A 72,089-nucleotide genomic window follows, 5' to 3' on the forward strand; every position below is an offset into this window, starting at 1 on the left:
TGGATATTCATTGTTATACTGACTATATAATTTGTTGGCGGCATATTGGTTGATACTGAAACTTGATGAAGTTCAGGATGTTTTATTCGTATGTCTTAATTTTACTGATATTCCATAATCTAAAAGTATAGTGAAAATGAACGTTCTTACTAGGTCATTTTCCACATTAGATGTTATGTTTGAATGAATGTGCAAGAAAAATGTCCATAATGAACACATAGAAATTGTGTTATTTTGATGGTGTATCATTTAATATCTGAAATGTTTCTCAATTGTTCTTGAAGGACCCTTCTGACAAAAGGAGAATAATTTGTGACGAGAGGCTAAAAGAACTCTTCGATGTCGATTCCTTTCACGGCTTCACTGTTTCGAAACTCCTGGCCACTCATTTTATAAAGACAAAATAGTGAGTTTCTCCTACACATTGTCTTTGTTGATGCAAGAGAATCTAGAATTTTGCTTGAGATAGTTTTAGTGGCCTCTTCTTTGTGTGGTATTCTCTGGAATTCACCAACAAGGCAATGGAAAATCTGTTTTGTTGACCTTGTGTTATCTCTCTTTGGTGTGGGTGGTCTGTTGCAAAATCCTTCAGAATTAATTGGACTAACCATATCAATTCTTCTATACTTCCCTTAGCTTTCAATTAGCTGCTAAAGCCTCTCTTCTTCTTCTTCTTCTTCTTTTAAATTTTATTTTTAATTAAAAACAAAAGTTCGTTCCCCCATTCTTCTCTCCCCAACACTTCTAGATTCGTTACATGATCTTATTTTATCAGAAGTTGAATTGAAAATATTATCATCTTAATTCCTAAGCATAATCACTTGTTTTGATTTGGCCAATTTCAAAATTAATGTCACCGACCCTACCATTGTTGACCTTTGCAAATTTTGAAAGGTTGAGAATTTAGGCTGCAGAGTTCCTCCGTTGAATTCCTTCAATGGTCGATATTAGGTATGCTACATTTTTCTATATATTACTAAATTTTATTTAGATTTTCATATCAATTCTCTTCAACCCTGCCAATATCAACATTTTCAAATTATCTTTAGCATAGAACTTCACCAAGTGCATTAAGAAGCTTCACATTTGTCTGTTTGTTTGTTTGTTTTTGTTTTTTTTGTGGACGTTAGCAATAACAACATTGTCTCTCAGTTGATTAGTATTCAAGAATGAGATAATAAATTCTTAGTAATTAAAATTACCAAAGATAAGGATGTACTCTGGTGTCTATTATATTAGGTGGTATTTTAAATGTTGACTGTTATGAGATAAGATGATTTATTAATTCAAATATTGGATCTGGATTTTATATCCCTCAGCAATGCAAGTGGACTTTTTACTACAGGGCTGTTTTGATTTCTTTTTGGGCAAAATATATTTTTGGTCTCTAAGATTTGAATTTGATGTCTATTTGGTCCTTGTAGTTTTAAAATGAAGACTTTAGTCTCTGAGGTTTAGAAAATAGTTCTAAACGGTCCATGAGTGAAGTTGACTGTTAGTTAACGGAAAAATGATGTGGGATATCAATTTTTAAATGACATGGCACATTTTATTAGTTTGTAATTAATTTTAGCTGTGTCTCATTCCCTTTGCTCTTTCTTCTCCTCTTCTGCCGGGCGCATGTCGCTGCTAACTTCATAACTAAATTCACTATTAGACAACCTCACCTTGCTCACATTTTCACTGTCATCTCAATCCAATCCCTTTTGTTGCCTTAAATCTTTCACGAGATCATTTTTCAGTTTTTGATTATTGTCATTTTTGTGTTCAATGATCCTAACCATGTGTTTTCCTTCCTGGGATTCACTCAGAATTTTAGGTTTCTTCATTGGTTTTGTTCATGCTGCTTGCATTCTTTCCTTTTCCTTTTCCTTTGTTGTGTTCCAGGTGAAATTAATTATGCTTATTGTCTTGACTTCAAGTCTGTTGACTGTGGACTAACCAAAAAAAAGAGAGAAAAAATTAAGGGAGGATATATGAGAGTTGTAACAAAAAAATTAGCCAAAAAAGAGGTGTTTAGGGGTATTTTTTAGCCTCAATGTAATTTTAGAAACGAGAAATTTGAACAATTCTTAATTAGGGAAAGAGAAATTGCAACCCATATCAGTGTAATTGCAAAAGAGGGACTAAAGTGTAGTCGAAAAAATGGACGATTGGACAGTAATGTGATGAAAAATATGAGATGTTGCTTGTAGACTGTCGGTACGAAATTTAAAATTTAAACAAAGGAATGCATTTTAGCTATGAAGGTTAATTCGACAGTTTCTCTGGAAGTTAACTGAAGGAAATCTAAAATGTTGGTGGTGGCTTGATACATGGGGTGTTCAAAAAATTTGATGACCCAAAAAAATTTATCAACCTAATCCAATCCGTTTGTTTTGGGTTGAGTTCTGAACTCTTTTGGATTGGATTGAGTTCAAATAAATAAAAATTTTATGAGTTGGATTTTGATTCATAAGTCACCTTAAAATAATCCAAATCAACCTGAACCAACTCGAACTTATTATTAGTATTTTTTTTTTTTGCTTATGTACAATTAGATATATTATATTTATTTTAGTTTTCTTTAATTTTATAAGTTTTTTGGATAATGTATTCTTCAATAACTTTTGAAAAAAGATTATACATTATATAAATTGAAATTGAGTTGTTAATCTTAATTCATACATGAAAATAGCTAAATCAAATTTTTACGTATTAACATTTTATTTCCTTTTATAAAAAGAATTTAGATAAATGATCTAAGTAACTCGAACCAATCAAACCTAAATGTTTCATAGTTGAGTTGGGTTCATTTTTTATGAGGGTTATTTGGGTTGAAGAAATTTACAATCCGAACAATTAGATTGGGTCTAAAATGTTTATTAACCCAATTCAATCCAAACTCACGAACAACCATATTGATGCAAATGCCCAACCGATTAAAAAAAGAATCCAACTAAAATTAACATACAAAACAATAAAGATGTTGACAACAGATTTCCAATTGCCGAAGTGGAAGGTACTTTCTCGACATTGATTGTAAATAAGAAAATTCAGTTAATCTGAAGTGAAGGAGAGCTGAAATTTGTTCCAAATCGACAATGACGACAGAAAAGACTAGACCCATCTTATTATAAAAAAAGATATATTATTGGATTTTTGTATTTGGCCTAATCAACAAAGTGACTCATTAATCTAACTACCATGTCATTTTACCATCAGTTAACTAACAGTCAAGGTGGGTGAAGGACCATTTAGAACTATTTTCTAAATCTTAGAGATTAAAGTGTTCATTTTGAAACTTTGTACATCAAATATATATCAAGTCCAAAACTTAGAATCAAAAGTGTATTTTGCCATTTATTTGTTATAATTCTCGAAAATACCTTGTTATTTCAGAATTTTGTTATAAGGGTATTTTACATCATTTACCTAATAAGAAAGTTAATTGACTATTTTTCAAATGACTATTTAAATGTAGTTGTTCATCGTATTGGTCCTTTTACATATGAGGAAGAAACTGCCAAATGGATTTTAAACTTGTAATGAAATATTTATAGGGTAACTGCAATGGATTAAGAATCGTAAATATAATAAAATCTATCAATGATACTATTTTGTTCTAGATTATGAGAGAAGTATCTAAATTTTACTATATTAAATTCTCTTTTTCGCATTGTACTATATCTATTAATATTTTGTGTTTGATTATTATATTTGTAATACCCCAGTATCTAACAACTATTAGGAGATAATTGTGTTGTGTGGCTACATTCAATAGTTTTTTTTATGAGTGCTCAAAGTTTCCTTAAAAAACATACTAACTGATGATTAAGACTAATATCAATTTATACCTTAAACTTTAGAGATTATATGTGCTAAAACTTCAAATTAATAATTGTAGCAACTTAAGTGCTAAAATTTTATAAACAAGTCAATTTATAATTATTGGTTTGAGGGTTTTAATGGATACAATCCCAAAATTTTGAGCTATAAATTGATTTTCCACAAAAGTATACACATTATATAAAAATTGTTATCTCAACATTGTGCCATTTTTCATTAATCAATTTAACTTGGGATTTTTTAGAATAATTTTTTACATTTGAAGTATTAATTTTTTTTAAAAAAGCTCAATAACAGAAAGAAAAGGGAAATTGTACTATATAGCAAGCTTTAAACTTTAGTTTGAAAGAATGTCAAAAAAAAAAAAAAAAAAAACAATTTTCATCAGATTTATGGGAAATACACCCCTCATTCATGTGTTCCTACTTCTAATTAACCCCAAAATGCCCTTAACAGTATTTTTTATATAGTGTAATTATATTTCTATTGGCCAAATTTAAATATGAAAAACGTATTTTTGCAAAATTTTTGCCCCTCCTCAGATCTGAATTCACTCTATCATCTCTCTCTCTCTCTATATATATATTTATATAATTTTACATTATCATACTTTTTTCAGTCTTTCTTATATTTTATGTACTTTTATCTTATTATTATCATTATTTTATTTTTATTTTGATTTATGTTTTCTTATTTAGATATTCTTTTATAGAAACAATCTAATTGGATTGTATAGTAAAATTGAAGCTTTTGTTTGGAAGAAGGGGAAAGAACATGATTCGTTAAATTTAGAGCAAATAGCAACCTGCTCGTGTTCCCATCTCCCGTTATTCCCAAAATGCCCTTAGCGGTATTCCTATAGTAGATAGAGTATAATTGTATACTCCCCTCGCTAATCTTAAATCCCAAAAATAGATTTACCCTAAATTTTTCCCGCTCCTAATATTTGAATCTTAAAATCCACATTATCCTTCTTTTTTTTTCGAGTTCTACATTGTCTTATTATTATATTTTTCTTTTCTAATTATGACTATACTTAATGCCATGTTTCGTTGAATCATCATGAAAGATTTAAATTGACCGATCTTGAGAAATATGACTCAAAATTTAGTTTATTGATTCATGTAATTTGAAAGTGAAAACATTTATAAAAGAGTTGTAATATCTAACGATAAACGAGAAACTCCACAACCGATCATCAAAAGCACGTGGTAAAAATATTGAGTTACGATCAATATTGGTTGTTTTCATTGAGAGGGATGTTTAAGTTCTATGAATAGAAAACCATGTTTTTTAGTTAAAAAAATATATATTTCAAAAGTTATTTTTTTGTGTTTTTACTTTTAGTTATCTGGTCAATTTTAAAAGATGGCAACATTAACATATTTTTCGTCGTTTTTAAAGGAGTCCATTAGTCTTTTCTAAAAAATGTCATTCTCGTTTTAGTTTTCGTGTAAATTGGTTATATATTGTTCTAAACATAAAAGCCTTAAGCCTTAGTACCATAATTCTTAAATATAAGACCCATTGTAGCACCCAAGAAGAAACAAGAAATCCCACAAAGATAATAAAAAACATGTTGTAAAATAATGAGTTGCAGTCAATATCTGTCAGTTTCACTTAGCGGTGTTCGAGGTTCATGAATAGGAACTCATGTTCTTCATTAAAAGCCACATTCAATAAAGTTTCCGCACATGCAATTTTATTTGGTCATTTTTCAAAGGGGGGTTGCATTGGAAAATTATTGTCAATTTCCCTAAGGGAGATGTTCTAGTTTCATGAATAAGAACCCAGGTTTCCAGTAAAAAAGAAAAAAATAAAATAACAAATTCAAAAGAGTTTTTTGCACTTACAATTTTTTTGTCATTTTTCACTGAGGGTGTCATTGACGAATTTTCATCGTTTTTAAAGTACCATTGACGTTTTCTAAAAAGCGCCATTATTGTTTTTAATTTTAGTGTGTATTGGTTGGAGATAAGATCTGTAACACCTAACAGAAAAACAAAATCCCCACAACAAAAGTGGTAAAAAAAAGAGTTAATGTAAACAGTTTTTAATTTCACAAAGGAGGATGTTCGAGCTTCATGAATAGGAACCCATGCTCCCAGTAAAAAAAACACATTCCAAAAAGTTTTTACATTTGCAATTATTTTGTCATTTTTGAACAGGACAGTAACAAATTTTTGTTGTTTTCAAAGGGGTACTGTTGGTCTTTCTAAAAAAAACCCTTCTCGTTTTATTCTTTGTATGAATTGGTTAGGGTGTTTTTTTCAACCTAAAGGACCAAAGATCTAATACAATAATCCTTTATAAATATAAGACCTTTAACACAGAGAAAATAAATGCCACTACAAAGATGTTGTAAAAAAATTGAGTTGCGGTCAAACATCTTTAAATTTCACCAAGGGGGACATATGAGTTTCATGCATAGGAACTCATGTTTTCAGTAAACAGAAACATATTTCAAAAGGTTTTTGCACATGCAATTTTTTTTACCATTTTTCAAACAGGAAACATTGACAAATTTTCGTCGTTTTCAAATGGGTACCATTGGCCTTTTCTAAAAAGTGTCTTTCTCATTTTAGTTTTTGTGTGTGCTGGTTAGAGGTTTTTCTCAACCTAAAAACCCAAAAATCTAATACGATAATCCCTAAATATAAGACCGGTAACAACGAATAAGAAAGAAGAAACGCCATTGGATTATCAAAAAGATGTTATACAAAATGTAGGATCGTATGACAACATTAGAGGGAGTGAATAGGGTTACTTCAAAAATTAAAACTTTTTTTTTTTTTAATGAACTTTGAAACCAAATTAAGAAATTTAAAATAAACAAATAAACAACTAATATTTAGCACAATGAATCAAAGCAAATTACTAAGCAAGCAATTTCCATAAAAATAATTAAGTACATCAAATAAAAGAGTAGAGAGTGAAAAAAAACATCGACAATTTATAGTGGTTTGAAATTTCTATTCACTCCCAAGACTTCTTCTTGAACATTTTACTACATAGATTCTCTAATAGGTAAGAACCAAACTGATTTACCACTTCTTTTACGTGTTCAAGAGTCAAATTAACCACAATCGATCATTTTGCAGATTTAGGATCCAATCTATTATGATCTTTTTCAACGGGTTGAAGATCAAACCACTACAAATCCCTTTTTTTTTTTCGAGTTTAGGATTGAACCACTATACTCAAACTCAAGGTGCACCAGCACCTTAATTACAAATTCCCAATTGAAATTGTGTAATTGAAAACCCACAAAATGGGAACACTCTCAAAAGTGTAGATAAACAATTTTAGGCACTCAAATTAATCTCTCTCAAAATAAACTCTCTCAAAAAAGTAAAGTGATAGCTCTCGAAAAGAACTATTTTTATACCTTTAATTTTCTTTGCTTGTTGTATTTAAAATGATTAAATATTTATTCTTGTATGAATTCAAGAAAATTATGCATTTTAGAGTGTTACGGGCCATTCGAGATTGATTTGGAGCTATTGAAAGTGAAATCAGACACCCGGAGCTTTAAGGACATGAAATGGTCAAAATGTCCCTGAACACAACATTGCAACCCTCCCTTTACATTGAAAGGCAGTAGCATGGGTTTCACGTAGTGTCGCAACGTTGCCCTAGAGCATTGCAATACTTCAGATGTTGACGAGCAAGCACACTACGTGCGTACTGAGCGTAAGGCTTAGCATCAGAGTGCTTAAGGACTACAACTTTGATAGAAGCATTGCTATGCTGCCCTCAGCGTTGCCTATAAATATCCTCTTTGATTTTTAGGGCTTTTTTATGAGGGATTTGATGGAGGTCGAAATCAAACCCCAAATTTCTCTTCTTCCTCTATTTTTCTTTGTTAGATTTTAATTTTCTTTTGGGTTGTAAACAACGGATTGGGTCTCTCCTCCTTGCTTTGTTTATAAATCAATGAGGTAATTTTCAATTTGGTTTTGGGAGTAAGAATTCTTTGTAAATTCTTGAGATTTTAGTTGTTTCGGTTGAGTGCATACTGATTTTATGTTTTTTTTTCATCCGTTTCAATTTTGTGTTGTTGACTGTTCACTTGTAAGCATGTATTCCCTCGCTCGTAGCTACGTCATGTTCGCACTCGAATGTCTAGCTCAGTCAACCTAGTAGCAAATAATTAATTGTGTATTTGATGGCTATTCCTAGAATGAATGTATTGTGATAACTTGTAGAAATACAAGTTATTTTATCTCTTTCATTTAAAATAATAAGACAAAGACATGAAATTTAGATAATTTTTACCAATAAATCTATACAAAAAGCGAAGCATGCAATCACATACTTTTAATGCATAACATATTTAAATTTCAAACTAATTTCACTACTTCTATGCAGAATATCCTTCAACAATCTGATGAACGTGTGATCGCATGTTGCATACCCACTAATGCGATCAAACAAGAATTGCCAGAGAAAAAAAGGAAAGGTGATCGCATAATCTACAAGCGTTGAGGCATGACATGACATAGGTAGTGAGTGTCACATCACAAGTTGCGTTAGTGGCTGACAAGAAAACTTTGTTGAAGACTCAATAAACCCCTGACGTTGCAGACAGTACGGTAGGATATGGAATTTAATGCGCCCCATCAACACAATCATGGGTTAGAGAAAAGAAGTGCTCGCGTACGCCTATAAATACTCGTGCAAATTCCATGTAGAATACACATATATCGTGGGCTACATTGTGGGAGACGAGAAGAGAGAAGAAGATATACTGTTCAATAGCGTAAGTGAAGCAACTATAAAACGAGCTGGAGGAAGCAAGACATTGCGAACCACGGCGTGACACTCTAAACCTTTCTCTTTGTTTTGTGTATTTGTATTGTATTTTTTGTATTGACAAATTCAGATTTACAATATGAATACATGTTTGTTTTATATCTTGTCTGTCTTTTTCATCAACATCATGCGTAGCTAAATCGCCTCATAGGTTGAGAAGATTGTAGCTCACACGACCAAGTAATGGAAAGAGTCAAGCAATCAAATTGTTTTATGCATGCTTATATTTGTTGCTTGAATCAATTGAGAAATTTTTCTATGTAAAGTTAATCTGAGTTTGAAAGAATTTAGATTAGGACCTCATAAAACAAGAGAAAATATTCCTTAGAAATAATTACATTCTCTGCATATTACACCTATCGCATGCATCATAGAGAAAAGATAATATGGCAAAGAACACTGAGAAGTGCTGGTCGTAACATTGAGTGTATAGCTTGATCACATAATCCATCTAGTTGTTTAGAAAGAGTTAGTAAAAAAAAATCCGTCTTGACCCTATTATCGCATAACTATTATCCAACTCACACTGCTTCATTCTAAACATGATTCCCATCGCATATTTAGGTTTATGTTAGCTTATTCAATCACCCTCTTAAACATTTTAACTCACGCTAAGATCATATTTTTAGTTTCATCGCGCGTTTACAAGAAATTCCTGTGTTCAACCCTAGACTCACCAGGAACTCTGGTCAAATTTACACTTGGGTTTGACTAGAGAAAACTAAGCGTTAAATCTCATAAGCCTTATTATTTCATCACATGTATAGAACGCAACAATTGCTAGGTTCAAAGATAAAATTCAGTTAATTGATTAGGCTATCCAATTGGTTAATCAACGCGATAAAATTCTAAATCTTCTATATGGACACTATTGAACACAGTAGATTTAGAAGCATATAGTTTAATTAGGGCATGACTTTCCAATTTTAATTAATATTTAGGACGCTTCCTGGGTTTGGTCTTAGCTAGTTGTCTACAACTATAGAGGCTAATTTGATCGTGTCTAACAAGTTGTTATGCATGCATAAATCAATTGTATGTCTAATTAATGGAACTCAATGATTGAAATTTCATAGGATCTCTCTTGCTCTCGAAACTAAATAAATCGAATCCTAGTTTACATTCACCCTTGTACTTTATCTTTCCTGCACTTCACTATCACTATCCACGGCAACCCCCTCCCAACCCCAACCCCCCCCCCCCCCTCTCTATTTACCGCTCTAATTAGGATATTGGCTTAACGAAAAACTAATATTAATGCTTCCATGTGGATTGACTTGGACTTGCCACTGTTGCTATGCCATCATAGTATTAGTTGAGGAGTTCGGTAGTTTATAAATTTTATTTTATTTTTAGCCTTTTGCGGGCAACGGCAAAAGGCAAGATTAAATTGGCGTTTTTGCCGGAGAAGCCAGTTTGTTTTTCGTTTAGTTAAGTTTCTAGTTAGAGTTTTCTTTTGTTTTTGATTTATTTTCTTTTCTTGTGTCAGGTTTGCTATGGCTAACATAGTGCACAATATGTACTTTCCATGGCGCGCAAGACAAGCTATCAACGGAGAGATGAAGAGGATAGGTAGATTTCTTAGCTCAAAAGTATGCTCGGTGATCTTGTCTCGTTTGTTCGACTGTTGACTGAAAATCAACTGCAAAGTAGCCTGATGCCAATGAGCCTTACTTTGAGGAGCCAACCTAATACTATGGTAATTCCTATGCACCTCCATAATACTACTTCCATCCTCCCATCCCCGTGTTGTTGGAGTTTTTTTAGGAGGCCAACCAAGGTATGTATTTAGAGAATTTAGTTGGAGAATTGCTTAACAATAATCTCTATATCCAATAGGAGAATTTTAGAATCTAACAAGACAAACTTCAGTTCGCGACGGAGACTAGAGTTGAGATGCAGCATTTGAGTGATCAACTTGCTTAAATTGTTGACTCAGTTAGGAGACTAGAGGAATCCTTTAAGACTACTGAGGCGCTCTATCATGAGGTAATATACTTTGACGAGGAGGAGGATGATGAGGAGCCCAACCATGGTCAGCCTCACTAGTTGAGGCAAAAGAAGAACATGAGCCTACACCAGTCGATATCCAAGTGATAAAGTTAGAGGTTGAAAAACTTCGCCTTATTCCATCATCTGGTATTTCGTATATTTTTTAGTTTTCTTCTTCTTGTTATCAATAGTTTTTAGAGTCTTTTTCTACGTTGGATTCGTTTGAGTCCCTTGAGTCTTTTGATTCTTTCTTTTTTTCTTTTTTTTTTTTTCTAGATATTCTAAAAAACCCAAATTCGACTTGTTCAACATCTTTCAGAAGATGGAGTTCCTGATGAGCATGAAGTGTTACATCAACTCAAGTAAGAAGAGGTCAAAGAAATACGAGAATTTGTTCATGCCATCAAAGGAGGATGGGTCACGTTAAGCAACTAACATTAAAAATTTGTTCTTCATAGAGGTAACCAAGTGAAATTTTTATTGCTTTCTTTTATTGCTTTCTAAATTAGCTTCTTGTTTTTCTTTTTGTAGGGACCCCTAGAAAGAAGAAGAGCATCATTTTGAAAGGCGAGCCTTGCTACCATATCTGAAAAATCGTGTAGAAAACAGCTCAGGGGAGGTTTTCTATTCCTAGGGGAGGTTTTATATTCCCTTGTCTTTTAATTTTAGTAGGCTTAGATTAAAGATGTATCGGGACAATGTATCATTTTAGGTTAGGGGTGGTGGTTGAAGAAACTCGTATGACCAAATTCCATTAATTATTGAATACAAAGTTTACAATAAATAGATAATAAGATATGCATTTAAATCTAAATTACAACATGCTTTACAAGAAAAGGATTTCAAGAAAACTTCACCTTTGAAGACCTTTTCTTCACGAATTTCCTCGAACGGATTCATGAACAATTTGAATACCTTCTTCAAGATTAATCTCGAACCAAAACTCGGACACTACCAAAATCGTAATCTTGGTATTCTTAGGGTGAGAACCCAGGAGTGGTGAACTTTGACTATTTTGGTTAAGAGGGAAAAAGCTTTGATGTGGAGGAAGAAGATTGAGAACTTTCACACACAACTCAAAGATACAGAACACTTCTGTCTTTTTCTCAATTGTTCAACTTCAGCATTTGTAGAAGAAGAAGAAAAACAAATTTTCTTTTATTCTCCTTGTCATAAAGAATAACCATCCCTACTAATGTGAGTTGTAACTCCCTTCTTTATTATTCAAAAAATAATAATATAAAATAAATAAATATGATAACTAACTTATCATATTATATATATATATATATATATATTATATCAAATATCACATATAACTTATAGTTTTAATATTGTATCACATACAATATAAAATATAATTTCTTTTCTCTTGTAAATAGCATTTAATATAAATCATGTTTATATTAAATTTAACAACTATATCCCATTCATAAAAAATATATTTGAATCTCATTCAAATATTTATTTCCTCCCATTAAGCTATAATGTATCAAATACATTGAGACAATTATATCACATATAATTGAATCCATTTAATTATATCATATATAATTAAATCTCTCAATTAATTTGAACAATTCAAATTAATCCAAAAACTGATTCTCAACTAAATCCTATTGAGCTACTAGCTTGAAGCTCCAACAGTACATGAATAATTAATTAAACTCTTTAATTACATTATTCATCATCCGTTAACTGTCAGGCACTCCACTAAAGACCAACAGCTGCACTCTTCGCACTACAGATATATTTCTGTGTCCATTGGATATAACCAATCAATAGTATGATGACCTTTCACAAATTGCTCGTAAATACAACTAGGTCAAATTACCATTTTGCCCCTATAGTTACATCTAACTCTTTAAGTATCACTGATCCCTCTAATGAACAATAGATCAAATTCCTACTATGACTAAATCCCTCTCGGGCCAAGAGAGGGTGTGGCATTACATTGTTCAAGATCCAGAATCAGCCTTTAAGGGAACAATTTATCTATTTACCTCTGCCTCGAGGAAGGAGTGAATTTCATCTTGTGTAGCTGTGATCCCAACTCTCCAATTAGACGAATCCCCATGGTACGCTTGTTGAGTCGACGATCTGACCACTCTCACCTATACAAATCAAAGGACCACCCTCATAGGCGGGAGTTCACAACTCACTTAGGATTCAGGTCATGTTACCTATGGTCATCTTGGTGAAATGTAAGTCTCTATTACGAACGATATTATATAATAAGACTAAACATTTCGTGGTTCGGTCTTATACAAACTCCTTTGTATAGAATATCCCCGCTCGCATATCTATACATGAATGATCAGGATTGGATCATTTGTAGCACTTTATAACAATTGTAACACCTACAAAGTGGGTCATACTCATAGTGTCACCAGGATAAGGTACCCAACCTTATCTATCTACTACAGACCTTTTATGTTATCACTTAAACATGATCCACTCATATGTCTCCACATATATGTTTAAGTTACAAAGATAATCTTGGATGTTAGTTTTTTAGTTTTTGGTTTATGCAACTAAAATATCAAATATTTTATAGACAAAGAATAAAATATCATATATTTTATTAAATACATAAAGAGTTTATTCAACAATGTTTACAAAGTATTGAACCCTACGAGATTTAAGGCATCAACCCCAACAGTGGTTATACATACATGTTTGAAAATTCCTTGAGAACTTGAGCTCAAACTTTGTGGCTCATCTGATGATGTGATTTTTGTGTTGCATGTAATGTGATGATGACTTTCTGTGGTAGGCTTTGGATAACTCTCTATTCACATTGTTTGGGATTTACAAAAATATATGCATGATTTTTGGGCCAAATTTAAAAAATTTTCTTGATTCCCTTGCATATTTTCAGCACATAGTCATCTCTTTAGGATCTTGAATGCTTAGGATTGGGTTATTTGGTCCATATATTTGTTGTCACTCCGAAAGGCCAATTAGTTAGAGAGCCCTCTTTGCATGATGGTTTGTAATATGAGACTTAGGGAAAAGGAAAGTATTATTTGCCTACTTAAAAAAAAATAAAAAATAAAAAAGAAAGCAAAAGAATAAAAAAAATGAAGAAAAATAAAAACTTGTAATGTGTATGTATGATTAGGGGTAAAAAGAGTTGTCCTTGTTGTGATCAGTAAGGACACTTGTGAGAAAAGAGTGAGTATAGTTTCTTACAATGAGTGTGAAAGCTAGTGCTCCTAGGTAAAAGAAATGCAAGCTTAGGGATCCTATATGGGTTGCTTAATGATTGGTGTTTGCCAAAGTAAGGGGAAAACGAGTTGAGAATCGTATAAAACCTTCCCGATCTAGTAAAGACCTTAATAGGATTGGCCAAACATGCACACACACATAAGGGATAGAGAATTTGTTTTAAATTTCTTAATTGATTGAATGCATTTGAATGACCATATCTTGGTGAATTCTGAATTATCTTTAGCTTTGAATTTCGAGTCACTTATTTGCAACATAATATTCATGTTTATATTTTGTTTTTTCCTTGCTCAGGACAACTAAAGTTTAGGTTGAGGTGTTTGATAGCTCTTAAAAAGATCTATTTTATATGTTAATTTTCTTTTCTTGTTCTATTTAAAATGATTAAATATCTATTCTTGTAGGAATTTGAGTAAATCATGCATATCGAAGTGTTACAGGCTGTTCAGGATTGATTTGGAGCTATTAGAAGTGAAATTAGGCACCCAGAGTTTCAAAGACGTGAAATGACCAAAATGCCCCTGATACAGTGTTGCAACCCTCCTTTTTACGCTGGAAGGTAGTAGCATGGGTTTCACGTAGCGTTGCAACACTGTCTTAGAGCGTTGCAATGCCCTAGATGTTGACGGGCGAGCAAACTGCACGTGCGCGCGCTGAGCATAAGACTCATCATCATAAAGCTTGAGGGCTACGCTTTGATAGGAGCATTGCTACGCTGTCGTACTGCCTATAAATATCATCTTCGATTTTTAGGGCTTTTTTATTGGGGGATTTGATGGAGGTCAAAGTTAAACCCTAAATTTCTCTTCTCTCTCCATTTTTCCTTCATCTTTATGTTAGATTTTAATTTCTTTTGAGTTGTAAACAATGGATTAGACCTCTTCACCTTGATTTGTCTATGAATCAATGAGATAATCTTCAATTTGGTTTTGGGAGTAAGAATTCTTTATAAATTTTTTGAGATTTCTATTGTTTGGGTTGAATGCATACCAATTTTATGTTTTCTTTGAATCCATTTCAATTTTGATATACATGTTTGTGTTGTTGACTGTTCAGTTGTAAGCATATATTCCCTCACTGATCAATTCATAGCGACATCATGTCTGCACTCGAATGTCTAGCTCAATCAATCTAGTAACAAATAGTTAATCGTGTATTTGATGACTATTCCTAAAATGCATGTATTGCTAGGTTCAAAGATAAATTTTGGTTAATTGATTACGCTATCTAATTTATTAATCAACATAAATAATCCTAAAGCTTATTGTGCATGATTTATTACTATATGGACGCTATTGAACCCAGTAGATTTAAGAACATGTAGTTTAATTAGGCGTGACTTTCCAACTTTAATTAAGATTTAGGACGTTTTCTTGGTTCGGTCCTAGCTAATTATCTGCCACTGCAGAGGCTAGTTTGATCATGTCAAGCAAGTTGTTGTGCACGCATAAATCAAATGCATGTTTAATTAACAAAATTCGGTGATTGGCATTGCTTAGGATCTCTCTTGTTCTCGAAACTAAATAAATCCAACCCTAGTTTATATTTACCTCTAGGAAATTGACTTAACGAAAAACTCATGCTAGCACTTCCCTATGGATCGACCCAGACTTACCAGTGGTAGAGTTCGTAGTTTATAAATTTTATTTGAATTTTCGTCTTTTGTAGACAATGACAAAAGGCAAGATCATAAAGTTATGAAAACAACGAAGTCTTTAAAGAATAAACAATTATGGAGAATTGGAGAGAAGTTTGCAACATAATTAGGAGATGAGAGGTCTTAGCAACTGAAATGAAGGAGATGATTGTTGGAATCTAAAGAGAATTTTGACCTAAAAATAATATTAAAGTAAGATTTGAAAATGACCATTGGATGAGAGCTTGAACGAATGAAGGGTGAAGATTAAGAAGAAGAAAACTATATTTTTAAGATAATAAAAATAATAATAAACTATATCTTTTTGTTTTTTTTAAAAAAAAGGAAATATAATGCCTTATTTTATTTTAATTCTTTTTAAAATTTAAAATAAATTCTTTTAATTTATTTTTAATTTGTTTAAAAAGGAACCTTTGTAATAACGTCACGTGTCACGATTTGAGTTGTTCAATTGATGTGATTTGCGACGTGTGTACTATCTCTTAAGCCTGTATTGGCACTTGGTCTATCCATGTGTGTCGTGTCATCGCCTATAGGAATTAATTTTCTTTCTAATCTTCTTTTACCCATAACTTTTTCATTTGATACCAAGTTTGTGCGATTTAAAATGTGTTGGAATCGTCTCTTTGAGCTCTATACTATGGACACTTTAGAAAAATCATTAATAAAACATTTTTTAGTATCAAAACATCTAGTAAGACTGAATTGTGGTAAACATCTGTCAACTTCAGCATGTATAGGAACCAATTTTTCCAGTAAAAAAAAAAAAACCGAAAAGGTTTGTGCACTTGCAATATTCTGGTAATTTTTTCATAAGGGATAGCATTGCCAAATTTTTGACATTTTTAAAGGACCTTTTCTAAAAATGCCCTTATCATTTACGTTTTCATGTGAACTGGTAAGAGATTTATCTCAACCTAAAACTCCAAAGATCTAAAAACCATAGTTCCTACATATACGACTCAAAGCGTCCCATAACAAAGAAAAAATGCCACAATGGGTAATCGAAATGACGTCGTAAAATGATTGAGTTGCAGTTGATATCTTTAAATATCATTAAGGGGATGGTCCTTCATGAATAGAAACACATGTTTTTAGTTAAAAATAAAAGACATTCAAGAAGGCTTTTCCACTGACATTTTTTTTATCATTTCTGAAAGGGACTAATGGTGGCAAATTTTCGTCGTTATTAAAGAGGTATCCTTGGTTTTTTTTCTAAAAAGTGCTCTTGTTTTATTTTTCATGTGTATTGATTAGATACTTTTCTCAATCTATAAGGCTTATCGAATCCCTTGATGAAATAAAATTTCGTACTAACTAAATTTTGTGGATAAAAGGGATGGATCGATCCACAAAGGACTGTACCAGGTTCGCTAAAGAATTCTAGAAGTTCCGAAGTAACGAGGGGGTTTGAGTGTGATTTTGGGCAATAATGTGAATGGTTTGACAGATGAAAAAGATCAAATGATTTTCTTTTAAATAAACCAAGCTTAGGATTTAGAGTTATCCCCAATTTCTCAATTGACCATTGAATTCACAAATGCAATTTCCTATCTTTGCTTATGCTTCGCCAACCCATTCAGTAATGTTGAAACGAGAGTCCTAAATCAACTAATTAGTTCATCCATTAAGACGTAATGCATATCAAAGGAATTAATCAAAGGCATTAAGTTTAAGGCAAATGTTGAGACAATTGACAAATAAGTAACAATTGATTGAACCAATTGATTCAATTCTCCTTTTAAGTTGAACAAAAAATGCAAGTTGCTAGGATGCTAAACAACTCAAACTCTTGACTCAATCTTTCCACATAGTGATTAAGAGCATTAACAATAACAGATTAAGCTCCTAATCTCTAAGGATAGATCACACAACGTTGAATAATTTAGAGAGAACTCAAAGGGACACAACCATAAGTATAAATCCAAAACTAGAATTTATAAGTTAGAGAGAAAATTCAAAGTCAATAAACTATCTCACAATCAATCATTTGGGGAAAAATCTATTATTGTAAGAGATTGGGTGAATTTGGACTTAATGAAATAGGCTAAAAATTAAAAAAAAGATAAGTGAAGATTGTTGAGGTTCATGTCCTAGGTCTCGTAGTTTGTAATATATAAACTGTAATGCCTCATACCCAGGATTCGGAATCCAGATTCGGCCCCTGATGGCTCCGACATTCCCCTGCGTCCCCTGCGACCGAGATACGCTATCATATTCAATTCGTAATAGTTGATACAAAATCGCATGAATCATCTTTCTTTCCTGATAAACAAAGTTGATGTGCTCCAAGGCAAAACATTAAGGCACATATGAAACACTTTGCTAAATGATTCTTGTATCAATGACTTAGGTTATTCCAACTCTACTAGAGTCCTTCAATGAGGAGCCTTAAGGATAGGGTTGAAATTTACTCAACCTTATTATTCATATAACTTGTTTCTTACTTGGAGCTAGATTACTTTCACCTTCAAATCAAATCGATGGCTTCATTAATTCTTTGTTCTAGATATTCGTGTCCACAATCAAAACCTCTAAATCTTGCTAATATCTTTCAACGTCTTTCCCCTCTTTAACGAGGCCTTACTCTTTCCATTTCCATAGTTTCTAGCAAATATTGCTACTAAACATTCTTTCATAAAACGTTATTTCCTCCGACTCCACTATAATTTGAAGAAGATTGCTAAGCACTCTTCCAACGCATCATAGTCTAGCTTAATCAAATTCTCATGCTAAAACTGTGTTCCATGACCAATAGCTTAGGCAGGATATCCATTCAACCAAATAATACTAAGATCCATAGTTCCAAATAGTAACGAGATTGTTCATACCAACTCTAAAGGTTCGTAAACACATATTTCCTATCTTGGAAACCAAACCAAACCTTTATTTTTAATCTCAAAACATCAATTCCCCCTACCTTCTCAAAACAACAAAATATTTCTCAAATCCTTTCATTTCCCTTACCCTTATCTTTTCCAAGACCAATAAATCTAAGATGCTCTTTTTCACTTTCCTAGTGAAATATATCTGTACCAAAACATGTGACTATTCGAATCCCTTTCCACAGTCTACAATCCAACAACCTAAGCAAGCTATATATATATATATATATTTTCCGAATAATGCCTACTGCAGTCCAAAGTTCCAAATGGTAATAAGAGATTCCTCTTTTACACTAAAACCAACGCCTTATATCCACCCATATCATGTTTTAAAGTCCAAACCATACTTAACTATTTAGGAGTCTTGAACACATTAATTTCTATTTACCTCTCCAAATTAAAAAAAAAAAAAAAGCCTTTCCTTAAATACTTTTATTTTTCTTCATATTTATCCTTGCTTAACCCAACAACTTGAAGGTGCACTTTTCACTTCAGGAGGGAAACATAATCCCTAAACCAAGACATATGATCCTTTATAACCTTTTCCATAAATCTAAAATTTCATTCCAAACTTGGAACTATAGTAGGGTATCCCCACAAGATAATATTGCTTTTAAACTTTAAAACGAGTATTTCATCACTTTTACTGATGATTATTTAAGGTATGGGTATGTTTATTTGATGCAACATAAGTCAGAATCCTTTGAAAAGTTCAAAGAGTTCAAGATTGAAGTTGAAAACGCATGAGATAAACAAATTAAAACACTTCGATCAGATCAGAGAAGAGAGTTTTTGGATTCTGAGTTCCAGAACTATATGATAGAACATGGAATCGTTTCCCAACTCTCAGCACCTGGTACACCTCAGCAAAATGGTGTATCAGAGAGGAGAAATAAAACCCTGTTGGACATGGTTTGGTCGATGATGAGTTACGCTTCCTTACCGAACTCGTTTTGGGGTTTTGACGTAGAGATTGCAGCTTATATCCTCAACTATGTTCCTTCCAAGATTATTGCCAAAACACCTTTGGAGTTGTGGAACGGGCGTAAAGCTAGTTTGAATAACTTCCGCATCTGGGGTTGCCCAGCACATGTACTTGAGGCTAATCCTAAGAAACTAGAACCACGCTCGAGGCTGTACCTATTTGTAGGCTCGCCCAAAGGGACACGAGGGAGTTACTTTTATGATCCTAAGGAAAACAAAGTGTTTGTGTCGATAATCGCTACCTTCCTTGAGGAGGATCATATAAGGTAGCACAGTCCACATAGTAAAATCGTGTTGATGAACTTTCCAAGGAAACTACTGAAACTTCAACAAAAGTTGTTGAAGGGTTTGCTACATCAACAAGAGTTGTTGATGGAAGTTCATCTAGTAGGTCAAATCCACCTCAAGAGTTAAGGGAACCTCGATGTAGTAGGAGGGTTGTGAACCCACCTATTCGCTATATCGGTTCCACTGAAATCCTGGCTATGGTAGACAATGGTGAGGTTGAGGATCCATTGTCTTTCAAGAAGTCAATGGAGGATGTTGACTAGGATGAATGGGTCAAAGCCATGGATCTCGAGATGGAGTCTATGTATTTCAACTCAGTATGGGATCTTGTTAACGAACCTGGTAGGGTTAAACCTATAGGTTGTAAATGGATCTACAAGAGGAAATGGGGTGCTGATGGGAAGGTGCAAACTTTTAAGGCTATACTTGTGGCAAAGGGTTATGCTTAGGTGAAAGGAGTTGACTATGAGGAGACTTTCTTGCCTTTTTCCTTGTTGAAGTCTATCCGCATCCTCTTATCTATTGCCTCATATTATGACTATGAGATATTGTAAATGGATGTCAAGACTGCCTTTCTGAATGGTAATCTTGAGGAGACCATTCATATTGTGCGACCCGACGGATTCATAGCCCAAGGTCAAAAGCAAAAAGTTTGTAAACTGAGTCGGTCCTTTTATGGGTTGAAACAGGCATCTCGATCTTGGAATATAAAGTTTGATACTGCGATCAAATCATACGGTTTTGACCAGAACGTTCATGAGCCTTGTGTCTACAAGAAAATCATCAACAGTTAAGTAGTTTTCCTAGTGTTATATGTGAAGGATCTCTTACCGAAGAGTTTCATGAGCGTGGTTGGATCTCTCCGATCTCACCGTGATCGAAATACATATTATACATTCAAACGCACAGTTATGCAAACAAATCTTAATTAACGGCATGCTATGAACAACAAAATAACAAGGAAATGAGTTGCCATACCAGTTGAAGACAGTCTTCAAACTTTGGAACTCAATGCAGCAGAAACCTCCATACGATCTTCCAACGCCCAGCAGAATCGTCAACTACAGCAGCACGAACACGAACGCAACGAGGACGAAACCATCATAAAAGAGCCCTGGGTATTCTCGTAGTGAGAACCCAAAGCGTGGTCTTTGGTGAATTTGGTAGAGGAAGGAGGAAGACCAAATCGTGTTGGCGATAAGCAAGTGGGAGGGAAAAAGGCGCTATCGCATATCAAAATGCTTATCGTTTAGGAGATGTTACACGATCGTGTAGGTTTTACTGAACGATCGTTTAGCAAAATTGGCACACTATACGATTGTTTTGAGAATCTATCCAATCGTGTAGGAACTAGTGTGCGATCGTTTAGGCGCGAGGTGGACGATCGTTTAGGCGGAGAGTGACTATCATATAGGCTCTCGAAATACTTAAGCGATCGTTTACGATTCACCAGCGCGCTCTTTTTTTTTTCTTTCGACTGATTCAAAATGAAAACTATTTTCATTTTAATTCATCGATTACAATAACCGACGCTGCCCATTAACCCACGTGCAAACGTGAAAAATTGACTTAATTATCATATAATTAACCAGTTAATTAATAATAAATATAATCATATTATATTTTTACTATATAGTTTGATATCACATATCTACTATAGTATTTTCTCCTCTACTTGATATAATTCATATTTATATCTAATTTCCTCTAAAATAATGTATCTCATACATTTAGCCAATAATATCATATATAAATAACAAGTCTAACTATATCATATATAATCGAATTTGCTCTTGTTAATTTGAACATTTTAAATTAACCCAAACACTGGTTCTCGACTTTATCCAAGCTACCCAGGGGACCTAATGAACGTATGGCTCGAACCTCCAATGGCTCGTGAATAGCTGACTAAACTCTTTAGCCACGAGATCCACCATCCGTTAACTATCAGGCATTTCACTAAAGACCAACAGTTGAACTCTTCTTACCACAGATATATTTCTATGTCCATCGGATATAACCAATCATGAGTACGATGACCCTTCACAGATGCTCGTAAGTACAGTTGGGCCAAATTACCATTTTGCCGTTGTAGTTACATGTCAATCTTTAAGTACCACTGATTCCTCTAATGAACAATACAACATAGTCTAACTATGTGTGAACACCTCTCTGGCCAAGAGAAGGTGTGTGGCGCCACATCGTTCAAGCCCCGGAATCATCCCTTAACGGAGCTATCCATCTACTTACCCCTTCCTCGAAGAAAGAGTGAATTCCATCTTGCGTAGCTGAGTTCCCAGCTCCAAAATCAGACGAATCCCGAAACTGGTAGGTTTGAATCGGTGAACTGGCCACTCGCATTCATACAAATCAAAGGACTGCCCTCAATGGCAGGAGTTCCCAACTCACTCAGGATTGAGGTCATATTACCTATGGTCATCCTAGTGAAGTGAAGTCTCTGTCATAAACGGTGTTATATAACGAGATGTTAACACTTCGTGGTCAGGTCTTATACAAACTCTTTGTATAGGTTGCACCCGCTCACATGTCCCCAACACGAATGATTAGGATCATACCATCTGTGACAAGTCATAACACTTGTGACCATTCCACAAAGCGGGTCACATCCGTAGCATTACCACAATAAGGTTTCCCTTCTCTATCCATATACTACAGATCATTTTGGTTATCACTCAAGACATGATCCACTTGTATGTCACCACATTCATGCTTGAGTCACATACAGATAACCAGGGATTTTATATTTATTGGTTTATAGTAAAGCAAATAAAACAAGCAACTGAGCAAAAATACAAGATGTGAAGTAAATATCATATATTAACAACACAAGCGTTCGTACAAACTGTTTACAAACTACAGGACACGAGGCTTTAGGGCATCAACCCCAACAATATGTAGACGATATCCTACTCATCGGGAATGATGTAGTTTTTCTGACTTCAGTTAAGAAATGACTAGCAACCCAATTCCAAATGAAAGATTTGGGAGAGGCTTAGTTTGTTCTTGGGATTTAGATCTTTCGGGACCAAAAGAATAAAGTGCTAGCTCTGTCTCAGGCATCGTACATTGACAAGATGTTGATCAGGTACTCAATGCAGAACTCCAAAAGAGACCTATTTCAAAATGAAAGACTTGCATGTTGGATGAAATTAAAAAAAAAAAAATACAAATCGGTGTGCATTGCTATGATTGGTGCATCTTGCACTAACAAGATACACTTTACGTCCATCCTACCCAAATGCATTGCGCTGAGGGGTGTGTTGCGCTCATATGTATTTTTCGCCCGACCTTTGCAAAAACGCACTATGTTGAGGTAGTGTTGCACCATTGAAATACAGTGCGCCCGTCCTCCAAAAATGCATTGAGTTGAGGGGTGTGTTGCATTGTTGCCCGTTCTCTACAAAGACGCATTTGTGTTAATGGATGCATAGCGTTAATCATTAACCGTGCACTCGTCTGAATCAAATACAAAAGATAATTTCATTTCATTATTTCTATGTATAGAAGCTCTTACTTGATTCTTTGTACATGCTAAAATGTTGTATTGCGTTATTTGTAATTCTTTGCATACTTGGTTAATTTATAATACAACTGAGTAACAATTCTTTCCATATGCGTTAGCCTCTTCTTTATCATCCTTTGTCAATTATTTCGATGTTCTTTATCTTTTCTTTTGCGTTATTCATTGTACTGCCATGATGAATTATATGCATTACCTTAGAAACATTTCTCACACTTTGTATTTTCTGATTAACACTTAGATAATTTGTAGCAATAGCACTACTTTACCTTTTATCCTTCAAAACTCTGCTCAAACCTTCTTTTCAAAATTTTGACTAAACGTTTGTCTATTCTGTACAAAACAACGCAATGAGGACCTTGCGCATCTCTAAATTTGGGGGTGGGGAATGTCTGAGCAGATGCGATCAAGTGGATGCGGTCATTAAGAAAATGCGTTCATTAAAAAAAATATCTTTTTTTTTCATACAAACTCCAATGTCAGCGCAAGGGAAAATCAAAATCCCAACCTGATAAGAGTAAAGTCCTGAAAGGAACCTGCTCGTAGTTGGATGTTTGCATGGCACCCGTAGGAGCAAGCCAAAACGAAGGTGGGTTTCCAAGATCGATGCAATATGAAAAGAAAAGGAAAGAGAAATGAGAATAAAAAAATAAGAATATAAGGGACAATTCCTCTAACCAGCAAAAGTTATACTTAGCTGAAAATCAAGAGTTGAAGTTGAAATTGACACACAACCGTAGTTGGATGTTCGCATGACACCCGTGGGAACAAGCCAAAACGAAGGGTGTAACCATGATCAACAGTCTCTAATAAAAAAACGCAACCCGACCACCGCATTCAAGTCGTACTAAGTTATTTTTGCATGAAGAGGTAAAAATTCTTTTCAAGGCAAGAAAGGAATTTTTGAGTAGATATTTGTTGTATAGAAGAATAAAGTAGGGCTTGTTTATGAATTATCAGGGATAGAACGAAATTGCGTTGTTGAGTAATGTTGCCTAGGTGGAGCATTCGAAGCAACCAATCGACGCAAAATTTAGGATAAGAATTGAACAATATTGCCTTAGTAGAAGATATGCTTGAGGACAAGCATATATTTAAATTTGGGGGTGTGATAACTCGTAGAAATACAAGTTATTTATACTATTTTATTTAGATATTGCGGCTAAAAGAAAGAAAAGTTGCGTCAATAGTATAGAAATTGGCTAAGAAATGCGAGAATTATAAATTGTCGTCAATACACCCACTAACACCATTGCGATGGTAGAATAGATTGTTTCAGTTTCAGTTTTGTAGGAAATCAGTCATCGCATGCGTTAATGGCTCAAAGATAAAAGAAACAACGCATCTACGTCGCATTGCGTCCATCATTCAAAAATGAAGAGATGATCAACGCAATGACGGCGCATGCGAAAATCGATCAAGAGCTTAGCGATCAACGCAAATTCAACCGCATGTGGTAATAAAAAATAACACCGCATGCGGCGATCGATCGAAGATTTAAAGAGCAACGCAATTGCGGAGGCTTCTGACACGTGTACAACTTTCAGTTGTGCATTTCTGATGGGTTGATTGCATAATAGAAGAAATATTCAATCCACCATTTCAGGAACTACCTTAACCATAAAGTGAGGACCACAATGTCAAAGAGTCAAGCTTTGCCTATAAATAGCTTCTGAAATTTCATTGAAAGATATATTTGAATACATAGAGACGTACATATACTGATCTGATAGAGACTGGTCTGAAGCGATTTCCAAAGTAGATCCAGGATAATTACGAGACAAGGCCGAGAGGTGAGTCTCCAGGCAAAGAATCCTTCCAATCCCCGCCGTTGAAGCTCTGTGCGAAGGTCACTTCTACCAGAAAAGCAAGCCTGAGAGGGAAGCTCTCCTCTCCATTACTTCCACACACTGACAAGCACATCCTACATTTAGGATCTGTGTCAAGACGTTGACACTCTTTCTGTATTCGTTTCTAATCTTTATTTCATCATCTGTATTCATCTTTTTAATCTTTCATTCACACCATGTATCGAACGCTTAATCTTAGTATCAACTGTTATGATCACCATTATCATCTCTCTGTCTATTTCCGTTCATCCATAATCCATTTTCTCCATGATGTTTTTCTAATTCCCTAGGTAATTAGCAAGAATTAAGCAAGTAAATTAATTTGTGTTAAGGAAATAATTAAGTTTAGCTAAAGCATGCTCGACGACATCTTCACCGGTGAGAGCAGAAGTAAAGATGTTATTCTGCCTAGTGAGAAACGGTTGGAAGAATGTGTTATCTAAAGCGAGAAGTACTTCCAGAGATGGAAGCAACCTTGCGTTCATCACATTCATCCCTGTTTCACCATAGAAATATGGGAACGCGGCCGATCACCGAAAGGTGTACGCCAAGGGAAAGCGGAACCTTAGTTGCATCTTTAACGCAATTGACAAACTTGCGTTGTTTTTACTATTTACTCTCTCTTTCTGATTCATCCATAAAGACTTGCCATCGCATACCACGATCCGTTGTATAACTTCACAGTCAGTCTCGAACTCAGTATCATGTATCATGTATCTTGTATCTTGTATCATCTTAGTTTAGGATTTTATTTTCCACGTAACTTTATTTTATTAATGCAATTTTATTTTCATCGCACTTTAGATTCTTGTATAAACCCAATTCTTTATTAATTGTAAAAATCGGTCGCATGTATCGCAAAAGTAATGCATTAATGAAAACATTCCCTGTGTTCGACCTCAGATTATTCTGAGAAACTTGCGTTGGAATTATACTTAGTTTCAGTACAAGGAAACTTGTGACACGCATTACTCTATCGCATACTACAAGCATATCATTAACAATGCATATTTAGAAGTAGTATCGTATAAAGACTATCGTTACGAAGATAGCTTCAGAGCACAACGTTTTTTATTCGTGTACGAAGGCTCTCACGGCTACAGTTTTTTAGGGTCACCTACAGTGCATGGGTCTACGAGACCGTCCGCGACTGGACTAGGGCAAATGGGAGATTTTGTACTAGGCCTTAGTGCCCTAGTTTATTGTTTTGTACTTGTTTTTATCTTGTACACGCTACTAGCTTTAGGACAAGTGGGAGATTCTTGGGGTTGATGTCCTAAATCTCGTTGGGTTTTGTAGTTTGTAAACACATGTATAAACAAACATTTGTGATGTAATAATATGAGTTATTTTCTTCATTATTATCTATGAAGTATGAGATAGTTTACTTGCATTAACTACAAATCAATAAACTAAGATCTCTGGTTATCTTTGTAACTTAAGCATGTATGTGGAGACATACAAGTGGATCATGCCTTAAGTAATAACCTAAATGGTCTATAGTATATGGATAAAGGAGCGAAACTTTATCTTGGTGAAACTACGGATACGGCCCGCTTTGTAGATGTTACAAGTGTTGTAAAGTGCTACAGATGGTCTGATCCTGATCATTCATGTGGAGACATGCGAGCGAGGGATCCTATACAAAGCAGTTTGTATAAGATCGGAACAGGAAATGTTTAGTCTTGTTATATAACGTCGTTAATGACAGAGACTTTCATTTCACTAGGATGACCATAGGTAACATGACTTTAATCCTGAGTAAGTACAGAACTCTTGCCTATGAGGGCGGTCCTTTGATTTGCATGGGTGCGAGTAGCCAGATCGCCGACTCAAACCTACCACTTTGAGGATTCGTTTGATTGGGAAGCTGGGAACTCACCTATACAAGACGGAATTCACTCCTTCCCCAAAGCATGGGTAAGTAGATAGATTGCTTCCTTAAAACCTGATTCTGGGACTTGAATAATGTGGTGCCACACACTTTCTCATGGCCCGAAAAGTGTTCACTCATAGTAGGACTATGATGTATTGTTCATTAGAGGAATGAGTAGTACTTAAGGAGTTCGATGTAACTACAGGGGCAAAACGGTAAATTGGCCCAGCTTTATTTACGAGCGATCTATGAAGGGTTATCGTACTGTTGCAATGGACACAGAAATATATCTATAGTGCGAAGAGTGCAACTGTCGATCTTTACTGGTGTCAACGGCATTTAACGGATTGTAGAAATCGTGATTAAAAAGTTTAGTTAGTTATTCATGTACCATTGGAGCTTCAAGCTACAGGTTCATAAGGTCCGTTTGGTAGCTCAATGGATTCAATTTGAGAATAAGTTTTTGGGTTCGTTTGAAGTGTTCAAATTAACAAGAGGGGATTCAATTATATATGATATAATTAAATTGATTCAATTATATGTGATGTATTTAATTTGATGTATTAGATACATTAATTGGAGGAATTAATATAAATATTATTTATATTAAATAAAAGAGAAAAGAACTATAGTGTAAATATTATATATGATGTGATATTAAAACTATAGGTTATAAATATAATATGATAAATTAGTTCTTATATTTATTTATAATAAAAAAATTATAAGATAATTATTAGCTGGTTTCTCCTTTAACTGTGCGTGAAATGAGAAATTTCTTTCAATTTTAATAACTGAAGAATAAAAGTGAAATTTTTTTTCATTTTTCATAATCGCAAGATTAAGCGCATCATTTGATCTAGTGAAAAGAGAGAGTTATACGATAGCCATTTGAGAGAGTGAACGATGAGCGGGTTTGCTAGACGATTGCCTCCTTTACTAAACAATCGAGTACCCAGTGTCTATACAATAGACATAAGCGTTTCTCCCACTTACTCGATCGTATACATCCTCCTTCCCTCTACCAAATTCACACAGAGCCCACACCTCCAAGATTGTCATACCGAGAATACCAAGGTAATCGAGTGGTAGCATCGAATGTTGTTGTTCGAGGGTCTAGGATCGAGTATTACTCGATTGGGTTCGAGGATCTGACAGTTCATGATTTCACTGGTTGTTCGTTGCATCTATGCTCGTGATCGAGTTTGCTGGATACTTGACCAGTGTAGATCGAAGGAATACGTGAAGAAGAGTTCTTCAAAGGTATGTCACCCGATTCCTTTTGGTTTTAAGAAGAAAGCATGCTGTAATTTTCTCTACAATGCATAACTGTGGTTGTATTTTTGTAAATGCTTTATTCTTTCACAATGGGTTTGGAAGGATCTTGCTTCCGCTCAATGGTTCTCTTATTTAAGAGTTTCTTCAAACTCCTTGGGTGTTATTAAATTAAATGGTGAAAGAAATTAATAACTCCCTCACTCTTATCTCCCACATGGTGCAAAATGGCAGAGGTTTGATGAAGTCAGATACGTGATATTCAATTGGCTAAAGACGTTCTCTCCAATTTTTCTTCATTTTCTTCCTTTGCATTTTACTCTCAAGAATAGTTATATCCCTTTTTCACCAAAATAACCAAGGAATCCCACCAAACTCTCCTTGATTCTCACCTTGAGAATGACAAGGTAATGCTTGTGGTAGTGTCCAAAGGGTGTTGTTGTTTTCGATATCTTGTTATATTGCTGAGTTCATGAGAAATGGAAGAGATCCCTCCATAGTCTCACTGGAGAGGAAACATGAAGAAAGGTTATGCACCGTTTCCCTTTTCTCTCTGTAATCTACACTGGAAAGCATGCTTAGGTGTTAGATATGTTTATCCACGGTTTCTGCCTCCTCTGTTTTCTTAAGTTCAAAAAATAAGATTCAAGACACCCGACGTTCGTAAACTTCCACTGTGGGAATACCAATCCCTTAACATAGCTACACAAGATGGAATTCACTCATACCCGTCTTTAAGGTAAGTAAAGGAATTGCTCCCTGAAGGGTTGATTCTAGGTCTTGAACAATGAGGTCTCACCCTTAAGGATTGACCCAGTTGTCATTACGAGAAATTCGTGAAGGGTCAACTTACTAATAACGGTTATATCCGTGGACACATAAATTTATCTATAATGCAAAGAATTAAATTGTGGGTCTTTAGTGGTGTGTGTCACTTTCCTGTTCTCTGGGCACCTCATGACCTTGATACATTTCTCTATGAAGTTTATTCATAGCTCAACATCCACTAGGTTCGTTGTTCCCTCGAAGGTTGATGCCCTAAAAATCCTGGGTCTTCTAATTTGTAATTGTATTATACAAACACTTTATTTATTGTATTGTGACATTTAGTTGCATTAACCCACAAAAATCAATAAACTAAGATTCAAAGTTATCTTCTGTAACTTAAACATGCATGTAGAGACATGTAGTTGGATCATGTTTAAGTAATAAACTAAAAGGTCTGTAGTAGATGGATAAAGTTGGGTACATTATCCTAGTAACACTACGAATATAACGCGTTTTGTAGTTGTTACAATTTTTGTAAAGTGCTACAAATGATCTGATCTCGACCGTTGATGTGGAGACATGTGAGCGAAAGTATTCTATATAAAGAGTTTGTATAAGACAAGACCATGAAATGAATAGTCTCTCAATATAACACCGTTGATAGATGAGACTTATATTTCACCAAGATGACCAAAGGTGACTTGACCTATATTCTGAATGAGTTGTGAACTCTGCCTATAAAGGCGGTCTTTTGATCTGCATGGATGAGAGTGACCTATTTGGCCGACTGAATATGCCTACGATTTTAGCAATTCGTCTAATTAAGGAGCTGGGAACACAGATACACAAGACGGAATTCGCTTCTTCCCTAATGTCGGGGTAAGGAGATAAATTACTCCCTTAAGAGGTGATTCCTGGGCTTGAACAATGTGATACCACACACTCTCTTAGCACGAGAGGGGTTTGGTCATAGTTAGACTATGAATTATTGTTCATTAGAGGGATTAGTGGTAGTTAAGGAGTTAGATAACTACAAGGGCAAAATGGTAATTTTGGCCCAACTGTACTTACGAGCAATTTGTGAAGGGTCATGGTGTTGTTGACTGGTTATATCCAATGGAAACAAAAATATATATGTAGTGCGAAGAGTGCAACTCTCGGTCTTTAGTGGAGTGACCTATAGTTAATGGAAGTTGGGTAATTTAATTAAAAAAGTTTGATTAATTATCCAAGTACCATTGAAGCTTCAATCTACATATCCATAAGGTCCCCTTTGTAGCTCAACAAGAATTATTGAAAATTAATTTTGGATTAATTTGTGGATTAATTTGAATTATTCAAATTAATTGAGGAATTAATTATATATGATATAATCAATTTAAATTAATTATATGTGATATATTAATATAATGTATTTGATACATTATAATATAAATTTTAATTTGAAAGAATATAAATATTTAAATATGATTCAAATATTAATTATATGAGTTGGATTCATATATTTAATATAAAATTGATTTATATTAAAATTCTTATATTATTGAGAGAATTCTAACTATAGGTTATATTGTTTAAAATTCTTATATTATATGAGAGGATTCATATAGTTTAATGTATAATATATGATACGTTGGTTATCGTATATGTATATTAAATTTATTTTATTTAATTATATTTTTTAAAATAAATTAAAGGAGGAAGTTATGAAAATACCTCCCTCCCTATTTCTCTCTCAATTAGGATCGTGAGTGGGAGTTGGTTTACAGAAGGTTCTTTTTCTCTCAAAACACATAACGTTTGTGTGAAAAAAATGTGTCATGCATTCTCACGAACAAAAAGATCCTCTTCTTAAAACTAGTTTTCCTCTCCTCAAAAATTAGAAGCTCACAACTCTCCCTGTAATTCTCAACCTCTAAGGAGAATACAGAAGGTTCTTTTGTGCTAATCGCCATTTTGGGTGTTGTTCTAAGGAGATTTCATTCGTGACCAATTGGAAGGGAATATGTGAAGATTTGTGACTTCAAGGATTAGTAAATCTAAACCCTATTTTTCTCTTCTTTGCATTGTGATTAAGTATGTTGTAATTTTTTTTTTGTTAAAATACATAATGTAATCTTTGAATTGTCAATATTATATGAAATTAAAAACTTGGGATCAATCCCCGCTTCCGCATCAGACCTCAAAGTCCCATCAGTTACAACATGCATGTGTAAATTCAAAACAAAACAACTTTTAACACATTCAACCAAAATCCAACTTTTTAAGCAAAAAGGAAAATTTAAACAAAACATAAGTTCCTTTAAGAATTCTTGTTTGGGGTACCCCTAGAAAACCATAAACCAAACTTTACAACAATCACCTTTTACGTCCTCAGGTGCAAACACTAAATATTTTTACAATCTAAAATATTAAAATTGACTCTTAAACCATAAAAGAAAATATATGTGAAACTCAGAGGAACACATATCAGTCATAGGTGTGAACCCGAAGGAACACAAATCAGTCATAGGTCTAAATCCAAAGCAACACAAATAAGTCGTAGGTGTGATCCAAAGGAACATAATCAACCATAGATGTGATCCCAACAGAACAATATTAGTCATAGATGTGATCACAAAGGAACACAAGTTAGTCATAGGTGTTAACCCAAAGGATCACAAACGTAAAATGTACACCGCCCAATAAAAAGGTTAATAGTTACCATATATTCTAGCATGCATCAACCAACCAATAAACCTCGTACTAAAATCACAGTCACATTACGTCATCATATTCAGTGTGTAGATTGTAAACATAAGGTCCTCTATTGTGTTCACAGCAATGTGACTTAAAAGTTACCAGAACACCAATAGTCATTACATAATCGAAGTGTAGTAAACCATTTCATATCATTCTATATAAATGTACAGTCTTATCATTATCATTTTGGTTAAGAGAACTGATTCAAAGGCAAATGAGTAGAAAGACACTTACCTTAATGTTAAGTTGAACCATCTTCATAATCTTGAATCCTGAATCAAGCCTAAAGATAATTCAAATTTAAAATTAATATTAAGGTCAAATTCCAAACACCAAAATAACCAAGTAAGTCCAAATAACTTTTTACCCAAGGTGAGGTTGGTAAAAAAAATCACCTTAAATCCTTCAATCCAACACGCTCAAAATTTCGCCAAAATCCAACTTCAACATCTGCTGGACAGCAGTTTTAACAATGTCCAAAACTCTGATCCAAAATCAAAACAATATGGGTAAACAAATTTTAGTCCAACAACTTTACATGTAATTAACCCCAAGCCAATAACTCCACAATAAACTCATAAAATTCACCTTGAACCACCAATTCTTACCCACCAGTAAATCTATAAGTTTGTGACAAATCTGCAATTCTCACCCACCAGTAAATTCGCAAGCGGCATGGTAGACAATCTGCAAGTCTGTGACAGATTGACAGACACATCATGGCCAGCGAGCAGATCTGGTGCGGCAAACCCAGCTCAGGCGCACGACATCCAGACTGTGTACAGGACGATCGATGAGACCCACGCGAAGACAGTACTGGCGGCGATTGTGGATCTGAAACGGGAGGCTGGCAGCACAAACGATCTAGAGAGGGTCAAATTAGTGTGGGCATCTGGAAGGTCGGGGTGCGGTGGCAACTGTGGATATTGATCCTGAGAAAAAGAATGTGGCATCGTTGATTTGAGGCTAAAAATAGAGATTGAGGCGTGATAACACTGAAAATGTGTTATTTTCCTCTTCTTAATTCTAGGTGATTACTATGTTTAATGTGTTTATTTAATGATTTTAAAAAGGTATTGAGCATCTTTGAGGTAGAATAAGTCATTACGAGCTGTTCTGAGTTAATTTGAAACAATTAGGAGCTAATTTGAGCAACCGAGCTTCAAAAGGATGTGCAATGATGAAAATGCCCCTGGATGGAGCGTTGCAATGCTTAATGAGTGTTGCACAACACTACAAGGAAGTAGCGACTTAATGCTGGAAAAATAGGACAGCTTTGCAATACTACGACTCTATATAAAACATTTCTTCTTCATTTTAAGGCAGTAGTTTATGAAAGAATCACCTTCCAATCGATTTCTATGCTGATTTTTTTCCTCGTCTCACTTATCCACTAGTATTTTTCTCCATTTTTCTCTCCATCTTATGTAATTAGTGAAGACATTGTCAGGTTTTTCTCTTATTCATCTACATGGGAAGGTAATTGTGATGCCCCAAGGTCTATAATGTATCTCTCCGCCGTCTATAATATCTTTCATGTCTCCATGCTGAGGAAGTGAGGAAGTATTTAATGGACTCAGCTCATGTGGTGGACTTTGAGCCCTTGCAGCTGAATGAAAACTTGAATTACGAGGAGAAGCCTGCGCAAATTGTGGCTAGAGAGGTGATAGTTTTGTGCAGCAAGGAGGTGCCACTAGTGAAGGTTCTGTGGCGGAACCATCAGTTTGAGGAAGAAACTTGGAAGCAAGAGGACGAGATGAGAGTACTGCATCCAGAGCTCTTCCAGGATTAGAATCTTCGAGGACGAAAGTTTATTAAGGGGGGAAGAGTATGACGCCCCAAAGATTTATGCATATTTATTGTTTTTTTAAAAAAAAAGGTTAATATTTAAATTAAGAAAGAGAAGGGGAATTAGGGTTATAAATGAGGGTAGGGGACCTCGTGTTGCGTGTCAGAGGAAAGAAAAAATTTCTCTTTCTTTTTTTTTCTTTTCCTATTCCTCCTTCCAGACTAGCGAAATGCTCCCCTTCACAGTGCTCGTCCGTTGCCGCCTCCTCGCGTCTCAACCCAACGCGCCTCACCTACGTCCATCGTCTACCGCTCGATTGTAGGTCTCGGTCGTCTAACCGCGCAAGGTTCCGGTCGTTTCAGCCGCGGGAAGCGTCGTCCGCCTCCAGCCACGTCGAGTTTCTTCGATTTTTCTTTTCTCTCTTCCGTTTTCGTTCTACGTTTGCTAGTCGCCGACCGTTTCGGTTCTGCCAAGAACGTGGTTTTGGTGAGATTTAAGTTTTTTGGTTTCTAGTTAATGGGTTCTGAATGGCTACCGATTTTTGGTCTGATTTAAGTTAATTCAGGGTGCGTTGTTGCTCAATTCAGGATTTCAAGACATTTTGTCGGTACTGTCCAGCAGCATCAAGGTTCGCTTGGGTGCCTTTTGGGTAAGTTATATTGGTTGTTCTAATTTAAATCTTGTTTCCCCAGTTGGTTTGGTGAATGTTGGTGTTTATTGGATTTTTAAATTTAGTTTTGAAACATTTTCAGCTTAGCTTAAGACTGTTTTGAGTTCTGTCCTTGGAGCTCAGTGTAGTTCTGGCTACGTCGGCTTTCTTTTGGGTGAGTGCTTTGAAGTTTTTGGTGCAATTGGGGAATAGGTTGTGTTTATAAAGTTTAACATTAAATTGGTTTATTCTAGGGCAATTTGGGCATCTGACTCGAGTCAAAAAGGGATTTGGTTGATAAGTGGAGTTTGGTTGCTAACTGTTCGACATAATTTCAGGGTAAGTGGTTTACTGCCGGTATTGCCCTAAGATCTTGATAAGTCTGCTAGTCAGAAGGAAAATTCTTATGTCACTGTATGTATGAGTTACTGTGTTGAAGTTTGATGTATGGGTAACTGTGATAAAGTTTGATATTGATTCATGGCCTTGATTGCATGCCTATGTCTGTCTGAGATTTTTATGATTGTTAATTCATAGCCTTGATTGCATGCTTATGTCCAATGAGATTTTAGTGACTGTTAGTGTTGCTATTGGGCTATGAAAATCGCATGTTATGATCCTCCGGGCCCACACCCTAAGCTAATATACGGTGTCCTTTTTGGGATCACCACTTATGTTTATGCCTGTGACCTTAGGTGTCACTACTTATGAAAGTATGCCTTCAGGTTTCCCCTTATGCCTATGCCTATGATGCCTTATGCACTTTGGCCCAATGGAAAGACTAACCGGTCACTGAGTGGGACCAGTAGTGGGCCGCTTACTGAATATACTTTTATACTCATCCTTTTCGTTGTCTATTTTTTCAGGTAAGGGTAATGATAGACCAGCGCATGACAAAAGAGATCCGTGACCTGGCCATTAGGACGACTTACTGCTTCCACACTTAGTATCATGTTTTGGAGTCTGGTTTAGGAGTTAGGCGTTTTAAACTCTCATGTAATATTTATTAATTTTATTATTTGACTATTTAATTGTTTTCATTTTAAAGTTTGGTTTAGGGGTACCCCGAACGGTAAATTTTTATTTTGTTTTAGTTTATTTATTATTATTTATTTATGTTTTTTTTATCTTTGCTCATTTAAGCATTAATAAATAAAATTTCGGCTATTTTATTTATTTTTTTAGGAAAAAGAAAATGTACGCTAAGTCTATGCATGCATGAAGTAGCGTCCTAGAAATAGGTAGGAAAGTAGAGTCGTTACAGTTGGTATTAGAGCCTAAGTTTTAAGTTCTGTAGACTGACTTATGTCGTGAGTCTAATCTGTTCCCTATGGCCACAAATGGATCTTTTGTTATCTCCAGGTATGTTATTTAAAGTCCTTTAGGGAAATATATATGAAATCTTACCTATTGTGTAGTCATTTGATAGTTTACCGTGCTAGAGTGTATTAAAACGTTGCATGTGGTCACCAGGTATGGCGCCATGAACAAGAGGAAAGGGCAGTCGAGGTAAAAATGTAGTTGGGGAGTGAGATCTGACCTGCAAGAACCCGAGGTGCAGAGCCAAGAGGTGCGGGACCCGCCACCTCGTGACCCTTCTGGGTCAACTTGGCAGAAGGTTAGACCAAGAAGCGGGCCTCGAGCTTTAACTGTGCCTCCCTAGGATCATCATCCTCAAAAATTCCAGTAGAATATACGACTATGGCTGTAGCTATTGGAACGTCATCACGAAGGCCGTGGCAATACAGCTAAGGGGCATGGTGGCCGAGCAAATAGCTCAGCATGCACAGTCACAGCAAGCGCCATCCTCGCTAGTCCCGTTACCACCAGTTCAGAGTCAAGATAGAGCCACGAATTGGATCGTGGCAGGCCCTTCTTTGGAAGTCGGATACCTACGAGATTTCAAGAAAAATGATCCCCCGATGTTTAACGGGTCCGTGAAAGACCCCACAAATGCAAAATTGTAGTTGTCCACTATTGAGGGGATTTTTCAGTACATGAGGTGTCTAGAGAAGCAGAAGCAGTAGTGTGCCGCTTTCGTTCTCATCGATAATGCCAAGCGCTAGTGGCGCTTGGCTAAGAAAATGATAGAAGCCAGTGGAGGCCAAGCCACGTGGGACCAGTTTAAGGAGCAGTTTTACGAGAAGTACTTCTCTGCTCATGTGAAGTATAACAAGCAGGCTGAGTTCATGAACCTGAAGTAGGGGAGTAGAAGATTATAAGGAGAAGTTTGACAAATTGTCTTGCTTCGCCCCTGATCTAGTGTCTACCGAAGCAAAGAAGGCTGAAAGGTTTGTGCAAGGACTCCAGGATGGGGTATGAGGCATTGTGTAAGCTCTGGAGCCTCACACCTACGTCGCAGCCTTCCAAGCAGCAGCACGCGTAGGTTGTCCTTCAGGGATAGAGTTCCTGAAGTCCCTGATGGAGGAACCAACCCCCCGGCCAGAAGAGGAAATTGAGTAGAAAGCTCCAAGACCTCTGCAGAAGGTCCAAAGTACAAGCAGGTTAGTAAGGCACACTCAACTACAGGCTACTACTTCAGGAGGAGTTTAGAGGGAAAGACCGGTGTGCAAGTCATGTGGAAAGCGTCATTGGGGACGCTGTCTGATTGGCACAAGGACTTGTTTCAGATGTAAGCAGATAGAGCATACGGCAGACCAATGCCCTAGTAGTGGTTCCAGAAGTATAGGGGGTCAACCCCCGAGTTCACACCAGGGTAGTTCAAACTGAGAGCAGCAGCAGGGTCGGGTCTATGCCACCAGTCGCGAAGAAGCTGAGCACTCGGGAATAGTGGTGACAGGTACGCTCCCAATTTTGGGGCACTATGCCTTGGCATTGTTTGACTTTGGCTCATCTCACTCTTTCATTTCTTCGTTGTTCGTAAAGCATGCTATGTTAGTTTTGGAACCCTTGGGTTATGTTTTATCAGTGTGTACACCGTCAAGAGAGATTATGATAGCAAGTGAAAAGATAAAAGCGTGTCAATTGGAAATAGCAAACCGCACCCTTGATGTGACTCTGATAGTGTAAGACATGCGTGATTTCGACGTTATTCTGGGCATGCATTGATTGGCTGCCAACCATGCTAGTATAGACTGTTCTCGTAAGTAGGTGACTTTTAACCCCCTCTTGGGAAGCCAGTTTTAAGTTCAAGGGGGCCGGGACGGTAGTTTTGCCCAAGGTGATTTCCGCGGTAAAGGCTAAGAGGTTGATTAATCAAGGTGTCTAGAGTATTTTGGCTAGCGTAGTTGACACAAGAGAAACTGAGGTTGCACTAACCTCTAAGCCAGTTATGAGAGATTATCCCGATGTATTTCCGGAAGAACTTCCAGGATTGCCTCCACCAAGGGAGACTGATTTTACAATCAAACAGGAGCCAGGCACTATTCCTATATCCAAGGCACCGTACAGAATGGCTCCGGCATAATTGAAAGAACTGAAGGTTCAATTGCAAGAACTGCTTGATAAAGGGTTCATACGACCCAATGTTTCTCCGTGGGGTGCACCAGTGTTGTTTATGAAGAAAAAGGATGGGTCGTTACGTTTATGTATAGACTACAGGGAGTTGAATAAGGTGACCATAAAAAACAAGTACCCACTTCCTAGAATCGATGACCTGTTTGACCAGCTACAGGGTGCTACTGTATTTTCCAAGATTGACCTACGGTAAGATTACCATCAGCTGAGGATTAGGGACAGTTTCGGGAGCGATTCATCCTTCCCGAACGGATCAACTAGGACAGAAATAAAGCATTGGGTCAAGACTGCGTTCTGATCCAGATACGGGCATTACGAGTTCATTATGATGTCTTTTGGTGTGACAAATGCTCCAACTGTATTCATGGATTTGATGAACCGGGTGTTTAGGGACTTCCTAGACACTTTTGTAATAATTTTCATTGATGATATTTTGGTCTACTCCAAGACAGAGGAGGAACACGAGGAACATCTTAGGAAGGTCCTAGGAATGCTGAGGGAAAACAAACTGTATGCAAAGTTTTCTAAGTGCAAGTTCTAGCTATGGAAGGTGTCCTTCCTTGGGCAGTGGTGTCGAAGGATGGGGTTTCAGTAGATCCTGCTAAGATTGAGGCCGTTACCAATTAGCCCTACCCTGCAATGGTCAATGAGTGTGCAACTTCCTGGGATTGTCTGGGTACTATCGTAGGTTTGTAAAGAATTTCTCTAGCATAGCCACGTCGTTGACTCTGCTAACCAGGAAGGGAGCTTCGTTTGCTTGGAGCAAAGCTTGTGCGGACAGTTTTCAGGACCTCAAGCAGAGGTTGGTTTCAGCCCCGGTTCTCACCGTACCAGACGGCTCCAGGAATTTTGTGATCTACAGTGATGCTTCTAAGAAGAGTTTAGGTTGCGTGCTTATGTAACATGGTAAGGTGGTCGCCTATGCCTCCCACCAGTTGAAAAACCATGAGCAAAACTATCCTACCCACGACTTGGAATTGACAGCAGTGGTGTTTGCTCTGAAGATCTAGAGGCACTACTTGTATAAGGAAAAGATCCAAGTTTTCACCGACCATAAGAGTCTGAAATACTTCTTCACCCAGAAAGAGTTAAACATGAGGCAGCGCAGGTGGCTCGAGTTAGTAAAGGATTACGACTGCGAGATCCTCTACCACCCAAATAAGTCGAATGTGGCAGTCGATGCCCTCAGTCGAAAGGTCACCCATTCGGCTGCCTTGATCACTAAGGAGGTTCAGTTATGTAAGGATCTGAAGTGAGTAGAGATCGGTGGCAGTGGGGGGGAAATCACATCGTAGTTAGCTCAGTTGACAGTGCAACCAACCTTAAGGCAAAGGATTATTGTTGCACAACAGGGTGATCCAAACCTGGTTTAGAAATTTTGTCAGGTAGGGTCGAGCCAAGCAAGTGAATTTTCTGTATCGGTGGACAAGGGTCTTTTGTATCAGGGATGGTTATGTGTCCCAGCAGATGATGGCCTGAAAGGGAATCATTGACAAAAGCTCTCAACTCTCCATTTTCGATGCAACCAAGTAGTACCAAAATGTACCAAGATGTGAAGCGATATTACTGGTGTATGAAAAGGGAGATAGCTGACTATGTCAGCAGATGTCTAGTCTGTCAGCAGGTGAAGGCCCCAAGGCAGAAGATAGCAGGCTTGCTACAGCCATTGGATGTGCCAGAATGGAAATGGGAGAGCGTGGCTATGGATTTTATTACGAGTTTGCCCAGGACAGCGAAGGGTTTCTCAGTGATTTGGGTTATGATAGACAGACTCACCAAGGTGGCACATTTTATTCCAGGAAAGCCCACGTACGCGGTGAGTAAATGGGTTCAGCTATATATGAAGGAGATAGTAAGATTGCATGGTGTGCCAGTATCAATTGTGTCCAACAGGGATCCTCGTTTCACCTCCAGTTTTTGGAAGAGCCTTCAGGCAGCTTTAGGGTCGTGGTTGAACTTCAGTACAACTTTTATCCCCCAAACTAATGGGCAAACAGAACGTTTGAATCAGACGTTGGAGGACATGTTGCGCGCTTTTGCGTTGGAATTCTCAGGAGGGTTGGGACTCCAACTTGCATTTGGCAGAGTTTGCTTACAATTATAGCTATCAGGCTACCATTGGCATGTCGCCGTTTGAAACTCTTTATGGCAGAGGTTTTAGGTTTCCTGTTTGCTGGGGTGAGATTAGGGAGATGAAACTGGTGGGAACTAGTTAGTAGAGTTGACGAATGAAGTCATGCAGAAGATCAGGGCTAGAATGCTAGCAGCGCAAAGTAGACAGAAAGGTTACGATGATGTTAGGTGTAAAGATCTGAAGTTCGAGGCAGGTGACAAAGTGTTCCTGAGAGTGCCGCCGATGAAGGGTGTCCTGAGATTCAGGAAGAAGGGTAAGCTAAGTCCGCGTTTTGTAGAGCCATTCGAGATCTTAGAGCGAGTCGGTTCTGTGGCTTACCGTTTGGCCTTGCCACCGTCTCTCTCTGCGGTCCATAATGTCTTTCATGTCTCCATGCTGAGGAAGTATTTAATGAACCCGGCTCATGTGGTGGACTTTAAGCCCTTGCAGTTGAATGAAAACTTGAGTTACAAGGAGAAGCCTATGCAAATTGTGGCCAGAGAGGTGAAAGTTTTGTGTAGTAAAGAGGTGCCACTAGTGAAGGTTCTGTGGCGGAACCATCAGCTTGAGGATGCAACTTGGGAGCGAGAGGACGAGATGAGAGCATTGCATCCAGAGCTCTTCCAGGATTAGAACTTTCAAGGACGAAAGTTTATTAAAGAGGGAAGAGTGTGACGGCCCAAGGATTGATGCATATTTATGTTTTTTTTTTAAAAAAAGGGGGTTAATAGTTAAATTAAAAGAGAGAAGAGGAATTAGGTTGTAAATTAGGGTAGGGGACCTCGGGTTGCGTGCCAGAGGAAAGAAAAAAAAAAATTTTTTTCTTTTCCTCTTCCTCTTTCCAGACTCCGAAATGCTACCCTTCACAGTGCTCGTCCGCCGTCGCCTCCTCGTGCCTCACCTTCGTCCGTCGTCCGCCGCTCGACCGTAGGTCTCAGTCTTCTAGCTGTGCAAGGTTTCAGTCGTTTCAGCTGCGTGAAGCGTCGTCCGCCTCCAGCCGCGTCGAGTTTCTTCGATTTTTCTTTTCTATCTTCCGTTTCCATTCTGCGTCCACCAGTCGCCGAACGTTTCGGTTCCGCCAAGAACGTGGTTTTGATGAGATTTAAGTTTTTTGGTTTCTAGTTAATGGGTTCTAAATGGCTACCGATTTTTTGTCTGATTTCAGTTAATTCAGAGTGCGTTGTTGCTCAATTCCGGATTTCAAGACATTTTGTCGGTACTGTCCAGCAGTATGAAGTTTCGCTTGGGTGCCTTTTGGGTAAGTTATATTGGTTGTTCTGATTTAAATCGCGTTTCCCCATTTGGTTTGGTGAATGTTGGTGTTTATTGGATTTTTGAATTTAGTTTTGAAACATTTCAGCTTGTCTTAAGACTGTTTTGGATTCCGTCCTTGGAGCTTAGTGTAGTTCTAGTTACGTCGACTTTCTTTTGGGTGAGTGGTTTGGAGTTTTTGGTACAATTTGGGGTAATAAGTTGTGTTTATAAGGTTTAACATTAAATTGGTTTATTCTAGGACAATTCGAGCATCTGATTCGAGTCAAAGAGGGATTTTGTTGATAAGTGGAGTTTGATTGCTAACTGTTCGACATAATTTCGAGGTAAGTGGTTCACTTTCGGTATTGCCCTAAGATCTCGATAAGCTTGGTAGTCAGAAGAAAAATTCTTATGTCACTATATGTATGAGTTACTGTGCTGAAGTTTGATGTATGGATAACTGTGATAAAGTTTGATGCTGATTCATGGCCTTGATTGCATGCCTATGTCCGTCTAAGATTTTTATGACTGTTAATTCATGGCCTTGATTGCATGCTTATGTCGATTGAGATTTTTGTGATTGTTAGTGTTGCCATTGGGCTATACAGATCGCATGTTGTGAGCCTCTGGGCCCATACCCTATGCTTATGCACGGTGTCCTTTTTGGGATCACCACTTATGTTTATGCCTGTGACCTTAGGTGTCACTACTTATGAAAGCGTGCCTTCGGGTCACCTCTTATGCCTATGCCTATGCCTACACCTATGATGCCTTGTGTACTTTGGCCCAATGAAAAACTAACCGATCACTGAGTGGGCCCAGTAGTGGGCTGCTTACTGAGTATACGTTTATACTCACCCTTTTCTTTTCCTATTTTTCAGGTAAGGGTAATGATAGACCGGCGCATGGCAAAAAAGATCTGTGACCTGGCCATCAGGACGACTTACTGCTTCCGCATTTAGTATCATGTTTTGGAGTCTGGTTTAGGAGTTAGGCGTTTTAAACTCTCATGCAATATTCATTAATTTTATTATTTGACTATTTAATTGTTTTCATTTTAAATTTGGGTTTAGGGGTACCCCAAACGGTAAATTTTTATTTTGTTTTATTTTTGTTTTAGTTTATTTATTATTATTTATTTATGTTTTCTTATCTTTGCTCATTTGAGCACTAATAAAAAAAATTTTGACTCTTTTATTTATTTGTTTAGGAAAAAGAAAATGCACGCTAAGCCTATGCATGCATGAAGTAGCGTCCTAGAAATAGGTAGGAAAGTAGGGTCGTTACAGTAAGACTTAGCTCTCTAGTTTAGGGATTTGGAACAATGTAATTTTTTGGAGTTTTGTTTGATTGTAATTTCTATATTCTTGTCTATGGATTTCAATCTGAATTTAGTGTTTATGAATTGCATACTTTTATTATTGATTGAAAACCAATAATTTGTTGTATAATTTGAATACTTAGAGATAGCTTATAATATGTGACATATAATTATTGGTTAATCTCAAAGGAAGCAATAGGTTGGTTAGGCTTGTAATTCGTTGTCTAAAATGAATGGTGTTGCTCCCATCAACCTAGAGAGAAACCACATTGAATATTTGATTAGATGGTGGAAGACGAACACTTATCCTAGCATTAGCCTTAGAACTTAATGTGGTGGGTTAATCATGTTTAATATGGATTCATTTGAGCATGTTTAGCTAATTAGGTAATTAGGACCATTGGTTAGATGTCCAGTCAATTGGGCTAGGCATAATGAAGGACCTAAAATTTCATTTAAATAACTCGATGAACAAGATTGCATTGGTCCATTCCATTTCTTTAAGCTAGAATCTCGTAGTTAATTGCATTTCTATCTTTTAGTTTCATTGCATTTTATTTCTTTGATGCATTTCTTATTCCAATCCACACCAAACTCCCTTATTTTACCACTTTAACTAAAACTGAGCTTCGATGAACTAATCTTCCGTGCTTCCCTGAGGTTTGACCCCGGACTTGCCGCTTGTACTACTAGTTAGTATAAGTAATTCATTTGATAATTTATAAATATTATTTGACTGATAGTCTTTTGGGAGCAACACCAAAAAGAACTTCATCAAGGTATCTGACTATGGATGCACAAATAAGATGAGTTGAAGGAGCACACGTAGATCGAGGCTGTTTAAATTCCTTTTTTAGTTATATATATATATATATATATATATTCCTTCTCCAAATTCTCAAAATTCCCAAAAACTTTTATCTCAAGCCTCAAATATCTTTCCAATAATAATAATAATAACAACAACAAATTAATTTTTCTCCAAATCTCAAAATTAAATTTCAAATTCCAAATCCTTCTAGAAAAATAATTAAATTAATTATCATTTCTTCTTAATTCAATCTAACCCAAAAGCTCATAATGCAACCCAATTAATTCTAAATAATTAATTTAAAATTATCTAAAAATTTGGGATATCACAGTAATCGATTCTGTAGAACCCGTTTCGATCAATGGCAAGTGTTGCTGAGAAAATTGAGTAAAATTGGAGCAAAAATAGAGCAAAATCGGTGAAGAAAACTTCTTTATGTGTCGGTGGCAACTAAGCACCGTAACACTACAGAATAAAACTACGTCGTGTCGCACCACTAATTAAAAGTGTTGTGGTGCCCAATTTTCTAAGGTTTGGGCTCGAATCTTGGTGTAATAGTTTTTTAACCATTTTCCTTTTTTGTTCTTATTAATTAAATTAATATAATTAGATTATATTAATTAATTACTTTAGGATGGAAAAATTTGGTCTAATTTTGCTATTTAATTTAATTTTGTATATGATGTATGATTAAATTATTTTTTTAATATATGTTACACAATGTATGTCATATAGTTTAAAATCTCACTTTAGGATAAACATGTTTCATGCATCATACTTAATATAAGTGTTATATTATATGGTTGTATGAATAATTGAACATGTTCATGTATCATATTGGAATATAATTGTTATATTGTATGATAGTATGTTGATGATTTTGATTAGTTATAATATAAGTGTTATATATATATATATATGAAAATGGATATGCATTGAGCATGACATTATTTCAGAAAATATAAGAGTTATATTTATAATATCATTAGAAGGCATGATTATCGGTTTTAATATTTCACTAAAATATAAGTGTTATATGTTATTAGAAACCAAAATCTATAATAAAGAATTGCATGCTGACATAAGGTTTTAATTGAATTTTAAATTGTTTAAAATTTGGTAATTAAAACTTTAAGTTATTTTTCTAATAAGAATGGAATTTTATAAATTTTTTTCTTTTAGTAGGATTAAATTAAGAAAATAAAATATTAATTTATAAAATATTGACTATAAAGGACCTTTGCCTAAGGAATGTTCTGTCTAGGATTAGGGTATTTAAGTTGATGGAAATGAAACACCCCTACCTAGAAACTGACCTAAAAGGTGAATTAGTCAAAATTTTATAAACATGCAATTATGTAGTTACTTTATTAAAGTGTTTGATAAACGACAACATATTGTTAAACTATTCAATAATAGTGTTATATTGGGCGAATTAACAATCACTTAGATTAATTTTTTTTTTACCGAAATTACCTAAGTAATAAACTCTTGTTTTGTAAAATACTTAGCGGGAGAAAATATATATATAATACATACATACATACATATATATATACATACATATATATATACATACATACATATATACATACATACATATATATATACATACATACATACATACATACATATATATATATATATATATATACATTTCTCCTATGTTCTCAAGAATTCATTAAGGTGGTTAATGATATTCTGACCAAAATAATGGTAACTAAGTATTATAGAAATAAGAGTTATTTTGGTGTAATATTTGGTTGAGAATGTCTCAATTCAGTGAAAGAGTAACCAACTACCCTATGATGATTGTTATTCTAAATCACTAAATTATCATTGCATTTTTAAAATGAAAATGGAGTTCATTATTAATTTTTGCTAAATTTTAATTGAATTTGTTTTTTAAAAGTTACACAAGTTTTATATATAAATGATTTTATTTTGTTTCAGCAAAAATAAATATGTCAAATTCATTAATTTCCTTTTTATCCGCTAGTAGTTTAATTGTAGATAATTATACAACTAGGAAAGAGTACAAGTGGAATAATATAGAGTTCATCTTATCTGATGAATGTCCTTAGGCCCTTAGTCCTAGTGTCATGCGAAATGTTCATGAGGCTTATGAAAAATGGAGGAAGGTAATGAGACAACCCGAATCTACATCTTGGCAAGCATATCTGATGTCTTGGCCAAAAACCTTGAAGTCATGCAAACTGCTCGTGAGATGATGAAGTCTTTGCATGAAATGTTTGTTCAACCTATGAATGAACATATTCACAATGCAAGAATGAAAGAGAGAACATCTGTTTGAAAACATATTCACAATGCAAAAATGCAAGAATGATTGTTCGGGTCATTACAATCACAACCTCAAACCATCAGACAGAAAAATCAAACTAGATTAGTATAGGGATCGAATCCCAAGCAGAAGCGTGAGGACGTCTTGCATTCAGTTTTTCCATTTTAAAGAAACAAAAGACAACATACTAAAATAGAGTTAAAGAGGATAAACAACATAATAAACATGCATTATAAAGGAGAAACAAATGGATGAATCATTCTTATCTTTGTAGATTCCCAAACTTTTCGAAATTCCTCTTGTTCTTCACACGAACGTCTTATCAACAATCACCGACATTACCACAAGAATAACCTTGTGGTCTCCAACACTTGCAAGAGGAAGAGGTAGAAAGATTGTAGAGAGAGTGTAGAGAGGAATTAATTTTGGAGGCTAGGTATGTTTTTGACAAAAGAATGATTGCCCTAAATGGGCTAATAAAATGAATTTATATGAACAAGGGTTTACCTTTCTCCAAGTATTTCCCTTTTCAACCTCGATGCCAATTAATTAAATAATCCCTTATATAATTAATTGGCACATTAACTAAATGACCACATATTAAATCTAATTTAATATATAGTTAATTAATTAATTAATATATAAACGTCACATGGTTATATGTTTCCACCTCTCTAACATTATTATTAATTAAATCTTCATGAATCTAATTCACATAAATTAAATATTTGAATCTCATTTAAATATTTCTCTCTAACATAATTCGAATCATAGATCACATCTATAATTAATTATATATTAATCACATTAATATATAATTTTCGTAATTGATTTGAACAATTCAAATCATTCGTCATTAATATCCTTTAGTGAGCTAATTGGCTAAACTCATTAGCCAAATTAATCAATATTTGTTAACTACGAGTACACTCCACTAAAGACCCACAGCGGCACTCTTCTCACTGTAGATATATTTCTATGTCCATGGATATAGACCAATAAAATCAAGTTAGTCTTTCACGAGTGTTCATAGCACCAACTGGGTCAAATTACCATTTTACCCTCGGGTACCTCTGTATCCTTAAGTACTAGTGTGCCTCTAATGAATAATCTATTTATGACCCAACCATTAAATAGAAACTCTTCTCGCGCCAGAGAGAGAGTATGGTCCTTTGTTCAAGTCCCAGAACTTAAGCGAACAATCATCTACTTACCCTAAAATCAGGAAGAAGTGAACGTCATCTTGTATTATTATGTTCCCAGCTCCTCATTCGGTCTTATCCCCAAAATTGTAGGCTTATTGAGTTGGCAAACTGGCCACTCTCACCCATACAAACAAAGGACAATCCCTCATGAATAGGAGTTCATAATATACTCAGGATTAAGACTAAATTGCCTAGGTCATCCTATTGAAATAGAAACCTAACTAGCCAATGGTGTTACATCTAGTGGTTACTATTTCGTGGTTCGGTCTTATACAAACTCATTGTATAGGATACCCCCACTCGCATGTCACCTACACAAACGCGTTGGATCATTGCTTTGTATCAAATACAAAGTGGGTCATATCCATATTGTCACCAAGATAAGGTACCCAACCTTGTCCCTATACTATAGACCCTTTAGGTTGTATCTTGAACATTGATCCCTGTATGTCTCTGAAGAAACTCGTTTTACAGAGATCCTTGAGCAGAAGCGAATCGTCCAAATTCCATTTTTATTTTTAAAAAAAAAATTACGGTAAACATGCAAGATATGCATTCATAAACAAATTACAACATGCTCTTTACAAAGAAAAAGGGTTCAAGAGATATCACCTTTGAAGAACCTTTCTTCATGTATATCCCTCGAACGGTCACGAACCTCGAACTCGGCAAAAAAAACTTGAAGACCCTCTTCAAGAACTTCTCAAACCAAAAGGAGACACTACCACAGTGAGCCTTTGGTATTCTCAGGGTAAGAATCCAAGAGTTGTGGGCTCTGACTAATTTGGTTTGGAGGGTTTGTTTGAGTTTGGAGGAGGAACAAGATTGAAGAAGACAGAACGTTTCTGTGATATTCTATCATAGAGCAAAGTCTCCAATCGTGTAGTCTCGTGTGTCATATCGGAAGAAAAAGAAAACTTATTTTCTTTTAATTCCTTTTTGCCATAAAACCAATTAACCACCCACTAAGGTGGTTGGAGAGAAGATAGGAATTTATTTTTCAAAATAATAAAATAATATAAATAAATATGATAACTAACTTATCATATCTTATTTATATTAAACTATATGTTATATCAAATATAACACATAACCTAAAGTTTTAATATTGTATCATATACAATATAAACAATAGTTCTTTTTATCTATTTTATGTCAAATATAAATCATATTTATATTAAATTCAACTATGAATCACATTCATAGAAAATATATTTGAATCTCATTCAAATATTTATTTACTCCAATTAAACTATAACGTATCAAATACATTATAACAATTATATCAAAATAATTGAATCAATTTAATTATATCATATATAATTAAATTTCCTCTTATTAATTTGAACAATTCAAATTAACCCAAAAACTTATTCTCAACTAAATCCTTTTCAGCTAACAAGGGAACCTTGTGTACCTATAGCTTGAAGTTCCAACGGTACATGAATAATTAATTAAACTCTTTAATTACATTATCCACCATCTGTTAACTGTTGGGCACTCCGCTAAAGACCTACAGTTGCATGCTTCGCACTACAGATATATATATCTGTGTCCATTGGATATAATCAATTAACAGTATGATGACCTTTCAAAAATCGCTCGTAAGTACAACTGGGCCAAATCGTCGTTTTGCCCTTGTAATTACATCTAACTCCTTAAGTATCACTGATCTGTCTAATGAACAATAGATCATAGTCCCACTATGACTAAACGCCTCTCGGTCTAAGAGAGGGTGTGGCGCCACATTGTTCAAGACACGGAATCAGCCCTTAAGGGAGCAATTTATCTACTTATCTCTACTTCGGGGAAGAAGTGAATTCCATCTTGTGTAGCTGAGTTCCAAGTTCCCCATTCAGGTAAATTCCCAAAACGGTAGGCTTGTTGAGTTGGTGATTTGGCCACTCTCACCCATGAAAATCAAAGGATCGCCCTCATAGGCAAGAGTTCACAACTCACTCAGGATTAACGTCATGTTACCTATGGCCATCCTAGTGAAATGAAAGTCTCAATTACGAACGGCGTTATATAACGAGACTAAACATTTCGTGGTCCGGTTTTATACAAACTCCTTTGTATAGAATATCCCCGCTCAGATTTCTAATACACGAATGATCAGGATCAGATCATTTGTAGCACTTTACAACAATTGTAACACCTACAAAGTGGGCCATACTCGTAGTATCACCAGGATAAGGTACCCATCCTTATCCATATACTACAGACCATTTAGGTTATCACTTAAACATGATCCACCTGTATGTCTCCACATACATGTTTAAGTTACAACGATAACCTTGGATGTTAGTTTATTAGCTTGTGGTTAATGCAACTAAAATATCACATATTTTATAGACAAAGTGAATAAAAATATCTTATATTATTAATCACATAAGAGTTTGTTCATACAAAGTTTACAAACTATAGGACCCTATGAGATTTAGGGCATCAACCCCAACAATCTCCCACTTGTTCTAAAGCTAGTGGGGTGTACAATATAATAAAATATAAGTACATAAAACAATAAACTATGGCATAACACACTCAGTACAAGATTTCCCACTTGCCCTAGTCCAGCCATGGTCTATCCTATAGACCCATACTCTACAGGTGACCCTCAAACACTGTAGCTGTGAGGGTCTTCGTAAATAGATCAGCAACGTTGTGCTCCGAAGCTATCTTCGTGACAATCATGTCCCCTCGATGCACAATCTCTCGGATGAGATGATACTTCCGCTCTATATGCTCTCTACGCTTATGACTCCTAGGCTCTCGGGAATTAGCCACAGCACCACTATTATCACAATAAAGTGTGATGAGCTTTGACATGTTTAGAACAACTTCCAAATCAATCAAGAATTTCTTGAGCCAAACGGCCTTCTTAGCAGCTTCACAAGCCGCTACATACTCAGCCTCCATGGTAGAGCCCGTGATGCACCCCTGTTTGGTGTTTTGCCATACTGTTGCCCCTCTGTTAAGAGTGAACATTGATCCTAAAGTGGATTTTTAAGAATCTCTATCAGTCTGAAAATCAGAGTCCATGTATCCCAAAAGGATTAAATCCTTAGAACCATACACAAGCATGTAGTCCCTCGTTCTTCGTAGATACTTGAGGATGTTCTTAACGGTTGTCCAGTAATCTAATCCTGGATTAGACTGATATCTACTGAGTATCCCTATTGCATAGCAAATGTCAGATCTAGTATATAACATCGCATATATCAAACTATTGACGTAGATGCATAGGGGACCCGTCTCAAATCCTCAACCTCTTGAGGTGTCTTATGACACTATTCCTTAGACAAAGTTACTCTGTGCCTGGAAGGAAATAGACCCCTCTTGAAGTTCTGCATTGAATACTTGATAAGCATCTTGTCAATATACGACGCCTGAGACAGTGCTAGCATTTTATTCTTTCGGTCTTGAAAGATCTAAATATTCAGAACAAACTAAGTCTCTCCTAAATCTTTCATTAGGATGCTAGTTTATTGGATTTAGAGTTATTAAGACAAAATAGAATACAACACAATCAATAACATTTATTGAAATAACATCGATAACTCTTTATTGATGACGGTCAATTATTTACATTCACTATCTACAAGTTTTAAGGCATAAAACCCAACAAACTCCCACTTGAACTAAAACTCTAGTTAGTGGAATGTACATAATATCACCATCCAAAACAAAGGGGATGGTAAATAAATACATTAAACTACGACATCCTTAAATACCCATATCTCCCACTTACCCTAGATTATACAATGTACATGTTTCGCAGACCAATAATAACAAGTTAGTCTTTCACCAACATTCGTAACACCAATTGAGTCAAATTACCATTTTATCCGTAGGTTACCTCTTTATCTTTGAGTACTAGTGGTCTTCTAATGAACAACCTGTTTATGGTCCAACCATTAAACAGAAACCTCTTTCAGACCAATGAGAGGGTAGGACCCTTTGCTCAAGTCCCGGAGATACCATTTAAGGAAACACTCATCTACTTACCCTAAAGTCAGGAAGGAGTGAATTTCATCTTGTATTATTATGTTCCCAACTCCTCACTCGATCTTGTCCCCAAAATGATAGGCTTATTGAGTCGGCAAACTGGTCACTCTTACCCATACCAATCAAAGGTCAATTCCTTGTGAACAGAAAATCATAATATACTCAGGATTAAGACTAAACTACCTAGGTCATTCTATTGAAATAGAAACCTAACTAGTCAACGGTGTTACACCTAGTGATGACGATCAATTAATTACATTTACTATCTACGAGTTTTACGGCATAAAATCCAACATGAGCATCATTTCACCCTTCTCGAGCTGCTGAAAGGAACTGATTCCCTGTATAGAAGAATCAACGTGATTAGTGGCTCCCGAATCAAGTATCCAAGCATTATGGTCATTTTCCACTAAACAAGTTTCTAGGACCAGTAGATCATATTTACCTTCCTTCTCTTTCTTCTTCTCTGTGAGGTACTTGGGGTAATTTCGCTTCCAGTGACCATTGATGCGTTAATTTTATTAAGTGAAAATATGGGTGATATGTGTTGATGGATTGCGTTGTGCACTCAAGTTTCCCCAGCGGAATTTAAGTGTAAATTCCCCTGAGTTTTCTGGTAAGTCCAGGGTCGATCACAGGGACTTGTGAAAATAGATTGCGTTGATAATTTTTGGATGAAAACTTTGCGGTAACCAAATGAATAAATAAAGTGTTGGTTGTTGATTACGTTGATTGAAAAAGAAGTAAATAAAGTCCGCGGATTTGAGAAAGAGAGTTGCATTGATAGATGCAATGAGTATGCGATGAACGGGTTGAGAAGATCTTTAGCTAGCATTACTCGGGAATGTGTCAAACTTTGCAATCATGTTACAACCATGCACAGCAAGTCATTTCCCAGTGTAAATGCGATGCTCCTAAGTCTAGGACGCATGTGTTGAATGCAAAATGTCCATAGAGCTTATCCCTAAGTCTCTACTCTTGTCCTATGCGTTGATGCAAAATGCATGAAAGCAAGGTAACCGTAAGCAATCATATCTTATTGCTAAGATGCATGCGATGCGTTAATAACAAATAGTGCTCATTCCTAAGCGCCTATCTCTCATTTATGCGTTCTAATATGGTTCTTCCAAACCTAGATTCTGACCTAACCTTCTCAAATCTAGATCCTGTCCTTAGACTACCCTCCCGAGTATCTCTAATAGACGAATGAAGCACACATAAACAAGATAATCACAAAGAATGAAGGTTCCCTAGTTGTGCTAGCTAAATGCTTTTCAACCCATTCAACTAATTTAGCTACTCATGCATGAATTACAAAGAGTGAACAGATATGGAGAAAGACATTCCATTCTTATAACTGAGTTAAGTACAAAATGATAATGAAAAATAAAGGTAGAGAGCCTGGTAGCAATTCCTTGCTGATCGAGGCTTTTTACACTGAATCTCTATTCTGATCTACAAATATTCCCGCTTCCGCAGGCGTCGGCCCTCTCTCTGTCTTGGAGCTTCCGATGCTTTCCCAAGCTTGCCGAAACGATCTATTGGCACACCTTCTTCCTCGCGTCCACCTTAAAATGAAAGAAGACTATGGACAGAGACGTGAACTTATAAAGTGATGAAGTAATCGACTGCTTAACCCCTTTTCTGAAGAATGCACTTGGTATTTATAGAGTTTCCATGGTGAAAGGCAGCTTCTCTCTCCTGGTTGTACAGATGGGACAGCTTTAATTTCTGACTGATGGGCCGGATAATTGTCACCGCTAAAGCTGATTGTACTTTGTGACCGTTATCAGCTATCAACTTAATATAGATCCAACTGCCGTCAGCTTTCTGTCTCATCGCTCTTAATTGTCCCTTTCACCCGGATGCGTCCACTATGTTGCGCTGACCAAGTTGCGATGATTCTTCTTGGGCGAATGTTTGCGAGCACAATCAACGCAAAGTCTTGCGATGAAGTTGCGTTCAACCAATATATTCCTATGATCGCAATCTCTGTATTGCGTTAACGCATATTCTGCACAAAAATGTAAAGATCAACTGCTCTAATGCGTTGGACGCATGCGACCACAATTTTAAAGAATTTATGCTTAATGGACGCAATTTAACATATTTCATCAACGCAATCCAACATTGTTTAAGAACTTAGTACTATGATAACGTGCATTTCTGCCCGTTATCAACCATCCATATTACAGTGAAAGCATTTGCCCTTGTCGGCCAACTTGGCCTTGCCCTTGTCTTTCTAAGCAGCGAGAGTCTTCCCCTTCTCTCCTTTCTTTTTCTAGATCTTCTTAAAACCAGAAAATAAGGGAACAAACTTAGTTCCAGAGGATGAACCTTGTGGAACTTCTTGGAATGGGCAACATTTGCCTCTCCTTCTACCAGTCCCTTGAAGGGAAACCATCGAAGGTTTCGCAGCGAAAGCGGGGATTGTTCCCATTTTGTTTTTCACAAAATTTCATATTATAGAATGAAGACAGAGAATATTATGCATTAAGAAACAAAAATTACAACATGTTTTTTACAAAGAAATAGGGAAGAAATATATGCTTACCCTTGAAGCCTAAATTTCTTCGTGAAATCCCTCGATCAACGAGCACGAACACTTTGATCTAGATCTCGATCTCCAAACCGAGACATCACCACTCGAGAACCCTCCGTATTCTCTTGGGGTTGAGACAAGTAAGAGTTGTGGGCTTTGCTTGAATTCTAGAGAGGGAAGAAAGGAGGAAGAAGATGAGAGGAAGAATAAGGAGATTTTTCTTCTCTATGTATTTTTTGGAAAAAAAAACCAGAGAGAGAACAAATTCTCTACATCCATCATGCCAGAGAAGCAACAACCAACTGAACCTCTTGCCCACTCTCCACATACTAGATGAGAAAGATCAGGGGAGTCCTCCCATGAATTAAAATAAAATAAAATAAAAATATTTTAATTTAACTTAATTAATAATAATATATATATAATAACTACTTCATTATATATATATATATATATGTTATATCAAATATAACACATAATTTATAGTTTTTATATTGTATCAAATACAATATAAACTATAGTTTTATTTTCTCTCATCATTACATGACATTTAATATACATCATATTTATACTAAATTCAATTATATGAATCTCATCCATATAATTAATATTTGAATCATATTCAAATATTTAATTCCTCTCAAATTAAAATTTATATTATAATGTAACAAATATATTATATTAATTATATCACATATAATTAATTTAATTAATTATATCACATACAATTAATTTAATTAATTATATCACATATAATTAATTCCCTCAATTAATTTAAACAATTCAAATTAATTCAAAACTTAATTCTCAATAATCCTTGTAGAGCTACAAAGGGGACCTCATGAACCTATAAATTGAAGCTCTAATGGTACTTGGATAACTAATTATACTCTTTTATTAAATTACCCAATATCCATTAACTATCAGTCACTCTACTAAAGATCGATAGCTACATTCTTCGCACTACAGATATATTTCTATGTCCATTGGATATAACCAGTCAACAGCGTGACGACCCTCACAAATTGCTCGTAAGTACATCTAGGCCAAAATTATCGTTTTGCCCCTATAGTTACACTTAGCTCCTTAAGTACCACTGATCCCTCTAATGAACAATAAATCATAGTCCAACTATGACCAAATCCCTCTCAGGCCAAGAGAGGGTTTGGCCACATTGTTCAAGCCCCAGAATCAACCCCTAAGATAACAATTTATCTACTTGTCCTGACATCAAGAAAGGAGTGAATTCCATCTTGTGTAGTTGTGTCCCCAGCTCCCCAATTAGATGAATCTCCAAAATTTTAGGCATATTGAGTTGGCAATCTGACCACTCTCACCCATACAAATCAAAGGACCACCTTCAAAAGCAGGAGTTCACAACTTACTCAGGATTCAGGTCATGTCACCTATGGTCATCCTAGTAAAATGTAAGTCTCTACTATTAACAGTGTTATATAATGAGAGTAAACATTTTGTGATCCGGTCTTATATAAACTCTTTGTATAGGATACCCCTGCTCACATGTCTCTACATGAATGATCAGGATCAGATCCGTTTAGATTATTATTTAAACAAGATCCACATATATGTCTCTACATACTTGTTTAAATTGCATAAAATAACCTAGTATCTTAGTTTATTGGATTTCGTGTATGCTCATAAAATAATAATTATTTTATTAATAACAATTTGTTTATACAATGTTTAGAAACTACAAGAATACAAGAAATTTAGGACACCAATTCCAACATCCCTTACTTTTCATAAGAGACTGATAAGTTTGTAACTCATTCAGGAGGGTAGTTATGGTATACTCTATTTTATTCATAATCGCATTACTGAAAAATTGAAGGAAACTCTTCAAAAAAGATCCCAAAATAAAGGACACTTGACTTTGTCGTCGATGACCGCACCTTTCGTCTCGGTGACATTGAAGTGAACCATCAGATAGAGAACATGTTCTCTAACTAATTGGTCTTTCTTCATGCGTACATTATAAATGTACTTGAGGGCCTCGTGTTAATATGAGAGGACGGTTGTCCAAACATCTTCTAAAGGAACTTCATGATCTGACATGCAGTGATCATGGTCTCGTGTTTCTTGGTAAGAATGTCAGACAGACTTACCAAGATATAGACTTGAGCCTTGTCATTCTTTAATGCTTGGATGCATTACGAGCAGGGATTGGAGAACATTCCTCCGTTAAGAGAATCGTAAATCATCTATAACTAGAATCATATTCAAATTAGATTTTCACGTCGCATAATTTTCTCCAGTTAGCTTTTTGTTCTTAAGCAAGGAAATTATTGTGGAAGACATGATGAAACGAATAACAAACAATTGACCATTTTAGTTATATTTGTCTTAACCCATTACACAAAAACAAGTATCCAATCAATTCAGCAAAAATAAGTAATCAAAGAACCCTAATTAAACTATTGATTTAGTTTTTGCAACGATAATTCAGAGGCTTAGAACAACAGCCACCGAAAGGTAATCAGCTACCCCTCCCCTGAATTGAGACAATCTCAGCTAATTACTAATACCAGAATAACTCTTATTCTTATAGTTATTATCTACCTTTTTTCGGGCAAGGATTCATTAACTAGGTTAATTCATCCCGTAAGTGTGACCCCACCACTTTCACATCCTAGAGGTATGCTTCAACAGGTTACTGTAAGGAAAGACAACTGTTAAAGATTAACCTAAGAAACCGTATACGTTACTAGAGTTCGTGTTGTTTCGAATCTTATGATCAGACCCTCCGAAGGGATGGTCGCTCCAGGATGACACGCAAGCGGACCATGGGAATCTCACGGTGCAACCTAATAAAGGAGACTGTAGGATACATTGATATGCATCCTTCTCCCACTTACTATGAATACTTTCCTTATTCACCTTGGTATTGACCCATGCAAACAATTTTCAAAGGGAGGTCGCACCCAAGGAGACACGAAGCCGAGCATGGATCTCACGTGTGAACTCTTAGGGACGTGAGAGCTAAAATTTGATATATCCCATATACCATTTTTCTCCGACTAAACTATTCTACTATTTTAGGGTTTTATTATACTTAGTTAAACTCTGGCTAATGAATTTATCTAAGTCCTTCTTAATTTACTCAATATAATATTTATATTGAATGTTTTAACAATACTTGAATTCATTTATTAAACTCTTTAATAAAATCAATCATCTATTGCATGCTTATAAAATATTTACCCAATTCACCTTTCAGGTCAATTCCTAGGTGGAGGTGTTTCATTTTCGTCAGCTTAAATACCCCCGACAAGACAGAACGTTTCTAAGACAAAGGTCACTTATGGACAATTATTTTATAAATTTAATCTTTCAATAGAATTCATTTAAATTCTATTAAAATAAATTAAAAGATTAACCTATTTCTAATCTCATTAGAAATACTTCTAACATAAATCTAGATGAATTAATTTCCAACCATTTAAAAATAATTTGGACTTATCTTTGCGTGCAACTCTTGATCATAGATTTTAATCTATCTCATTAAACCTATAATACTTATATTTTAATGTCATATTAAAGTCTATAATTTATATCTAATGACGTTGATCAAATATAAAGATTATATTTATCTAAGTAGTGTCATACTCAATGCAAAGTTCATTTTCATTGGAAAAATATAACATTTATATTTGTCGTCCATGAAATATAAACATACATATCCATCATTCCACCATACAATATAACATTTATAACATTGTATGATGCATGAACATGCTTAATTAATCATACATCAAAATAATATAACACTTATATTATGATGCATGGGCATGCTAATAAAATCATGCAATTATAAATAATATAACATTTATATTAAATATGATGCAAATGTTTATCCTAAGGTAGGATTTTAAATCAATATGACATACATTATGTAATATAAATTCATCCATTAATTTATACATACATCAAATGCATAATAAATTAAATAGAAAATATAAGACCATATTTTGGCACACTAAAAAGTTAATTAAATTAATATAACTAATTTATATTAATTCAATTAATAAAAATAAATAAAATTACACAAAACAAGACAATCTGCTGCAAACACCAGATAGGAGGCTCGAACCCAAGACCACCAGACTCCTCGTGCACGCCTGTGAAGTTCGGAGCGTTACAACACTACGGATGTTATTTGTTTCACCTGGCCTCCCAATGTCGTAAAACTTCGATAGCAGCGTTGCGATGCTGCAATCCACAAACCTCCCTTTTACTGCGTTTTGCTTCGAACTTGGACTGAAAACCTCCATTTTTCACTGATCTCTTCAGTAACTCTTGCTCCTCAATTGACATGGACTTACGGACTCAATAGAAAAACTTAAATGCCCAAAAAACAATAGGCCTTTACATTTTAATCAAACTAAAACATAAAGTTAAGTGCCAAAAAATGTAAACGTCCAATATTGCAAATCTCACATTCAAAATGTATATTGCAACCCATCTTTCTATACTGATTTTTGTTTTATATGTGAAAAACGAAAATACAAGAAATTGACTCTAATACCAATTATAGGGATCGAATCCTAAATGGAAGTGTGAGGACGCCTTGCATTCGATTTTTCTATTTTAAAGAAACAAAAGATAGCATACTAAAATAGAGTAGAATAGGATAAATGACATAATAACCATGCATTATAAAGGAGAAACAAAGGGATGAATGATTCTTATCTTCATAGATTTCCAAACTTCTCGAAATTCCTCTTGTTCTTCATACGAACATCTTCTCAACAATCACCGACATTACCACAAGAATAACCTTATTATTCTCTAGGATTCCAAGAGTTGGATGAGTGGTCTCCAACACTTGGAAGAGGAAGAGGTAGAGAGATTGTAGAGAAAGTGTAGAGATGAATTATTTTGGAGGTTAGGTATGTTTTTGCACAAAAGAATGATTGTCCTAAATGGGCTAATAAGATGAATTTATATTGAGAAGAGTTTACTCTTCTCCAAGTGTTTTCTTTTTCATCCTTAATGCCAATTAATTAAAGTACTCCTTATTTAATTAATTGGCATTTTAGTTAAATGACCACATATTAAATCTAATTTAATATATAGTTAATTAATTAATTAATATATAAATGGATATTTGTAAAAGATAGTAGAATAAGAGAAAAAATCTAAAAATATATTACATCTTTAAAATATTTGCAAATATGGATGAGTTGACTAGTCAATCTTTCATTTTTTTTATTTTCAATTCCTCCCTCCCTCCCCCCTCCTCCCCCTATTGCATGCCTTTTTTTTTATTATTTTCGTTATTTTCTTCGATTTTTGCTTCTTCCCTCGTTTTTTTCATTTTTCATTTTCTTTTCTTTTTCCAGTTTTTGTTTCTTCTTTTTTTTTTTTTTTATTCTTTCCTTTATCCGATTTTGGCTTCTTTCCTTTATTTTTTATTTTCTTTCATTTCCTTCTTTTTCCCTTTCTTTTTCTTTCCTTTATTTTTTATTTTCTTTCATTTTCTTCCTTTTCTTCTTTTTTTTTCTTTTTTTAAATTTTCTTTTCTTTCTTCGGTTTTTGCTTATTCATTTTTTTTTATTTACTTCCTTTCTCCAATTTTTGCTTCATCCCTTTTCTTTTTTTTATTATTTTATTTTCCTTTCTTTCTCCGATTTTATGCTTCTTCTCTTTCTTTTTTTTTTCTTTTTTTATTTTTCTTTCATTTCTCTAGTTTTTACTTCTCTTTTTTCTATTTAATTTTTTTTTCCTTTCTTCAGTTTTTGCTTCTTCTCTCTCTCTTATTTTTAAAATTTTTCTTTCTTTTATTTGAATTTTTTCTTCTTCTCTTTTTTTTTCCACTAGAATTATGAGGCTGAGTTCGTACCCAAGACTTGAAAGTACTCAATTCATAAGTGATTTAATACCAACAAGTCAATCATCAAGTTTGATTATTATAACAAATAATAAATATAAATAGCAAATGAAAGTCTATTAGTGATAGCCACTAATATTTTCTATCATTGATAGCTTAATCTTAGATTATATTTTCATGTTAATAGCCACTTATAGAAATCTATCATTGATAGCCAACTTAGTGAATTTAATTAATAAAGTTGAATCTCGAACTAAAATGTAAGTGGAATGTCTAGAAGTTATCACTAATAGCATGTTTATCAATGATATAAGCTATCATCGAAAAGAAAAGGGACTTATAAATGCCTGGGAAAGACAAGAAATGGGCAAAAAGGTGTTTAGTGGCTATGATTGATAGAAGCTACTACTAATAGCATGTTACCAGTGATAGAAGCTAATACTAATAGCATCCTATCGATGATAGAAGCTACCCGATAGCACGTTATCGGTGATAGAAGCTACCACTGATAGCACGTTATCAGTGATAAAGAATTATCACTGATAGCATGATATCAGTGAAATCATTGATGGCATCTTATCAATGATGTTATCAGTGAAAGAAGCTATCACTGGTAACCACAATATGAGTGATGTTAGTGATATTGGTGATAGAACTTGATATCTATATATCGAGTTTCTTTCAAAAATGATAACCAATTATAGAAGTCTATCATTGATAGCCTTAAGTGTCAACATTTCAAGGTTGATTCTAATTGATGAAAGTCTATCAATGATAGCGACTGATAATTGCTATCAGTAATGGCCATGATAAAAGATTATTAGTGATAGTTATTGTGGTAATCAAAGTTGTTGGTCTTCTTTCAATGTTGATCACTATTTATAAATCTATAATTGATAACCACTATAGCCACTGATAGCATTTAGTATTGATATTTCAAGGTTGATTCCAATTGATGAAAGTGAATCAATAATAGTTACTGATTATTGATAGCAAATTAAATGCTAATGGTTTGAGATTGTATTGATTTTTCTCAAATTGAAAGCTATCGCTGATAGCAACTATCATCGATAGCAATTGATAAAAGCTATTAGCGATAGCAGCTATCAGTGACTAACTGATAGCTGCTATGATAGCTTTTAATTAAAGAAAACTGGGAAAAACGAGCAAAATGGTGGCTAGGCATAGGTTTTTTAGTCTTTTACCATGTTTTGATCTATATATTCTATTATTTTGGGCTTGAATTTTATTTATGCAACTAGCCCTATATAAATATCACATGTTTATATGCTTCCACTTCTCTGACATTATAATTAATTAAATCTTCGGTAATCTAGTTCACATGAATTAAATATTTGTATCTCATTCAAATATTTCTCTCCAAAATAATTTGAATTATAGATCACATCCATAATTAATTTGTATTAATAAAATTAATATACAATTTTCTCAATTGATTTGAACAATTCAAATCATTCCTCATTAATATCTTTTAGTGAGCTAACAAGGAGACCTGGTGTACTGATCAAAAGCTCCAACAATATGAAATTAGTTGGTTAAACTCATTAACTAAATTAATCAGTATTCATTAACTGTGGGTACACTCCACTAAGATCCACAGCTGCACTTTTCTCACTAAAGACATATTTCTCTGTCCACAGATATAGACCAATAACAGAAAGTCAGTCCTTCACGAGTGTTTGTAATGCCAATTGGGTCAAATTACCATTTTACCCTTGGGCTACCTCTGTACCATAAGTCCCAGTGCTCCTTTAATGAACAACCTTTTTATGGTCCAACCATTAAATAGAAACCCTCTCAGGCCAGTAAAAGAGTAGGGTCCTTTGTTCAAGTCCCAGAAACACCGTTTAAAGGAACACTCATCTACTTACCCTAAAGTTGGGAAGGAGTGAATTCATCTTGTATTATTATGTTCCTAGCTCCCACTCAGTCTTGTCCCTAAAATGGTAGGCTTATTGAGTCGGCAAACTAGTCACTCTTACCCATATAAATTAAAGGACAATCCCTCGTGAACAGTAGTTCATAATACATTCAGGATTAAGACTAAGTTGCCTAGGTCATCCTATTGAAATAGAAACCTAACTAGTCAATGGTGTTACATCTAGAGGTTACTATTTCGTGAATCAGTCTTCTAAAAACTCATTGCATAGGATACCCCCACTCGCATATCACCTACACGAACACATTAGATCATTGTGTTTGTATCAAATACAAAGTGGGTTGTATCCATAATATCACCAGGATAAGGTACCCAATCTTATCCTATACTATAGACCATTTAGGTTGTATCTTGAATATTGATCACCAGGATAAGGTACCCAATCTTATCCTATACTATAGACCTCCACATACAGTTCAAGACTCATAAAACAACCTACGATCTTAGTTTATTGAATTTAGGATTTTTAAGACAAAATAGAATACTACACAATCAATAATATTTATTGAAATAACATCGATAACTCTTTATTGATGAGGTTTATTATTTCCATTTATTATTTACGAGTTTTAGGGTAGAATACCCAACAATTAGAACAACCACACACCAAAGACAACCATACATAATAAGGAATCATAGTACTAGTGTAGTGACTAAACTCATTCTCCCCGCTCTGTCTGACTTAAAAAATAGTTAAAAGTCAAAATAACGATTAAGTCATCACTAACAACAAATACCATGAAAGAAAATATAACAAAGATAACAACAAAACAAAGTAATAAAAAATGAGTAACCAACCAACAACAGATAAAAACAATCAGAATGCTCGAAATCCTCTGACCCTTCATTAGAAATATCAATTGAGCCCTCAGAGTATGTGTCTTTTAACACATGTTCAAAGTCTTCAACATTTGGACCTAATGAGGAGGTCACATCTACAAAATTAATAGAATAGAAAGCCACAACAAGTTGAACATAACATTTACTTCAACTATGTGATCAGCACGGTGCCAAACAGAGAACACTCAAAGCTCGTGATTCAAAGGTATGAACCTACATGATGCATTTTCCAACATAAAGAGAGATATCGAGACCTTCACACCATACATCAATAACATCAATACACACAAAAACTAAAAGAATAGTGGTACTTTTTAGAAAAGACGAATGATAGCCCTTTGAAAATGACAAAAAATCTTTCGAATGCTCCAAACATGGGTTTCTATACATGAAACTTGAACATTTCCTTATGTGAAATTGACAGATGATGACCGCAACTCAGTTTGTTTTACAATGTCTTCTGTGTTATTTTGTGTTATGGGTCTTATATTTAGGGATCAATGCTATTAGGTCTACGTCCTTGTGGTTTTATGTTTGAAAAAATATCAAACCAATACAAAATAAAACTAAAACGAGCACACTTTTTTTAAAAAAGCCTATGTTACTCTTTTAAAAGTGATGGAATTTTCCAATTCTACCCTTATTTGAAAAATGACGAGAGGAAAAAAAACGGATGCAAAAACCTTTTGGAATGTGTATTTTTAGTGAAAAAATGAGCTCCTATACGTTAAACTTGAACATCCCTTGAATTGATAGATGTTGACAGCAACTCCGTTGTGGCGTTTCTCCTCAATTATTTTGAGTTATGAGTCTTATAAATATAAATATATTGAAAGGAATTGGGGGAGTTTAATATCTGAAATGGCGCTCCATTTAGTTAATAACTGAGACATCCCTTCACAGTGAAAAGACAATAAAACGACTTCCCACTCATATTTAAAATGTCCATATCTATTTTTACATAATTCTCGATAGAAATATCGATAAAATATCAATTTTAATGAATATTTTTGAAAAAATTATAAAAACAAAAAATTTTAAAAAAAATAAATTTAAATTAGTAAATAAATATTTTATGATTTTAAACAAGTTAAACATGTCTTTTGTTTATATTATGTTTACATACTAACGTTTTGTTGCTTATTTCTTATGTTTGGTTGATATTTTTTATGGTATAATGAAAATATCGATTCACTCATCATATTGATATTGAATCCATAAAAATGTGTAAATATCGATAGAAATATCAATATGCCGATGAAAATTTAATACTATGCTCCAAAGAACGCACCCTCTTCTCTCCTTCCTCTATTCACTCAGGAGTAAATTAGGCTTTCGGGTGCTACCAAATGAGATTGCCCCATTACCTGCCATGCATGCTATGCTCCCACTTCATGCAATAGCCTTATCTTATTTTGTTTAGAAGAAATATATGTGGATTAGTAGGTATACCCGAATATCTTAACTAAGTTGACACATTTTTAGCACCGTAGTCATATCTTACTATCTTTTAATCCATAGTGTCCAAAGTGCTACTTTTGAAGTGTTGTGCATAATTATATATTCCTCCTGGAATTGTGTTTGATCGAGCATCGATCCTTACATAAAGATTGGATGGTGAAATCACCCTCCAGAAAATAGAAAGGTTTTCTTACTTAATTTTATAAAAAAGAAAAACAAAACAAAACAAAAATTAAAATTTTATTTTAAATAAATAATCGCAACACCTAAATTTTTCTCAAAAATAAAAATAAAAGATTTGAACCAAAAACCTAAAAAGTAAAAAACCAAAATTAATTCTTGGGGAGAAAATTCTTCATGTGAGATTCAACAAGTCTGCGTGTAAGATATCCAGCATCCGATGTTCGTACAGCAGTATCCACAATTTCTTTTTGCGCTCCGTAGCAAGAAATTCTATTCTCCGTTAAGGACAGTCCCTCACGTAAATTGTTTTGAATGGTAAATCAATCATTTGTCCTTGTGGATCTGACATTAATCCTCTCATACCTACTAATTGGTGTACTTGAGATGCATTTCCTCGAACTTCCGAAAAAGACATTATACGGATTGGATTAAAAGGATCATCCTAAAGGATTCTATTGTAAATATTCACTTGTAGCATAATGGATTAGTTGCGTGTACGTTTCCATAATGATGGTATTTTTTCAAAATCAAACTTTATTGTTTAGTATCTTGATCCTTGTTTTTGTTTATATTCTTTTTTTACCATATTTCGGAATGACTTGTACCGTATTACTATATCTCAAAAATAAAACATGAAAAATTAAATCATCACCTGCCTCCATCTCCCATTGTGAGTGTAAAGGCTCATTCTTGTGTTAAACTTTTATATTGCTCCATACGCATATTCCTTTTTCTTTTTTTTTTTTTAACTTTGCATTCTGGAAGTGGGAACTCGAATATAATTATTATCCTTCTTTCTACGAATAAGAAAACCACATCATATCTTCGATTTGAAACAAAATTAAGTATATTTAAAAATAAATAGATTTTAATTTTAATGGAATCCAAATCATTTAAATGATTTTGAAAATAACAAAAGTGATTTAACCATTCGAGAATCACTCCCAAACATATTCCTAATATTCAATAGTACAACTTTCATTAAACCATGCCATTTTTAAGCTATTGTATTCCTTCTTTTTCATCTACTTCTTTCCATCTAAATAATATCTTTACTTGGTTTTTTTAACAATATATAGGATGGAAGGATCGAACGTCTAACGTTGAAGTTGATAGTCCATACGTGATGCATGTTAGTTGAGCTATGCTTTACGCCTATAATGTGTTTACTTTAAGTCGAGTTGAGTTGATTACTTTCTTGAATGTTTCTTCTTTTTCGTATGAGTAATGTGCCTTCATTTATGGTGGGACTAGTTTATTTCTTCCTTTAATGTGTCGTAGTTGATTCATTGCGGAGGAGAAGAAATAAAGAGTTGTGGATCGAAGTTGAGAAGAAACCAAAGGAGAGAGTATATGTAGCTAGTTTGTTTAACCCATGTATAAAAAACAGAATTTCACTCTTCAAAAAGGTTTTTTATACATGTCAAAAACTTTTCATCAAGAGTCAAAATGAGGTTATTTTAATTATATAAATTCAAATTAATAAAATGAAGTTGTTTAGTAATCATTTAGTTTTTTTGTTTTTTGAAAATTAAGCTTATTTCATCCATCGTTTTTACAATTATTTGCATCTTTCTAAGTACAATAGTTGAATTCTTAGTTAAATTCTAAAAACAAAAACAACTTTTTGCAAACTACTTTTTTTAATTCTCAAAATTTGGCTTGTCTAACTGAATAGAACAATATTCTGAACTACTTACGTAATAGTTAGAGATTAAATCAATAACACATACTCTTTTTCTGATGATCCATAATGTGTAGTCTTTTCCCGAGAACAGCAATTGTGAACGTGCAAACTTCAAGTCTTCGCTATAAAAGACTCCGATGAATTTACCTGTAGGAAAGATTGAAGTACCAAATTTATCGTTATATGGCAAGAATGGACGTGATATACTTGTAGGACATACAACATAGGCCTCAATCAAGCAAAAATCTTATGAGAATTGGTAACAAGCTGTGTTAGAAAAAAATGGAGGAAATTTGAAGGTATAAGTTAATATTCATGAATTTAATTTTCAAAAACAAAATGGTTATAAATAGGGTCTAAGTGTTAGACTTCCAATTTTTTTACCTAATAGGTTGTTGACAAATTCAAAATTTTAAATTTGGCATAATGAAACTTAAGTCTTCAACTTAAATTTGTGTCTAATAAATTTGTGAATTTAAAAAAAAAAAAAAAATTGAAAGTTGATAACTAAATTTGGTGTATCCGATGGAGCATCTATTTATGCAATGACCATTAGATTTCGGGGTATGATAAAGGTATTATAAATGTGTCAACCTAATTGAAATGTTCGGATGTCTTGTTTCTTATTGAAAGGAAAAAAAAAACTAAATTGGTATTTTAAATGAAAAGGACCCACTAAAATAATAATTTAACGTATCTTTAATTTAATAAAAATAAAGATTATTATAAAAAAAATAGAAGAAGTCATCGAAAAATGTAGTGATAGAAACTTGTGATTGAACATTAATTGAGACCAATCACCAAGTTTCAAGACCTAGCGCCAACTAGATCTACTTGCAATTGATTTGTATTTATAAAGTATGGTCTTAACTACGTTATTTACTTTGATTGAATATTAATCTACTAATAATAATAATATTTCTTTTCCGATGTGAATTTGGTGATCTCCCACCATTATTTTAAACCTACCAAATTTCCCAATGCACATGCATATCAAACATATCCAACTCACACACAATCTATCACTTCCACATAACAATACCATAACTTTATTATAAAAACAAATTGTACTTCTATTATTTTATGCATAAATATACACATATTAACCCCTTTATTTTATGTCCAATTAAACAATACAAGTCAATGACCCATCCAATTAACTTCATATCATAACTATATCAATTTATGAAAACGTAAGCTCTTACTTACTATATAGCATGAACATGATCTATTAGAATTCCAATACAGCAACTTTATTTCATTAATGACTTGATTCACCGGATCCCAATATCAATAAATATATATTAAAAAAAAAAAATTTTAAAAAAAAAAAGAAAGAAGAAGAGGGAAGTGAAAGAATTCCTTCCATTCTATTGAGACCCATATTATTATAATGAAGAGTTAAATGTTGATATATTTTTTTTTCTAATAGTGCACATGGGGTTGGGTTGGCTACACCTATTCTTACAATTAACGAAACACGACTATTTACATTTAAAAAAGTAAATAAAAATAAAATTGTTTAAATGTGATGAGCAAAGCCATATATACAGAAGAACAGGAAAAAAGAAAGAGTGTAATGTAGTCTAAAAGATAATAAGAGATTTCTCCTATTTATATCAAATAAATAAATACAATGATAGGAATTGAGGGAAAAGGGTTTAATTTCTAAAAAGAGTTCCATTTATAGTTAATAAGTGAGACACGTCCCTTGGCAGTGAAAAGACAATAATTCTTTTTATGTTTTTTTTTAAACATAAAAAAAATGAATTGATGAAGAAAATGAATTCATAAATGCAAAACGGATCTTGCCTGCTGTGAATAATACTCCCACCCATTTTAAAACTAATAATCCCCTTCATGAAACAGTCGTCTTAATCAGATAATCAGAACCAAAAGCTAATTAAAGAAAAAGAAAAAAAAAACAAAATTAAATTCCTAAAGAGGAAAAAAAAAGAAAAAGAAAATTAACAAGAAGGGCCAATGTTAATATTATTATTATTATTCCTACCATCATCTGCAGAAGGAGTAGGTTCAGGCTTGTGAGATTGATGTAGTGAATGATGAGTCTGTTGTGATTGATCAATCTGTTGTTGAGATTGTTGCGGCTGTAGAAATAACTGTACTTGAAGCGGATGAGAATGCGAATGTGAAGAATGTTCGGGTTGGGTTTGGATTTGGTAGGAAGTGTTATCAACAAAAGTCCCTAATGTTAAATTAGAGCCTGAAGAATTCATTTGATTATTAAATCCAGCAGCACCAGCATCAAACCCATTGAACCTCAAAAGCTCATGTTGCTGTTGCTGTTGCTGTTGCTGCTGTCTCTGTTGTTGTTGGTTTTGTTTATGCTCATAAGCTCTAAACATTTCTTGTTGCTCTCTGGCAGCGACCGCGGCTGCCAATTGCTGCGCCTCGAACAATTGTTGCTGTTGTTGGTGTTGGTGTTGTTGTTGCATTTGGTGATGATGAGCGGAGTCGCGGATGAGAATTTGCTGTTGGGAGGAGCCAGGAGCGGTTGCAGCGGCGATGGCGGGAGGGGGGATGGCTAGCATAGGGGACATGTTGTAAGGGGTGGGATTGGGAGTAGGAGGTTGAGGTTGGAGAATAGGGAGCATGGCTTGTGGGCCAATGTAAGAAGCGAGTTCCTTTTTAGCATTGTAAAGGTCGTTTTGCATTTGTTTGAGTTTATGTTGAAGGACAGAGATTAAGCCAACGCAACCGTAGACTGGGTCACGTAAACGGAATTCGGCTTCGTAGGCTAAGGAATTAACCGCGTCTTCACGTTGTGTTGCGTTGAGTTCGTTTAAGAGCTTAGCCACGTTACTTGCGCCAAATACTTTGTGGACGTTGGCGAATTTTTGTGGTTGATCTGGTGGGAAATATGGTGCGAATACACATTCTTGTGTGCATTTTCTTCGGAGGAATTTGCACGCCGCACATGGTGAATTTGATGATGACATTCTTCCTCTTTTTTTCACTAATTTCTTTTTAGAAAAACACTGCAAAAAAAAAAAAAACAAAAACAAAACAAAACTATATATATAGATAGATAGATAGATTTTATATATATATATATATTTTGTGAAATGGGGGTAAATTGAATTGAAAAGAGGAAAAGAACAAAAGGGAAGAATCTGATGGGGGATAGCATGTTAAAAGCTTCCGATTTCAGAAAAGAGAGAGCGACAGTGGAACAGAAAACAATGAAACAAAACAACAAACCCACAAAGCCGATGATAAAATAAAATACCAAACAAAATTTAGGGACGTAGACCTTATATTGATCGATATAAATGAAAAAAACTCACCTTGGATTATTCTGGGTTCGGTCGTGCTCTCAACTGGTATGGATTATTGCAGTTTTTTCCTCTTTCTTGGAGCCACTAAAGTCCATGAATAAAGAAAAAAAAAACCTGTAAAACTTAAAAAATTAAATTTGAAAAAAAAAAAAAAAAGGAAGAAGAAGAAGAAGAAGAGATCGAACAAGAAATGACAATGGCGAAAAGGGAGAGAACTTTGTTTCACCTTTAGAACAAAGAAAGTTTTTTTTTTTTTTTTTTTTTTTTTGGTTTTTGGTTTTAGGGTTTGGAAAGGGAGAGAGCGCTGGATCCGATCTTCGAGTTTCACAATCCCCAACAGAAGGAGAACAGAAAGAGAGAAAAAGGAAATCAACGATTATTTATTTATTTATTCAAAACAATTTTATAAATTAAAGAAGGAAAATGAAATAAATTTGTTAGAGAGAAAAAAGGAAAATTTTTAATATATATAAGAAGGATCATAACTGTGGCGTCGACGTCAAATATATATATATATATGAAAGAAATAAAAAAGAAAAAAAAGAAAAAAGAAGGGGAAATGGGAGCCGTTGAGATTGGGGGAGGGAGAGGAAGGAGGGCGGTTGGATGAAGGATTTGGGGTTTCAAGAAACGTAATATTTAAAACGTTTTGAAGGACCTCTCATTCTGAGCAGAAATTGAATGCGTCTCTGAGTTACCTCTTTGTCCCTGTACTGTCGCTTTTTAATACCCATAATACCCCTCCCTCCTTCCACCTTCCTCTCACCTATTCCTTTTTCTTTCTTTTTGGCCCCTTCTAACTCATAACTATTCTATTTCTATAGCAAATCAAATTCTATTCAATACTCAAATATAATTATATTTATAATTCTGTATTTATAATCCTATCTTCAGTTTTTAAACTTTTTAAAATCATGCCACACTTTTTCTCATTCTTTTCACTTCCCTATTTTTCTTCTTTTTTATTAATTTTTTTTTTTTTTTTTTTGCTTTTTTGCGTTTTTCTTTTTCTTTCCTTCTCTCTCTCTCTCTTTTTTTTAATCTTTTTCTTTTTCTTTTTCTTTGGTGTGCGTGAATGTTTTTTATTTCTTAACTGTGAGGTTTCTTTTTGTTTTCCTTTTTTTATTGTTATGATTTTCTTTTGCATAATTGTTGTTGTTTCGATCTAGCATGATCTTTTATTCGACTTGCCATTTCTTTTTCTCTCGATTTTTTTTAATTTTATTCTTTCGGTTAATCATAGCCTCTTTTTCATAGTGTGAGTTTTAAATTTTAAATATATAACTACGAAGACAAAAAGATAAAAAAAAAAATAATAAGATTCACACGTGTATTGAAACCAAAGAATAATGTTATGACAATATCTTTTGGTACATAAATCATGCTTGAGAGATAGCAACGAAGTAAAGCATGTGTATTTCACTTAAAGTGTGGTATATTAACCGTATATCTTAAAATAATCAACATTTCAAGGGTGTCGACAATACATCTAATACTAACCAACATTCAATCAGTAACGTTTCATTTTATAATCATAATATTCCAAATTTATCAATTGTATGCTTTTACCCTTTTTCTTCTCATATTTATATTGTTTTCAAACTTCAAATTTCATATTAAAACTAATAGACCAGATTTTCCTAATTCAATTCTAAATTTTTAAATTCCAAAACTCTCAAATTCTCCAAATCCTTAATTATTAAATCTCATATCAAATTATGTCAAATAATTATTTTATCAATTATCCCAATTATGACTCCAAATATCAAATAAAAACTGCATGATAATAGTAAGTATCAAATAGTAATTAGATAGTAATCAAATAGCAATCAGTGATTTGATTGTTGTAATCAGACAACAATCAAGTAACAATTAATATCATTAAAAATTTGACAATCATTATATTATAACAATTTGTATTATTAACCATCAATATTGAATAGTAATCAGACAATAATCAAATAGCAATTGGTATCAATCAGTCACACAGATAATCAAAGTCCAAGCAGAACATGAATCATGGCGGCATGAGTGGAATTTGCCATGTTTGCAAAAAAAAAGCATAAATTAGGGACACGTTCTAAATTTTCAATTTTTTTTTTTTTATTAAAGGTGCAATTGAATTTTCAAATATAATTTTGACCATGGTTCTAAATTAATTCATCTATAACAATTTAAAAGTTTAATTGAAAAACTTAAATATCTCACACCATATGTTTCAAACTAAATCTGAAATAAGATGTAAATTGATACATTTAAGAAAGTTTATGATTTAAAATTTGTACCATTATTACTTCAAGTTTAAATCAATATAACTTTTGATGCTAATAGCCTCTTAGATGGAAGCTCATGCTAATACCATTGAGTTAAGCTCACCAAATATGATTATTTAATTGAAGAGGGTAAAAGTGTGATTTTATATTCAAAATCAATGTGACAAATCAACCAAATATGATCTCAAATATGAATGAATTTTCAACGTATCTATCCCTTTTTCTACTGGACATTATAGTTAGGAGTGTTCATGGTTGGGTTGGGTTTAAAGAGTTTTTAGACTCAACCTAATTGTTCGAGTTGTAAATTTTTTCAACCAAATAACCTTTATTAAAAAATGAACTCAACTCAACCATAAAATATTTCTCGGCCCAACCCAACCATGAAATATTTTGGTTGGGTTGGTTCGGGTTAATCAGTCATTTATTTAAAACTTTATTTTAAAAAGAAGAAAAACGTAAATAGGTAAAAGTCTAATGTAATTATTTTCATATATTGAATTAAGATTAACAACTCGATTTCAATTTATATAGTGAAATTTTTCTTTCTAGAGAGTAAAGAAACTACGTTGTTGAAGAATAAATTATTCAAAAAATATTAGAATTAAATAAAATTAAAATCAATATATGTATAAATAATTATGTTATAAGTCAGAAAAAATATATTTTAAAGTTAATAATAAATTTAGGTTAGTTTGGATTATATTAGGTGAATTCATGAACCAATCCAACCCAAAAAAAAATTCATTTATTTGAACCCAACCCCAACCCAAACCACACGGATTGAGTTTGATTGATCGATTTTTTCGGGTCATCACGTTTTTTGAACACCCATATTAGAAACGTTTGTGATATCTAACCACTAATAAAACTAAAACTATACGGAGCATATTTTGAAAGTGATTTTAAAGGGTTAAAAAAATCGATTAAAAAATGTTTTAATCATTATGAAATTAATTTTAGGTTGTATATGATTTAATTTTTCAATTAATTATTTATTTATTTAAAAAAAATCATTTAGAAAAATGTTGGAGTGTTTTTGAACCACTAAAAAACAACTTTTGAAAAAAAAATTAATTTATGAAATAAGTTGGTTAGAAAGAAACGTTGAAATCAATTTTAAGATTTTTTTTTTTAAGATTTAATGGTTAATTTTCTCCCTAATCGGTCTAATACATAAAATTATCAAAATACCCTCACTTCCACCATGGTTGTCACTGCCTGCCTCCACCTTCTATCAGTCACCTCCAGTGATCAACTATGATGATAACCATCCATGAAGGGTTTGATAGCTAGTCAATCAAAGTGATCGATCAGATGCTAACAAAACAT

General features: G+C 34.4%; 2 protein-coding genes and 3 long non-coding RNA genes across 10 annotated transcripts in view; 3 read left to right on the forward strand and 2 right to left on the reverse strand.

Moving 5' to 3' along the window:
- Positions 1-646, forward strand: part of LOC120088319 (upstream activation factor subunit UAF30-like) — a 14,174-nt gene extending 13,528 nt beyond the window's left edge. For both annotated transcript variants that reach the window (XM_039045534.2, XM_039045532.2), the window contains one exon: positions 285-646. In XM_039045534.2, the coding sequence (XP_038901462.1) occupies positions 285-295 (11 nt within the window). In that variant the 3' untranslated portion in view covers positions 296-646. The remainder of the gene's footprint in view (positions 1-284) is intronic.
- Positions 647-894: 248 nt separating this feature from the next.
- On the forward strand, positions 895-8,744 carry LOC150033514 (uncharacterized). Its single transcript, XR_016523903.1, has 2 exons — positions 895-951; positions 8,200-8,744. It is a non-coding gene; the product is annotated as an uncharacterized LOC150033514 (long non-coding RNA).
- A 13,756-nt stretch (positions 8,745-22,500) lies between these two features.
- Positions 22,501-32,847, reverse strand: LOC120087883 (uncharacterized). 2 transcript variants are annotated; one of them, XR_016524018.1, is made up of 5 exons: positions 32,345-32,847; positions 32,128-32,216; positions 23,758-32,015; positions 22,936-23,098; positions 22,501-22,814 (listed from the first exon to the last, which is right to left on the reverse strand). It is a non-coding gene; the product is annotated as an uncharacterized LOC120087883 (long non-coding RNA). The 2 variants fall into 2 exon arrangements; XR_005484719.2 differs by having other exon boundaries at positions 22,501-23,098.
- Positions 32,848-33,674: 827 nt separating this feature from the next.
- On the forward strand, positions 33,675-42,156 carry LOC120087644 (uncharacterized). Of its 4 annotated transcripts, none has more exons than XR_016524021.1 (9): positions 33,675-34,007; positions 34,087-34,170; positions 34,274-34,345; positions 34,425-34,509; positions 35,037-36,970; positions 40,926-41,018; positions 41,121-41,192; positions 41,274-41,358; positions 41,896-42,156. It is a non-coding gene; the product is annotated as an uncharacterized LOC120087644 (long non-coding RNA). The 4 variants fall into 4 exon arrangements; XR_016524020.1 differs by having other exon boundaries at positions 34,109-34,170; positions 41,105-41,192; XR_016524019.1 differs by having other exon boundaries at positions 34,109-34,170.
- A 24,799-nt stretch (positions 42,157-66,955) lies between these two features.
- Positions 66,956-68,937, reverse strand: ASL1 (ASYMMETRIC LEAVES 2-like 1). The gene is made up of 3 exons (XM_090306013.1): positions 68,711-68,937; positions 68,494-68,598; positions 66,956-68,184 (listed from the first exon to the last, which is right to left on the reverse strand). The coding sequence occupies exon 3, from the start codon at positions 68,143-68,145 to the stop codon at positions 67,153-67,155; it is 993 nt and encodes a 330-aa protein (XP_090162139.1). The 5' UTR covers positions 68,146-68,184; positions 68,494-68,598; positions 68,711-68,937; the 3' UTR covers positions 66,956-67,152.
- Between the last annotated feature and the right edge of the window lie 3,152 nt (positions 68,938-72,089).

Source organism: Benincasa hispida, chromosome 10, assembly GCF_027475165.1.
Source record: "Benincasa hispida cultivar pf3 chromosome 10, pf3_genome.v1.1, whole genome shotgun sequence".
Lineage (NCBI taxonomy): Eukaryota > Viridiplantae > Streptophyta > Magnoliopsida > Cucurbitales > Cucurbitaceae > Benincasa > Benincasa hispida.

Excerpts from the sequence above, each read along its gene's own strand:
- ASL1 (XM_090306013.1), bottom strand. The coding sequence starts at position 68,145 with ATGTCATCATCAAATTCACCATGTGCGGCGTGCAAATTCCTCCGAAGA.